The 72089-nt window shown below is 38.1% G+C and overlaps 2 protein-coding genes across 6 annotated transcripts; one reads left to right on the top strand and one right to left on the bottom strand.

Moving 5' to 3' along the window:
• Window positions 1-13376: 13376 nt before the first annotated feature.
• On the bottom strand, window positions 13377-23429 carry THNSL1 (threonine synthase like 1). Of its 4 annotated transcripts, XM_033208801.1 has the most exons (4): window positions 23172-23284; window positions 22365-22598; window positions 18135-18301; window positions 13377-16874 (listed from the first exon to the last, which is right to left on the bottom strand). In XM_033208801.1, exon 4 carries the CDS (start codon window positions 16824-16826, stop codon window positions 14595-14597), a length of 2232 nt encoding a protein of 743 aa, XP_033064692.1. In that variant the 5' UTR covers window positions 16827-16874; window positions 18135-18301; window positions 22365-22598; window positions 23172-23284; the 3' UTR covers window positions 13377-14594. The 4 variants fall into 4 exon arrangements, with proteins under 4 accessions (XP_033064692.1, XP_033064694.1, XP_033064691.1 ...); XM_033208803.1 differs by lacking the exons at window positions 22365-22598; window positions 23172-23284 and adding an exon at window positions 23337-23429; XM_033208800.1 differs by lacking the exon at window positions 22365-22598 and having other exon boundaries at window positions 23269-23369.
• Window positions 23430-23794: 365 nt separating this feature from the next.
• On the top strand, window positions 23795-55776 carry ENKUR (enkurin, TRPC channel interacting protein). Of its 2 annotated transcripts, none has more exons than XM_033208804.1 (5): window positions 23795-24089; window positions 38165-38310; window positions 42008-42231; window positions 47354-47500; window positions 52862-55776. In XM_033208804.1, exons 1-5 carry the CDS (start codon window positions 24013-24015, stop codon window positions 53033-53035), a joined length of 768 nt encoding a protein of 255 aa, XP_033064695.1. In that variant the 5' UTR covers window positions 23795-24012; the 3' UTR covers window positions 53036-55776. The 2 variants fall into 2 exon arrangements, with proteins under 2 accessions (XP_033064695.1, XP_033064696.1); XM_033208805.1 differs by having other exon boundaries at window positions 23953-24089; window positions 38184-38310.
• Window positions 55777-72089: the final 16313 nt, after the last annotated feature.

The following is a 72089-nucleotide window of genomic DNA, read 5'->3' as shown; positions in this document are numbered from 1 at the left end:
TTGGAGGTAAAAGTTCTCCAAATTTCCAGATGCTTTCATTAGCAATTGAGTCATTTTACTTTCTCTTCCTGGAAGAGGGTTTGGAAATCATTTATTTTAAGATGTAATGGGAAATAAAAGTGAAAATTAAATGTTTGTTGAGCTAGACATGCAAAACAATCAACATCTCTTCCTTACTCTGTTCCTCATTTTCCAAGCCAGAATTTCTCTGCATGCTTTTCTCATCTAATTTGTCACCAAATCCTATAAAGCTATTTTTTTAATATTTCTTGAAACTGACAACTGCTTTCTGGTTCCACCTCTTAAGTCCATACTATGTCCTCCTAATTGGTCTCAGGCCCATGAGTCTAATTTCTCCATCACTACTAAGTTGCCAAAATGATCTTTCTAAAATAAAGAGGATTATGGTGTTCTACTTAAAATCCTTCAGTGACACCTCATAGCTTTCCAAAAAAGTGTACACTCATGGAACCTGCTTGATTTTCTAGCTTCATCTTCACAACTCCTGTACTCCATACAGGTACTCTTTGTTCCAGGCAAAGTGAACAGCACATACTCCATGCCATGCTGTCTCCTCCAGCCATCAATTTGCCTGTGTAACTGTCACTTGGCTTTACATTTTGGCTTGCACGGGATTGTTTCCTCAGAATGCCTGCCTTCTTTAATCTCGCAGTCTGATTTTGCTGTTTCTCTTCTTGGCTCCCCTCCAATAGCCTCAGGTGTAAAACACCATCACAGCCTGAAGAGGATTAGGAAAGGACCAGCAGGCAATTGTCCAGGGCTCCAATCCTCAAGAAAATGTAAACATCATTAGGAATGTTGCAGATCAATATTCTAAGTGGCTGGGAGACTGCTTTGACAAGCTTCTAGGAATTAGAAGTCTAAAATGACCCAGGAATATGCTTCAATAGTAATAAATCACTTTTAAAATACCTTTCAAAGGGGTAAGTTTGGTTAGTTTCTGTTTTTGTTCTGCTAGGTAGGTATGCAAGTTTGAAGTCAGAGCTGAACTGCTTAGAACAATACTCTGCTAGCAGACATCCTTCCTCATCCTTCACTGCACTGTGCTTATGGTGCAGTAGTCTGTGCAAAACTGTGATCTTTCCCCAAAGAAAAGTGGAACAAATACTTTAAAAACATCTGTTTGAAGGGGAACTGTATTAGTCCATTTTCACGTTGCTGATATAGATATATCCAAGACTGGGTAATTTTTGAAGAAAATGAGTTTTAATGGACTCACGGTTCCACGTGGCTTGGGAGGCCTCATAATCATGGGGGAAGGTGAAAGGCATGTCTTACATGGCAGCAGATGAGAGAATAAGAACCAAGCAAAATGGGTTTCCCTTATAAAACCATCAGATCTCATGAGACTTATGGGGAAACCACTCCCATGATTCAATTATCTCCCACCAGGTCCCTCCTACAACATGTGGGAATTATGTGAGCTACAATTCAAGATGAGATTAGGGTGGGGGACACAGCCAAACCATATCAGAAACCAAATACCTAATTAGCTTTCTCAGGCTGTGCTATGTTTCTGTCTGGTCCTGATCATAATATTTATCGCACAATATTGTAATAAGTTGAATTACTTATCTAAGGTCTCCATAAGCTTCACAAGGACAAAGGCCAAAACTTTTTTGTTTTGTAACAAATATGAAAAACATGTTCACCCAAAGTGTGTGATCTTTAAGTGCAGTGAACTGACACCCAAAGATCAAGATTTAGCAGTGTATGTTCAATGCTGTCCAGAGAAGAATGACCTTGAGTCAAACAGATAAGAATATTCTGTTCATTAAAGAGGCATTCTTTATTGTGAGTCAGATACCAATCATTGTGAGTGAAATGTCCCTTAAAATTATTTTTCTCTTTTTGGTTTATCTTCATATTCACCAGATAAATAACTGACTGTTCATTCCATTTCATAGATACTGTCATAGAAGAAATGAAGAACATTGGAGGGAGAAGACCAATTTCTGGTCACTGGAAAAATACAACCATTATAGATCAATAAATTGACATTCTTTTTTTTTTTTTTTCCTTGAGACAGAATTTAACTCTTGTTGCCCAGGCTGGAGTGCAATGGTGCAATCTCGGCTCACTGCAACTTCCACCTCCCAGATTCAAGCAATTCTCCCTGCCTCAGCCTCCCGAGTAGCTGGGACTACAGGTGCACACCACCACGCCCAACTAATTTTTGTATTTTTAGTAGAGAAAGGGTTTTTCCATGTTGGCCAGGCTGGTCTTGAACTCCTGATCTCAGATGATCCGCTTGCCTCAGTCTCTCAAAGTGCTGGGATTACAGGGGTGAGCCACTGTGCCTGACTGATAAACTTACATTTTATTCTCTTACAAGTAAGATTAGCAGGCAAGGAGGTCTTAAATTTGACCAACTGAGTACATGGAGAAAAAGTTACTTCTAGACCTTTCACTTGGCACTGTCACCTTTCTGAGGTCTTGGGAAAATAAAATCCAATAATATATGTGTAACTGTTTTCAAAGTTATAAAGCTCCTATATATTTTTTTCTTTGACAAGAATGACCTTCATATTTCAAAGGATATTTTAGCTTTGATTGTTGTCTCTCTAAAATAAAATTTTATCTTGGTACTGCTTTTGGCTGGCCAAATAAATTTTATGCTCTTGACCTGATTTAAACTAATATTTTTCTTCTTTCTGCTGCCAGTAAAATATTGTTATACTCAACTTTTCTCAAGAGAAAGATGTTCTGTGTTTCTTCATAGTAAGCAACAACATTTAAGGGAAAAGGGGGTCTCTCTTGAACTGATGACTCTTTTTCTGGAAAATATACAGAACACTGTGAAAAAATAAGCTGTAATGATCTGTTAGGATTAAATTACATTACTTTAATAGAGAAGAATTCTACACATATGCGGAATTTACAAGAAATGGTGTTATTTTCTGGTAATGACCCATGTTGACTTGGTAGTTGTTTAAATATAATGTCAACCAATTATGTTTAAAATCTCAAGCAAATTGGAAAGATAGTTCCAGAAAAAAGGTAATATCAAGGGCAAGTAAAATTATTTTCTGAAAACTTCAGCGACTTGAGCTTTATAACATTTAAAACAAATATGGATAATCTTAAATTTCATCAAATTGGGAAACTGAACCATTCAGATTAGGCCACTCAACCCAGTAGAAATACTATTTTTTTCACATCTTTTTTGTTAGATTAGAAAACTGTGTTATGCTAAAATGAACAGGTTCACAATTGCTTTTCTAAAACCCATAGGGTAATTGGGCTGTGGAATTCAAATATTTTCAGATTTTAGAAAGGTAATATCATGTGTCTGCCACATAGTCAGTGCAGTGGTAGTAAGTGGCTCTCTGAAAAAGTTTGCATGAGTACATATAAGTTTATTATAAATTTTACTGATATAAACAAACTGTAACACAAAATTACAAATAAAAATAAATAATACGTTTTACTATAAATTATTTTTGATTGCACAGAATGCTTTCATTAATTTTTGCATAGCTTTCACATTCATAGTTAACCTATGGTTGTGACTGATGTAGAAATGTACTTTAGTCATGAGTGTTTGTCAGTGTTTTCCTTTATTCTTAAATCTGTATTTGGGTTTACTGGTTCTCCTTTTAGTTTCTTTAACTGAATAATTGCTCATTTATTTTAATACATATATATATAGAGAGAGAGATAGGCATACGTCTGCATCCAGATAGAGATAGATGATAGATATATAGACATACATACATACATACTAAATGAACATAGTTCAGGCCATACATTTCTAAATTCCACTATGGCTGCATCTCTACAAATTTTATGTTGTACTTTCATTGTTTTTTCTCGATTTTAAAAAAACAAACATACATAGTTTAGAAGCCCTATTTTAGGACCCATTAAACTGCTCAATTCTCCAGCTTATATTCACCTATTCCAATATTTTTGAACTATTTCCTGCGAAATATTTACAAGTTTTCCTTTCCTTGATAAATAAGTTTGGGAAGAAAGGGTTAAGCAAAGTTTAAATGAGTTTCCTTAATGTAGGATTAATATGCCAATATGCATTATAAATCTATAAAAAGGAAATATAGAAGGCATATTTACTAAAAGTATTGGACCACAAATTTTTTTTTTTGAGATGAGATCTTGCTCTGTTGCCCAGGCTGGAGACCTGTGGCACAATCATAGCTCATTGCAACCTCAAATTCCTGAGCCCGAGCAATATTCCTGCCTCAGCCTCCCAAATAGCTGGGACTACTGACATGCACCACCATGCCTTGCTAATATTTTAAATATTTGTAGAGAGGTCTATGTTAACCAGGCTGGTCTTGAACTCTTGGCCTCAAGCTGTCCTCCCAAAGTGCTTGGATTACAGGCATGAGCCACCATGCCCTGCTGACCACGGATTTTCGTTTTTGCTAAAACTATTTAAGTGTAATGAACCAACTTAAAAATGTTTACCTACGCTATAGTAGTTGGTGTCAGTATCACTACTTTTACCGGTAATCATCATTTAGTACTATATTAATCAGGGTTGTTAATTGCAAATAATAAAAATAACTCTCAACAAGTTTAAGCATAAAATAAATGTATTAAGAGATAATAAATGGGCAAAATATTCTCCAGGAAAGCCAGGGATCAAGTTTAGAGGCCAGCACCAGAAACAATTCCCAGGTCACATCACTGGATTGCTGTTTTGGCACCACTAAAATGGCAGTAGATCCATGAAAAAGGAAAGTCATAAGCTGAAAAATACAGCAGGGGAAGAGACCAGCAGTAGCAGTTTGGAGGCCAGAAAGCACATAAATGACTGCTTACTACTTTAATAGACTAGGGAAAGTTGAGTTCTATGTCTCTAGTATGAAAACTTCAAAATTACGCTGATTAGCACATCAAGACCCTAAAATAGTTCAAGAATTAGAGGTAACATTTACTTCTGAACCCGGAGGTGGGTTTGGGGGAAAGGAGTACAGGACTAAGAACAAGAGAATTCATCGAAAATCTGTATGAAAAGCAGTTATAGCCTTGGAAACTGTTCCCCACCCCATGTAGCAGGGCGACTGCTGAATAAGCGCTTATTCTATGGAGAGACTTCAAATTCTGGGATATTAGGCACAGGTGAGAGCAGAACTAGTACATGCCAATACCACAAAATAGTGAGAGGTTCCATACTGAAAAATCTACATGTTGAATGGTAACAATCATAACCCCCCCTTTTGTTTACTCTGATTCTAATTCCCTGGAGGATTTCTTTCCAGGAAGCCTAAAGAGGCTAAAAGAAAAGTCCTACAGATAGAATTGAGGGTACCCACTGAAATAGCCCAATTCATGATCATACAGGGAAGTCCAGCAATTGATAAGGCCCATCCAGGATATGGTTTCCAATCAATTTCTTACTGCTTGAAAATTAAATGTGAATAAGAGAGGAAGATCACTAAACACTTGAGGAACGTCTCAATAGGAAATACAGAGACCAAAACAAGCAAACAAAAAGTGGACTTCAGAACAAACAGAAACAAATTTCAAATGAATTTTCTAACTATAATTAAATTCCTTAGCTGGCCACAATGGCTCAGGCCTGTAATCCCAACACTTTGGGAGGCTGAGGTGGGAGGATCACTTGAAGCCATGAGTTCAAGGCCAGTCTAGGCAACACAGCAAAATCCCATCTCTACAGGAAAAGAAAAAGGCTTAAAAAATCCCTTAAAGATTTTTTTTTTTTTAAAAAGACTTTTGTATCCATGAAACAAAAACAGAAAGCAATTAAAAAATTTAAAAGGCACACACAAAAAAAACTAAACACATGATAGTCATAACTTATAATAGAAAAGTTAACAAAGAAATAAACCCAGAAAGTGGAATCCCTCCCAGAAAGGATAAATGGATGAATTCAAAGAAAGAAAAAGAAATGGGACATGGGAAAGTAAAATTCTAGAGAATTAGAGGGTGTTTCAGTTATTTAATACTTTATAACAAACCACCCCAAAACTTAGTGGATTAAAACAATTTATTATTTCTCAATATTCTGTGGGTTGACTGGGCTCAGTATAGCATGTCTTCTGCTCTTTTGCTTAAGGCAGTCACATAGCTACACTCACCTAGTAACTTGGCTAGGGCTCAATAATCCAAGATGTCTTTTCACTCTCTGAGGCCTCTTTCCACGTGATCTTTCATTATGAGATTATCCGCGCCAGGTATCTTTACATAAAAAAATGAAGGACGTAGAAGTGTCTAGCACCCTTATGGCCTGGCCTTGAAATCCCATATATCTTCTGCCACTTTCTATTGATCAAAGCAAGTCACAAGATCAGCCCAGATTCAAGGGAAGGGAATATGGACTTCATTTGTTGATGCGAGGAATAGCATGCACATAAGGTTTGGGAGGTATCATTGAGCACTATCTTTATTTATTTATTATTTTTTATTTTTGAGACGGAGTCTCACTCTGTCACCCAAGCTGGAGTGCAATGGTGCGATCTCGGCTCACTGTAATCTCTGCCTCCCGGATTCAAGCAATTCTCTTGCCTCAGCCTCTTGAGTAGCTGGGATTACAGGTGCCTGCCACCATGCCCAGCTAATTTTTGTATTATTAGTAGAGATGGGGTTTCACCATGTTGGCCAGACTGGTCTTAATATCCTGACTTAATATCCCACCTCCACCTCAAAAAGTGCTAGGATTACAGGCGTGAGCCACCTCGCCTGGCCAAGCACTATCTTTAGAATCAATCTTCCACACCACACAAAATCATTTTAAGTTGTCCAAAATCCCTAAAATAGGAGTTTGAGAAAGAAAGAACAGAAAATATAAGACAGGGAAAAAAATTCAAAAATAAGTTTTATCATAATTATCAGAACTGAAGGACATAAATTTCCATATTTAGAAAGCCCATCAAAGTGCTCCAGTAGCAAAACAAACAAGCACAAAGACTTACACCAATAAATGCTACCATGAAATGTTAGAACCCTGACCATAAAGAGAAGATCCTAAAAGCTTCTACAGGAGAGGAAATAAAAGATTACATTTTAAAAATCAAGACTCAGAATAACATTAGACTTATCAAAAACAATAAGAGAACCTAGAAGATGGTGGAGCAATACCTTCAAATTTCTGAGGAAAAAAATTACTTCCAACCTAGGATTCTATACACAGCAAAACTATTAATCTAGTCTGAAATGGAATAAAGACATTGTTAGACAAGCAATTTCTCAAATAATTAAAAGCACACGCTAAAATCACAACATTATCATAGGAAGCTACTGGAGAGTGAGTTCTACCAAAATTATGGAATAAACCAAGGAAAAGGAAGAAGCTGGATCCACTCAGCAGAAAGTGGAAGGACAATGTGAACAGAAAGGAAAGATGACTAGAGAGACCCTATAGGGTAGTCTCCCTATAAATCAACCAGTCTGCCTTAAAACAGGAAAACAGAGCACTCAAGAGGGGAAATCTTCCAGAAAAAAAATAAAATGGTTGGATTACCTAATGAACTTATAGTCATTGACATCTGTGCATCTGGCAGAAAGTTTGGAGATGAATTTGTTACATATGTAGAAAGTTAAACAAATTGAATAAACACCACAACTATTAATCCAAAAAATAAAACAAACCCAAAAATTATAGCATACTATGTAATTCAAATGTGGGTAATAGTCATAATAAGGCAAACTTAACCTAATCCAAAATTACAATATATTAGGAGGATGGGAAGTAAGGAAATGAGAGGATAGTGGGATAGAACAGTGGGAGCAGAAGTAAATATTTAATTTTTTGTGTGTGTGAGATGGAGTGTCAGTGTGTCACCCAGGCTGGAGTGCAATGGTGCAATCTTGGTTCTCTGCAAACTCCACCTCCCGGGTTCAAGTGATTCTCCTGTCTCAGCCTCCCGAGTAGCTGGGATTACAGGTGTCTACCACTGTGCCTGGCTAATTTTTGTATTTTTAAGAGAGATGGGGTTTCATGTTGGCCAGGCTGGTTTCAAACTCCAGAGACCCACCCACCTCAGCCTCCCAAACTGCTGGGATTACAGGTGTGAGCCACCACGCCCAGCCAAATATTTTACTTTTATAGAAGAATATCCGTAGATAATATCTAAAGCCAAAATTCAAAATAGTAGTATAACTTGTTGTCAAGAAATATGGAGGGAAATACCAGAGGAAACTGCTGATTTGAGAGTAATTACCTCTGGGGAGTGGGTACTACTGTTTTACATTTTAGCTTTATAAAACGATTTGACTTCTTAAACTATGCATAAATTTGTGTTCTAAATGTAACACAAGTTTTCACTGGTGGGAATATAAATTGTGTAGCTGTTATAAAATGCAATACAAGAGATATTCAAAAAATTAAAAATAGAATTACAATACGATCCAGCAACTCTGCTTCTGGGTGTATGACCAAAAGTATTCAAAGAAGGGTCTAGAAAGCACGTGTGTATTGGTGTTCATACACACATACTCACAGCAACAAGACCCACAATAGATAAATGTGGAAACAACTCAAATGTCCACAGACCGAAAAATGGATAAACGAAATATGATACAAGGATTGCAAACCTGGACCATGTGCTGCCAAGCAACCCCCAAATGGTATTTTTTACACGGCTTCCAAAGAAAGCCTATTGATAAGCCTATAGTTATAAATTAAGTTTTAATGTCATCACAAATACAGGTAAATCTAATTTAGTCTGAAATAAAATTAAGTCATTAAAAATTAACATATGTTGATATTTGCGCTTTAAGAGCACCAAGAAGACTGTTTGTGGTGGTTATTACTTTTTTAACTTATTCTTATTGTTCAAAATGGTTCCTAAGGGATTTTTTAATTTCAGTATTTCTCATGAGCTCTGAAATATCTACCTCAAAGTTTCTGTTTTGAAAATTAGTAATAAAGCATTTGCTTAAAAAATCCCTTGCAAAGATACTATTAAACTTATGATTAGATGGTATTGAATTGATGCATTTTAGAATTCATTCACCAAATAAGAATTTATTAAAAATAATTCATTGTGAATTTAAAATTATAAACTCCCCATTATTTGTAAATGAAACTTACCTGCCATTAGCAGCTCTGCATTTTATAGGCCACTACGATATCAATAAAGTCTATAATGACAACCTAAAAAGTGCTACATCTGAGGCTAAATTCATCAGAAATACATCACAAAGCCGTGACTTCTCAGAACAGTTGTTAGTCCCAATTAAATGAAAACCCTAACTCAGAACTAAGAAACAGACAAAGAGTTCTGATTTTAAAAAGAAAAGTAGCTAACCTGACTACAGCATCCTTCTACAAAGCAATCACAACTTCTGATGTAGGACTACGATCAAAATATTGCCAGCTTGTTGCAGGAAGTCAGGGACCCCAAATGGAGGGACCAGCTGGAGTCACAGCAGAGGAACATAAATTGTGAAGATTTCATGGACATTTATCAGTTCCCAAATAATACTCTTATAATTTCTTATGCCTGTCTTAATCTCTTAATCATGTTATCTTCATAAGCTGAGGATGTACATCACCTCAGGACCAGTATAATTGTGTTAACTGTACAAATTGATTGTAAAACACGTGTGTTTGAACAAAAGGAAATCAATGTACCTTGAAAAAGAACAGAATAATAGTGATTTTAGTGAACAAGGGAAGACAACCATAAGATCTGACTGCCTGTGGGGTCGGGCAAAATAAAGCCATAGTTTTCTGCTTACAGAGAGCCTATAAACAGACGTGCAAGTAGGGAATATATCGCTAAATTCTTTTCCTAGCAAGGAATATTGATAATTAATACTCTGGGAAAAGAATTGCATTCCTGGGGGGAGGTCTATAAACAGCCACTCTGGGAGTGTCTGCCTTATGCGATTGAGATAAGGACTGAAATACGCCCTGGTCTTCTGCAGTACTCTCAGGCTTACTAGGGTGGGGAAAAACCCCACCCTGGTGAATCTGAGGTGAGACAGGTTCTCTGCTCTTGAACCCTGTTTTCTGTTGTTTAAGATGTTTATCAAGACAATATATGCACAGCTGAACATAGAACCTTATCAGTAGTTCTGTTTTACCTTTTTTCCTGTTTACTCAGAAACATGTGATCTTTATTCTCCCTTTGAAGCATGTGATCTTTGCGACCTAACCCCTGTTCTTGTACCCACTCCCCTTTAGAAATCCTCAATAAAACTTGCAGGTTTTAAGGCTTGGGTGGGCATCATGGTCCTACCGATATATGATGTCAACCCCGGAGGCCCAGCTGTAAAATTCCTCTCTTTGTACTTTTCCTCTTTATTTCTCAGCCGGCCGACACTTATGGAAAATAGAAAGGACCTACGTTGAAATATTGGGGGCCGGTTCCCTGATACCAGCTGATCAAAGTATTGCCAGATATCAGTTATGCTGATTTAGTTGCTTGCACTTGACCTGTCCCTTTTCCATGACATTGGCGACTTTCTTGGCTTGGCTTTTTTCAGTCAGAAAAGCATATTTGTTTTTGAAGGAGCCTGTTTGTTTTTAAAGTAAAAGTTTCAAAGTGATAATAAGTTAATGATTTGAGCAATGGTTGGAGTGCACAGATGAGGCCTACACAAACTACTTTTTCATATGTAGATTGTATTCGTTTTCCTGGATAGGGGCAAAAACAGTATTATGTTTCCATGGGTTTGAAGTTCACATGAAAACAGGTACTTCATGATTTTTTTAAACTAACATTATGTAGTCTGAATTATAAAATGTTTATAAATGATTTCACGGATTGAGAGAAACAATATTTGTCATCCATGATTATTTTTGAAAGTGAATTGCTATTAAAATTTAACTAAAACTTCATATAATTTATTGTCTTCTAAACTCTATTTTGATGAAAATACATTTTATAATTTTCATATATAACTTAAAAATCTAATTTTTCTCAAATATCTTACAAATTCACTACATTTATGATACTGTAAATTAATTTCAAACAGTGAAAGCTAGAGATAACAATAGCCTGAAAATTTATCAATTTTCATTTCATAAACTCATAGATTTTTAATAATGTTGACATAAAAGATGGTTTTACATGCTATTAAGAAGAGTCACAAATGTTAAGAAGTTTACAGTCACTAACTTTCAATATAAATTTTATAAAACAGTATATCTATTTGATACAAGAACAGATAAAAATTAGACAAATGTCCAGTAGTGGGTAAGTGGATTGTGGTGTTCATACAATAGAATACTATTTAGTAATATAATTCAATGAATTGTGGCTTCATTCGTCTGGATGGATGAATTTGGAAGCCTCTGAGCAAAAGAAGTAGGTCATGGGATAACACAAAAAGTATGATTCCATTTATATAAAATTCAAAGAGTCAAAACTAAACAATGTACAACTATGAGAAAGGGAATGAAAAACAGAAAAAGTATGATGTAGTTATGGTTGGGGGAAGAAAGTGAATGTAATCAAAGAAGAGTCAAAGGTGAGTCATGTTCTATTGAGTGAGGTGGTGAATACTTACGTATTTAATGCTTATCCTTAAACTGTACATATATTTTACACTCTGGAGAAAAAGAGAAGCAGGAAAGTGGAGACCATATATGTAGATAACTGTGAATAACTTTATCTTGATTGGAAAATAAAGAAGCACAGATGGGAAAAAGGTTGATGTTCACAGAGATTTTCTTCTTCTGCTAAAGTACAAAAAGACTCTAAATGCCATAGAAAGTAAGGTTACACAGGAGGGGAGAAGTTGAAGAAACAAGAGGAAGGTACCTGATGACACACGTCATTTAAGTAGGTTGAAGGGAATAGGATCCGAGGCACATCTAAAGAGACTCATCTTTAAAAAGAAAAGGAATGCCACCCAATTCAATCAAAGGGGAGGGGAAAAGGACAGAAATGGGTGCAGCAAACATATACACTTGATGATAGGAAGCCTGAGGTATGTTATGTATGGTCACTTGTTCCTCTAGAATGAAGCAAAGTTATTAGCTGAGAGTGAAGGGCCAGAGTTGGTTTTCAGAAAAAGTGAAGACATGAAATAACTGTTTAGGCCAGTAAGAGAATGTGCTGTCCACAAATAAATACATGTGAACTCTTGGGCATTTCATCTTTCCTGTTTCTCCTACCTCTGCTAGAATGTTTTCCCCATTCCTTTTCATTTAGAAAATCTTCCCATCCTTCTAGACTCATCTTAGATTCTATGTCCTTTGTGAAACTTTTGATTATCCCATAGTAATCCTTTCCTCTTAAATCTTACAGCACTTAGCTGTATCACTCATTTTTCATTTGACACACTATCTTGCAATAACTCTTTTGCTTGTACATGATTTAATTTTTGCGTTGTCTTGTTAACTACAGTTATTGAAGGCAGAAATCATGTCTTCTTTAATTTTTTGAGGCTGAGTCCTGCTCTGTTGCCTAGGTTGGAGTGCATGGTATGATCTAAGTTCACTGCAACCTCTGCCTCGTGGGTTCAAGTGATTTTTGTGTCCCAGCCTCCTGAGTAGCTGGGACTACAGGTGTGCACCACCATGTCCAGCTAATATCTTGTATTTTTCATAGAGATGGGGTTACACCATGCTGATCTTGAATTCCTGGCCTCAGGTGATCTGCCCTCCTTGGCCTCCCAAAGTGCTGGGATTACAGGTGTGAGCCACTGCGCCCAGCCAGAAATCATGTCTTTTTAAAACACTGTTCCTCTTACTTTCAGAAAAATAATGCTTTTTTTGTTTTGAGATGGAGTTTTGCTCTTGTTGCCCAGGCTGGAGTGCAATGGCATGATCTCTGCTCAACCGCAACCTGCATCTCCCAGGTTCAAGTGATTCTCCAGCCTCAGCCCCCTGAGTAGCTGGGACTACAGGCATGCACCGCCATGCCTGGCTAATTTTTTATTTTTAGTAGAGACAGAGTTTCTCCATGTTGGTCAGGCTGGTCTTGAACTTCTGACTTCAGGTGATCTGCCTGCCTCGGCCTCCCAAAGTGCTGGGATTACACACGTGAGCCACCACACCCAGCAAAATAATGCATTCTTACGTATGGTGAATATTTAGATGCAGTTTCTAAACATATCATCTACTGAAATATCCTTAAATGATAAAATAATAAAGACATACAAGAATAAACGGAACTTTGAATCTTCCATTTTTTTCCCTGTAACTGCTCCTGATTTTCAATTTTTGGTTTTAGAACCTCCTTTTTAGAAGCTAAGCCAGAGATCTGGTGCTAATATACAATTGGTTTAATTTTTTAAAAAAACTTAAAACAAATTTCTCGTTTATTAAACTATTAAAATGTTTTCTTCATTACAACTTTCAATATATTTCTTCTTGGAGGTTGTTCTCCAAGAATATGAAACTGAATGTTATCAAAGACAAATTATGTTAGGAATGCCATCTTGTGGTTGACAGTAGTCCATTACACTAATTGGTCTTGACAATCTTTAATTCAGAAAGAAAACATCCAGTAAATTCACAAACATAAATCATGGTTAAAATGTACTACTACAAAGGAATACAAATTAAATACATGTATCAGTTGTGTGCAGTTTCAGCTGCCAGAAAAATACAATGTTCACTGAAGAAACAACAAATTACGCTAAGAATTGACTCCAAATAATATAGTGAAACTGCTGTCTACAAATACCCTCCTATTGAGACTACTCAAGTACTCTTAATTTTGGAAAACTTTCCTCTTGAAATAGATCATTTTATTTCTGTATTCACTTCTAAATAGTTCTGCTTAGTGTTTCATCCTGGACTTCAGTTATGTCTTGATTTTCAAACATCATCACCCTAACCATAAACATCCAAAAGAGAGTGAAGCACAGAGTACATATTTAATTTGGACAGTGTGAGATACACATTAGTTGTAGTCCAAAATGGAATTTGAGGAGGGTTAAAAACACTGGCCATAGTCAGGTGCAGAGGCTCACGCCAGTAATCCTAGCACTTTGGGAGGCCGAGGTGGGTGGATCACCTATGGGCAGGCGTTCAAGACCAGCCTGGAAAACTTGGCGAAACCCCATCTCTAATAAAAACAAAAAATTCAGCCATGCGTGGTGGTGCATGCCTGTAATCCCAGCTACTTGGGAGGCTGAGGCAGGAGAATCACTTGAACCCAGGAGGCGGAGGGTGCAGTGACCTGAAACTGTGCCAAACAAAAACAAAACAAAACAAAACACTGGCCCTAATCCTAATAGAAGAGTTTACTACTTCCTCCATTCAAATTAGCCATTTTGAGTGGTAAATTAACTTTCTCATCAACAGAGAACTATTCACTAGTTACAGATGTAGTATCTGAAAACTGGGCTTAAATATTTTAATTGCCAAATAGTATAGCAGACATTTTGGTCCACGTAACAGTGAGGGTGTGGGAGTGGAAACTGATATACCCCACATGAGCACAAGGCAAAGCATGACAGCTCAAAGGTCCGTGCACTGTTAACTTTTGTCACTTCTAGATTAAAGATCTGAGGAGGTGCCATGGAGGTCTAATGTCAGCCCTAGAGATCAGACTACTGAAATTCCAAACAGATATAGAGATATTTACATAAAAGACAAAATGCTACTGTACTCCAAATCAGTGTTTGAGATTTATTATTGCATGCCTATAGCCAGAAAAAAAAATTTACTCTGAAAGCTTTCATATGAATTGATTTTGGATAAATTTTTCCACATGACTCTTCAAGACATTCACATCAGCTGCACAGACCTGGTACTCCGTCTTCTCTTGCTGTTTTGTTCTCTCTAATAAAGCCTCATGCAGTGGAGGTAATGCATTGTATGAACCCAGTAAATACAGCTGACTTGATGAAGTCTCATTGATTTCTTTAATCTTTAAAGCTTGCATGATAGCAGGTGCAAACTTTGAGTAATGGGCTGTAGATGAGACAATCACAGGGCAAGTTTTGTCTTGCACCCTATCTGCAACCACTTTTGCAACAGCAGTGTGTGGATCCAAAATATACCCTGAAGTATTATAGGTGGAGTTAATAGCTGCTAGGCACTCTCCCTCAGAGCACCAGTCAGCTACAAAATCCTGCTGAAGTTTCTCAACTAGAACCTTTTCTATCTGGAAGTGATGCTGACTTTCTAATTGATTAAATAATTCTGTCATTAGTTGTCCATCTTTATTAGCCATCAAGTGTAAATGTCGTTCTAGGTTTGAAGATTTGAGAATATCTATCGACGGTGAAAAAGTCCGTGCTAATTTTCTTTCCCTTAGATCATAATGTCCTGTTTTTATAAAATCAGTCAAAACACGGTTCTGATTAGAGGCACAGATAAATTTTCGAATCGGGATTCCCATCATTTTGGCATACACTGCTGCTAATATGTTACCAAAATTTCCTGTGGGAATACAGACATCGACTGGGCTTCCAAAAGAAATAAATCCTTGACTAACAAGATCGAGATATGCGGAAGCATGATAAACTACCTGCGGAAGTAGTCGGCCCCAGTTTATGGAATTAGCCGAACTTAAAATTGTTCCATATTCCACAGTAAGAAAGCCAGTAAAATCAGAATCGTTAAAAATTCTTTTTATAGCTGTCTGGCAAAAATCAAAATCTGACTCAACACCCACTGCCCATCCATTTTCTCTCTGACTGCCTATTATTTGTGCTTTTTGAAAATCACTTACTCCATTCTCAGGAAAAAATGTGACCACAGCTATCCTTTGCTTATCATTCTTATTAAGACGACTAAAACCATTTAAGACTGCACTCCCTGTGTCTCCTGAAGTAGCTACCAGTATCATATAATTGCAACTTGGTGGGATACAGTGTGCAAAAATATGAGGCATAAGCTGTAAAGACAAATCTTTAAATGATCCTGTTGGTCCATGAAACAACTCCAGGATGAACTGGTTGCCTGAAAGGTGCCTGACAGGAGCAATTTTTGAGCAGGCAAAGTTTTCCCCATAAGCAGTTTCAATCATTTCTCCCAACCTGGCAGCAGGTATGTCTGCAGGATGGATACATCTTTCCAACAGTATCTGTGCTCTTTCTATGTAGGTTGCTCCTACTAGGCTTTTCCACTCCCCACAGCTTAATTCTGGAAACTCCTTCACAGGAACAAAGAGTCCACCATCAGAAGCCAACCCCTCAATTACAGCTTCACTAAAAAATTTTGCTGAAACCTTCTGTTCACAGTGTTTAGGCCAAACGTGTCTTGTTGAAATGAATGTTTCCGAGTCCACATCTTGGTATCTTTTAATTGCATTCAGCACTTTGTCAGCTACCTCCTCTGGGGAAGCCCCACTTTCACAGAAAACACGAGCATCATACCACTTCTTATAATACTGTCTTCTAAATTTAAGTAAGTCTTTCATAGATGTTCCAGAATTCCGACCTACAATCCTATCTATCTTCATTAATTTCAGACGATGAATTAGATCTAGTAGAGGTACATCCAGATATACAATTACTCCATTTTTCTTCAGATGCCACATGCTAGCATCATGCATTGGATTGGACCCAGTAAGGGAAATCACACTTCCAGATGCAGAGAAGTTTAACACAGCTTTTCCTTCCTCTTCTAAAAATTGCTCATTACCAACATCCTGTAATTTTTCAGACACACTCATATTCCAGGTTTTTTCAAGGATATCATCATCTACATCTATGACACAACAACCTAGTTTCTGACCTATTATTCTGCCTACTGTTGTTTTCCCAGCACCAGGAGGTCCCATCAGGATAATATTTTTGTCTCCAACAAGAGAGTGGGTTGAATACCATGACTTCCTTAATTCTGCAATTGCAAAGGTTCTTGAAAGAAATCGCTGTGCATGTTTATCCGTTTTAACATGTATACTAGAAAAACATTTCTGTGTTATCTTTTTCAGTTGCTGACATCGGTTAAAGTGGAGCATTCTCTTTTCACTTTTCTGCCCACACCAACCTAAAAATGGGCTTTAGCCCTTTTCAAAACACAAAACAAACAAACAAAAAAACAACAAAAGATAATTTGGTTACTAATTTCAGTAGCTTGTTAAAATCCCAACAGGATTGAATATAACCATGACCATGGTACATAAACTGTTTAAAAATCTGCCAAACTTATGGAGTTTAAAAAAAGTATTCCAATCCAAATTCTTATATATTGCATATAATCCTTTTTAATGATACCTTTTAAAATCTCAAGACACTGAAAAATCAAAACTTGGACAAAATTTGTAACTATAAACAACAGAAACTTGTATTCATGAAGTGCCAGATTGTAGATGCTTTTAAAAGTATATATATGCTAAATCAAATTACTATTTCTTTTCGTATTGAGATCTTTTAATGGAAATTATTTCATGGTTTATCGGTTTATATCACATATAAAGATGATTTGGAGTTGGAGTGCTATCTACTTGCAATTCACAAAAGTTGAATAATATTCTTTATATTTAATTTCTCTTCAGTTATATGAACATCGTGATAGACTATATTACTCATAAATTTCTTACAGAATTCGTAACAGGAAACCAGAATAAAAGAACATATTTGCTTACAAAATGCTTAGTTTTCCAAACTACATGCTATTCTCTTTCCTATGTGCCTTTTACGTGCATATTAAGACTCATTGTGACATATTATTCATACTGAAGGCTTTAAAAAGAGCCAAAGTGAAAGGTATAATATTATACAAATAGTTAAGAAAAATTAATAATCAGCAATGAGGTCAAAGGCTACATATAACCTTATCTGCACGGAACCATCGTTTTTGTTTCTAATCCTATAATCTTCAGTGGAGAGATTTAACTCAATTTCCAGGCCCAGGGCAATAACCAAGAACCTCAGGAATGTTTCCAGTGATGAGAGAAAACAATTATTCTGGCATCCAAAGAAGCTCTATAATTTCCCATATTGACCAAGTCCTTGTCTTTGGAAATATACTCACCATTAAAACAAAATTGTATGCCAGACAAGTCTTTGGTTATGTAAAATGCAATATAATACCTCTGCAGTGTTCACGTAAACTGCCTGAAGTAATGTCACAGACACATAGTGGGGCTTATCACGTGTTCTTTGGTAGAACCAATATGCAACTAAAACATATTAAATACTAGATCAAATGTTTAAGTATGTGCTGAAAACTTTTAATCATGTAATACTGACTTTCTATGCTACTTAAACTCTGTTTTGTAATTAAACATTTACATGATTTTAAGCTAACTCTGAATTTAACTTACAAGTAAAATTAGAGCCGTCAAGGGAAGTAATTCATTTCCTTATTTGACTTCTCAATTTGTATGTGCTGTGCTTAATTTCCACTGACTTGTAAACACAGGACACACCAGAACCAATCTGAAGAGTTTGTTGACTCTGAGGCAAAACTGATCTTTGCAAAACGTGGAGTCTATAATGGAAAAAATTTTAAGTTAATTATAACTGTATACAGTGTCATAAAATTCTACATATAGACTAGTCTATTATTTGAAAAGCTCATCTGCAATTTTAAAACTACAGAAAAGTTGACCCTTTTCATGTTCCCCCAACTCTATTATTAGATTAATATACCGTTTTTAAACATGTGTGTCTCATTATAAAAATAATTTCACTAAACAGTACTGAAGGAATTTCTACCATCAAGCAATAAAAAACCAAATAATAATAAATACAAAACCTTTCAGAAGGATATCTGGAATGTTAATGATTTGGCTGTATAATCATCAGAGGGGAAAAAAATCAGTGGACTACAGCTATGAAATTAGTGTCTGAATTGTTTTTTAGGCTGTATTATTTATCAAAATCACTATATAATCATACGTAATAATATCCACTATAAAAAGCCCAAATAAAACTCTTGCCACAAAAAGATCTCTCTTAGCTATATAAGTGTCTCTATAATAAGATCAAAGCACCTATCATAGTGGTTAGCACAAAATATTTACAGTAAGATTAATCATTGTCACTCACTGACAATGAGCTAGGAATATATAAATGGAATCCAAATATGTAGGTACAAGGCAACGTGCATTTTTTTTTTTTTTTTATGGCTTGCTTTATAAACCTTCAGAGAATACAGTGGTGTTCAACGATGAATCAAGAACTGTTTTGTCACACACAGTCTAATCCTTTCCCTGAAGTAAACCAGGGACCAGAAAGAATTATATACTTGAATCATAACATCAATTTATTTTATTAAACGGTATTCTGGTACTGGACTTTAAAAGCACAAGCTGCTTTTAGGGCACTTATATAAAACAGTTTGATTAACCTCCTATTCAGGAAGCTTTTGCTTGTAACATTACAGTCTCTTCTTTTTGAGTTTGCAATACATAACTTTCTGGTATCTGTATCAGTAATAATTGTATATAATCTGAGTAGTTCGTTTTCAAGTGCAGTAATTTTTTTTTTTTTTTTTTGAGAAAGGGTCTTCCACCGTCGCCCAGGCTGGAGTGCAGTGGCATGATCTCAGTTCATTGCAGCCTCAACCTCTTGGGCTCAGGTCATTCTCCCACCAGGTGTGCACCACCACATCCAGCTAATTTTTGTACGTTTTGTAGAGACAGGGTTTCACCATGTTGCCCAGACTGCTCTTGAACTCCTGAACTCAAGCAATCCTCCCACCTTGGCCTCCCAAAGTGCTGGGATTACAGGCATGAGCCACCACACCAACCCAGTAAATCTTTCATCTTTTCTTCTGCTTTATGTTGCTTGCTACCATGCCTAACATCAACTTCATTAACAGTAGATTGTAAGGCAAACATTATGTTACCTTCACCTTATGTTTTGCAATCTTACTTTTTCTATATATTAGTTCCCCTCTACCCTCGTTTTTAAATTTTACTTCACTTCCCTTTTTCAAGACTTTGGGGTAGACATATATATATATATAAATTATGACAGTTCAATTTGTAAATTCTGTATCAATATTTCCCAAAAACATGTTCCTTAGACTAGGAGAAAGCAGTTAAGTACTATATTATTTTTAAAGAACAATAAAGATATATTCTATTTTAAGATACATACTAAATTTAACCACAAATTGATTTTAGGGGCTTAACATTTTTTAACAAAACAAATGAGGAAAAGACATCCTCATTTTCTTTTTGAGAATGTCTGCTGCAATGGCCAGTCAGGAATGTACACAGAAGGCATATATATGGACTTCACCAAAGCATTATCCACGGTTCGCTAAATATTTGTTCAATTCACGGAGAAATGGAAAAAAGGATTTGAGGATATTGTTGAATGATCATAAAAAATGGTTCTGTTGAATAGAGGGAAATTTCTGGTACTACACTCCAAGGCTTTCAGTCTTGATACTCTTCTCTTTAACGTGTTTAACAATTATTTGGATTAAGCATTAAGAGAGATATTGGATAATTAGTGGTTAACAGGACGGACTTCAGAGAAAAATCTGCATATGTGCAAGTCCTTTATATAAAATGGTGTAGTATTTGCATACAACCTGTGCACATCCTCCTGTATACCTTAAATCATCTCTGAATAACTTATAATATGTAACACAATGCAAATGCTACGTACAGAGCTGGTATACTAATTTGCTTTTTTATTTGTGGTATTTTTACTGTTCCATTAGTTTCATGTTTTTTGTTTGTCAGACAGGCTCCCACTCTGTTGCCCAGGCTGGAGTGCAGTGGCACAATCTTGGCTCACTACAGCCTTGACTTCCTAGGCTCAAGCAATCGTCCCATCTCAGCCTCACAAGTAGCTGGGACTACAGGCATGCACCAATACACCCAGCTAATTTTAGTATATTTTGTAGAGAGGGAGTTTCGCCATGTTGCCCAGGCTGGTCTCCAATCCCTGGGCTCAAGCAATCTTCTTGCCTTGGCCTTTGAAAAGTGCTAGGATTGCAGATATAAGCCACTGCACCCAACCAAAATACCAAAATATTTTCAATCTGTAGTTAGTTGAATCTGAGAATGGGAAATTCACCGATATGGAGATCCAACTGTATATCAGGACACAAACTAGGCAAAAGGAGGTTAAGCTCTACTGCTTCTGACTTCTAATCAAAAATTCTCTCAAACCCTTCTTTCAGAGGGCCTCCCACTTGCCATGAAACAGAGGTGAAGGTGGAAGGACCACACAATCCAGTATTGTTCTGTAATCACAAGGATCTTACAACCAAAACAATTAATTTTGCAAGTTCATCACTTAAGTCTTTATATTACTATCAAAGCTAAGTCTTTTCTGCTGTTAGACTTCTGCTGTTAGACATGTTCTTAATGACATCAAATATTTAACTGAAAAAACTTAAGTATCCACAATTCTGTAACTTTGAAAATTATAAAGAACCTGTCTTTATAAAGGATTTACCTTCCAATTGTCTTATATCCTCATCTACACCCATTTTATTCATTTAAATAGATAAAAATAAGGCTTCGCAAAAAAACCCCTCATGTGTTTATGTACATGACAGGCATACCATTATATGGGGATCTAGAATCTGTGCAAACTACAATCCACAGGCTAAATCTGGCCCACCACCGTTTTTATAAATCAAGTTTCACTGAAGCACAACTTCAACCATTCATGTGCTCATACATTTGTTCATTTGTTCAGTATTGTCTTTGGCTGCTTTTGAGCTACAGTGGCAAAAGTGAGTAGTTGCAACATAACCACTTGGCCCGCAAAGGCCTGAAATATTCACTGTCTACCCCGTTACAGATAGTTTGTTCATCCCTATAGGTATATACCAGTTAATTCCCTGTGGACATGAGGTAGACACAGGCATTTTTTTTGAACTGTCATTTCAAGAGAATTATAAAAACTAGAAATAATTTTGCTTAAACACACTTTCCAAAGGCAAGGAAAATTGCAGATCAAATGTCTAAGAAAAAAGAAAAGTTCTTTTCCACATGATTTAACAACCTGCTCATGACTGTACACTAACCATACTACAGTGAGGTCTAGCACAATTGTTTAGCATTTTTTAAAGCATAATAAATATACAGACATCAGTGAAATTATTTTATTTCAATAACCCCAGAACATCAAGGGTACCTAAGGCCAGTTGGTGCTAACTGCAGAAATCATGTTTTGCCCTTACTTGCTATTTCAGGAACTGATTAACACAAATAGTCTCAAGGCATTCCTTCTAATTAGAAAATTTATAAGCTTTAGTCGATGATTATCCACTTGGCTAATGGTATTATTATTCCATGAATCCTTGGTTTGAATCTTCGTAAATACAGGAAGTTTCCCGCCAAAATTTTTCTCTATATTTGCTAAACAGACACCCCAAACATAAAATACTCAAAGGCGAAAAGGACAAAGTGATATAGATTTAGATCCAGATCTAAATATAGATCTATAGATCTATCTATCTAAAATGTTTTGGAAGACAATCTGATGTGAAGAAATCTGGAGAATTTTCCCTAAGCGTCTGGGACAAAAATTAAAACCAACTGTATATATATAAAAAAAAAAACTTACTGTATTCTTACCTAGTGAAATTCAGTAAGAGCCCAAAGTAAGGATCTCCACATTCAGTAAAGCCTTTTTATATAAACTAAAAGGTTCACTAGGCCATTGTGTTGTTTTAATGTCTCCACCAGGCAACCAGACAGTGAGAAACCCAAACTCCTGTGTTTTCTCTCCTCTCCGGAAAGCTTTATTTCCTTCGGGCAGAGTGGCCTCTGTACGGGTGGCTCAGAGCCATCCATCTTCCTCCCCAAATCCTATTACCAAAATGCCTTTTAAACACTCAGGTAAAAGCGTCTAAATGACTTTCCTAGGGCACTCCTATGTGCATAAATTTACGGGTGACTAGGTGGAGCAAAAAGGAATAAAACCGCTTCCCAGAAGACGATTTTCAACATGGGACGCCAAAAACTGGACAAAAACGTAAAGGCCCACTTAAAAGGCTTCTCCTCTCAGTTTAGGATGCTCATTTACAAAGAGCAGGTCCACTGGTTCCTGGAGAAGGACCTAGAGGAAGGGTCCCGACCAGGGTGGAAGAGCAGGCGCAGAGCAGACCCCGAGGGCCGCCCAAGAGGCGGTAGCGGGCGCAGGGATGGCAGGGCAAGCGCAGCAGGCGGAGGAGGCCGCGGGCCCCGGGCGCGCACTCACACAGGTGGCGGGCAAAGCTGCGCGGGATTCCGAGGGGCCTCGACCAGAATCGGCAGGAAAAATGCGGGCAGAGTTAAGATGACCAGCGAGTAGCGGAAAGGGGAAGGGACGGTGCGGGGAAAGGCATGCGACGGGAGCAGGGTGGCTTCTAATTTTCCTTTCTCTCTCCTCCAGTAACTCACCAAGGAAATCTCACTGAGAAGACGGGGAAAATGAAAGGAAATGGGGAAGCAGTTTCCACGAACCGCTAAAGCCGCCACAGGAGACGGAGCACCGTACCTCCGGCTAGTTCCCCGGTCCCGCCCCCGCGCAGTGGACTCTGCCTGTGCCTGCGGCGGCCAGCGTACCTCCGCTCCACGCCCACGCCCGAAGCAGCCTCGCGCAGGGCACGTGACCTCTTCTCTCACTGTAGCCTATCCAAGCACTCCGAGCTCCTCGGGCTCCTCCCCTTCCTCGTCCCGCTGGCTGCCTTGGCCGTGCGTCCGCTTGGTCTCAGCCGATCGCTCCGCCCACACCGGGATTGGGGCCTGCTCGCAAAAACGTTATTGTGAGACGCCTGCGCACTAGCTGCGCTTTGCTGTGTCTGCAGTAGGGTTTTTCTTTTTCCCCAGATACACAGAGATGAAAAGAGCACAGTTTTTAAGGGGACACCATTTTCACCCCGTTAACTTTCAAAGGCACGTAAAAACAATGGCTTCCAAATGAGTTTCTCTAGTAGAAGGCGATACAGAAAGAGGGGGAGACCTAGTTTGCAGTGCCGCCGTCTACTTCCTCGTTGCCTAGTAACGGTTTCCACGGCAACCGCACAGTCAACGACGCTTAGCAATCCCGGGAGAAATAGGGTGTTTTCTTCCCGAGAGAGGACTGCTAAGAGGGGGTCAAAGGGGGGACGATGTGAAGGAGCGAAACTGTGGTCCTTGAGAAGGCGAAGAAGAAAGAAAGGGGAAGCAGTGAAGAAGGACAGAGATACTGGGACAGGGAGAAAAAAGCTGAGAATAGCTTTTAAGGAGTCGTTTGGTGACCATGGATCCAACGTGCCCTTCTGAGTGCATTTATAACCTCATACCCAGTGACTTGAAGGAGCCTCCCCAGCCTCCTAGGTATGTGGATAAGCAAAGAAACAATTCCCCAATTCTTGTTTCACTTGAAACAAGAATTGGGGAATAGTCAGTATTAAACATACATATACTGGGATTTTTAATAATAAAATGTATTTATGCCTCGATGAAGTAGCCTTGGAGGATAACTTGTTAGAGAAAAGGTCGAAATATCTAGATATTTAGCATCTCACAGTTTTACAGAGAGGGCAGTCCGGCGCTGTGAGGTGACCATTTGATTATATTACACTTAACCTCTTATTAATACTGCATATGATTATTATGTAATTTAATTATACGTGATATGTATACAACATAGCACGAAGTTTCATGTTGTTGAAAAGAGAAAAATAACAATTCTGTTATCTTGTTTAAGTATACTTGATGTTTGGGTTCAGGAGTTCGGTGTTGTATTTCTAACTGCACTACTTCTCCCTCTCTAATGGGATAGTACTTATCTTTTCCCCCAAGATTTTTATGAAATATAAATTTACATTTGCTCTTGAACCTCAGGTTTTTGATCAGTGAAACGAAATATCTACTACTATTAGGCAGTTTCTAAGGACTTTTTCAGATCTAATGGTTTAATGGAAGGAAGACTTGGTGGATAGATAATGAACCAAAAATATGTAATTGAATTGAAATTTTACGTAGGTCTTAGAACCGCTTATATTCTCCAAATCTCAAAAACGTGCAAAGGAAGCACTTCAGTTACTCCCATCTGTAGGGACTTCTTAGAACTTAACTTAAATCTGTGGGGAGCAAAGAAAGTAGTGGAGAAAATCTCAGCTCTCCTAGTACTTGAAATGTTTCCTGTCTTTTACCATCACCCTTGTCGATATGCAAGTGAAAACCACATTTAAAAAGGACTGGACTGAAAATCAGGCCTAGCGATTAATTGTCTTTGTGATCTTGCATAAAGTTTCATTTGTTTACTGATCTGTGAGATAAATGTACTAGATAATATCCAAGGCCCCTTTTAGATCTAATGGTCAATTATTTTTACTAGTATTAGGGTAATAGCTCAACAAGTAGGCAGCTTCTTCAACTTTAAATATTTGATTTAAACTAGAGCAGTAACTATTATTACTTTTCCATCAGCATATCAAAATCTGGAGATTGGAAAGAGGAATGTAAAGTAAGTTATGGCACGGTTGCAGAATTTATGAGTAGAGTTCAAATTGTCTACACCAACTTTTGGCTTCAAATTCCTGCATATTACACGAGATAAAACTCCTCCTCTCTGTAACACACTGGTAGATTGCATTTCTATAGAATATTGAATTTGAGTGTTATTAAGTAGGTACTCTGTTCTTTGGCAAATTGAAAAGTTTTACTGCATCTAGATGATTTTTTTTTCCCGAAAACATTTATAGGAACAGTCTTTATTCATTTGGCAAGCATTAATGGAGCCCCAATTATGTGTATAATATTGCACTAGTATATCTGTTCTTGGTGCTGTTGGAGTGATAGCACAGACTTCTTGGTTTTACTATGAAGAAATGAGTAGAAGAAAGATTTATGATGGGAGGAAATAGAGGCACCCAAATGTGATGCCACAAGAATCATTTCTGTTAAGTTAAAGTCAATTTACACTGTCAAGATTCTGACAACTGCCTGCCTTTTGATCTCCCACGCCTCACAGTTTACAGTCTTTTTGGGGAACTGAAATATGAACACTAAAATTTATCATTGAAAACCCTAATGAGAGATGAAGATACTGAGAACTTAGAAGATGAATGTATGTGACCAAAATCGGATGAAGGGCACTTTTCTGCAGTTGAACTATTGGCTGAGACTTAAGTTATGAAAGTCTCAAAGTCAATGGGAAGTCATGATTCAGCTTTCAAAATCTGAGTTACTCATGATGCATAAGATGGTTTCCAAGATTTTCACCAAATCTGTCACCCTTTTTTTTTTTTTTTTAATTAATTTTCTTTGAGACAGAGTTTCATTCTTTTTGCCCAGGCTGGAGTGCAATAGCGCCATCTCGGCTCACTGCAACCTCTGCCTCCTGGATTCAAGCGATTCTGCTGCCTCACCCTCCCGAGTAGCTGGGATTACAGGCCCCTGCTACCACGCCCGGCTAATTTTGTACATTTAGTAGAGACGGGGTTTCACCATGTTGGCCAGGCTGGTCTTGAACTCCTGACCTCCAGTAATCAACCCACCTCTACCTCCCAAAGTGCTATGATTATAGGCATGAGCCACTGTGCCTGGCCTATCACCCTTTATTGATGTCTGCAGTTATTGAATATCTCCAGTCATTCCCTCTTTCCATTTCGTTTAAAGCAATATTCCAGTTATGGTCTGAACATTCCATGAAACCATTGTCTCCTTTGCGTAATTCTTGGCACAATATTTTCATCCATTCAGCCTAAGCTTCCATAAGCATTTTGACAGTCGTGTCCAACTGTTGGCTCACATTGAAATACCCTGTATGGATTTTGACTAAGGTTGGTCTCTCCCATCCTCTAATTATGTAGCTGATTCCTTTTTATCTCAACTCATTAATCTATGGAGATCATTTTGAATTTGAATCTTTTATACATTCTGTTAACCATTCTTCCCAGCTTTGTGTCATTTGCAAATTTAATAAGTATGTCTTTTATATCTCTTATCTATCATTGAACATGGTATATTAGTCTGTTCTCACACTGCTAATAAAGACATACTCAAGACTGGATAATTTATATTTAAAAAGAGGTTTAATTGACTCACAGTTCCACATGACTGAGGAGGCCTTACAATCATGGCAGAAGGCAAAGGAGGAGCAAAGTCACATCTTACATGGTGGCAGGCAAGAGAGTGTGTGCAGGGGAACTCCTCTTTATAAAACCATCAGATCTCATGAGACTTATTCACTATCATGAGAGCAGCACAGGAAAAACCCACCCCCATGATTCAATTACCTCCTACCAGGTCCCTCCCATGACATGTGGGAATTACAGGATCTCATCAATTCAAGATGAGATTTGGGTGGGGACACAGCCAAACCGTATCATTCTACCCCAGCCCCTCCCAAATCTCATGTCCTCACATTTCAAAACCAATCATGCCTTCCCAACAGTCCCCCAAAGTCTTAACTCATTTCAGCATTAACTCAGAAGTCCATAGTTCAAAGTCTCATTTGAGACCAGGCAAGTTCCTTCTGCCTATGAGCCTGTAAAATTAAAAGCAAGTTAGATACTTCCCAGATGCAATGGGGGTCCAGATATTGGGTAAATATAACCTTTCAAAATGGCAGAAATTGGCCAAAACAAAGGGGCTATAGGCTCCTTGCAAGTCCAGATTCTAATAGGGCAGTCATTAAACCTTTAAGTTCCAAAATGATCTCCTTTGACTCCATGTCTCACATGCAGGTCACACTGATGCAAGAGATGGGTTCCTATGGTCTTGGGCAGCTCTGCCCCTATGACCTTGCAGGGTACAGACCCCCTTCTGGCTGCTTTAATGGGCTGGCATTGAGTGTCTGCAGCTCTTCTGGGTACACAGTGCAAGCTCTTGGTGGATTTATCATTCTGAGGTCTGGAGAACAGTGGCCCTCTTCTCACAGCTCCACTAGGTGGTGCCCCAGTGGGGACTCTATGTGGGGGGCTTCCACTCCACATTTCCCTTCTACACTGCCCTAGCAGAGGTTCTCCTTGAGGGCTCTGCCTCTGAAGCACATCTTTGCCTAGACATCCAGACATTTTGATACATCCTCTGAAATCTAGGTGGAGGTTCCCAAACCTCAATTCTTGACTTCTGTGCACCTGCAGTCCCAACACCATGTGGAAGCCTCCAAGGCTTGGGGCTCGCACCCTCTGAAGCAATGGTGTGAGCTCTATGTTGGCCCCTTTTAACCATGGTTGGGACTCAGAGCATTAAGTCCCAAGGTTGCACAAAGCAGCAAGGCCCTGGGCTCAGCCCGTGAAACCATTTTTCCCTCCTAGGTCTCTGGGTCTGTAATGGGAGGGGCTGCTGTGGAGACCTCTGACATGCTCTGGAGACATTTTCCCCATTGTTTTGGCTATTAACATTTGGCTTCCCCTTATGCAAATTTCTGCAGTTGCCTTGAATTTCTCCTCAGGAAATGGGTTTTTCTTTTCTTTTGCATCATCAGGCTGCAAATTTTCTGAACTTTTATGCTCTGCTTCCCTTTAAACAAAAGTTCCAATTCCAAACCATATCCTTGTGAATACATAAAACTGAATGCTTTTAACAGCACCCAAGTCACCTCTTGAATGTTTTGCCACTTAGAAATTTCTTCCACCAGATGCCCTAAATCATCTCTCTCAAATTCAAAGTTCCACAAATCTTTAGGGCAGGGGCAAAATGCCACCAGTCACTTTGCTAAAACATAGCAGGAGTCACCTTTATTCCAGTTCTCAACAAGTTCCTCATCTCCATCTGAGACCACCTCAACCTGGACTTTATTGTCCTTATCGCTATCAGCATTCTGGTCAAACCCATTCAACAAGTCTCTAGGAGTTCCAAACTTTCCCACATCTTTCTGTCCCCTTCTGAGTCCTCCAAACTGTTCCAACTGCTGTCTGTTACCCAGTTCCAAAGTCACTTTCACATTTTTGGATATCTTTATAGCAGCATCCCACTCTACTGGTACCAATTTATTGTATTAGTCTGTTCTCACACTGCTAATAAGTACATACCCAAAACTAGGTAATTTATAAAGGAAAGAGGTTTGACTCACAGTTCCTTCCACATGGCTGGGGAGGCCTCACAATCATGGCAGAAGGTAAAGGAGGAACAAAGTCACGTCTTACATAGTGGCCAACAAGAGAGTGTGTTCAGGGGAACACCTCTTTATGAAACCATCAGATCTTATGTGGCTTATTCACTATCCCAAGAACATGGGAAAGTGTTCAGCATAGGAAAGACCCACCCGCATGATTCACTTACCTCCCACTGGGTCCCTCCCACAACATATGGGAATTATGGGAGCTACAATTCAAGATGAGATTTGGATGAGGACACAGCCAAACCATATCACACAGCAAGTGCTTTATACTTCACTAGGCTACCAGACACCTCTCTCTAGGCTGGTAGCAATACTTTTGAGTATTCAGTCACCAAAGTGAACCTATTAACTCATATTTCTCTACCTTATCAACAAGGATTTAACAAGATTCTCCGCTAACATCAACATGCAAATTATTATGTCTAAAATATTTCCCTAATCTATTTATCAAATAATCTTATTTTTTAATTGATTTTCGTTTGTGGTGACCTGAAACTCCAAATGGCCTTATGTAATCATTGCTTCTCTATGAATGTAATAAAAATTCTCTCTACAACTCTTACAGAAATTGTCATCAGGCTCAACAGTGTAGAATTTCTGCATGCATACTTTTTGAAAATGAGAATATTTAATGCAGTGAACACCACTAGTTTTTGTTTAACGTGGTTCTGTTTTTCATTGTGATTAATTGTAACACATAATCAGAGTTTCATTTTTGGAGCTTCCCATTCTTCTTGGACTACCTTCTGCTTTATGCAGTGTCAATATTGTTAACACTTATATGTTCTGAAGTCTTTATAACATCTCTTTGTTTAAAGTATGGTTATGTATCTGACTTTGCTGAGAAATCTGTTCCTTGACTATTAGGAACTCTTAGGTGACATGGTCATTTTCTTCTGATCCAGAGTTTCTTGTCTTACCCACTTTGCTAACTAATTACAGCCAAGAATTTAATCAAGGAAAGCAGTAACCCTTTTAATTAACTTATATGCAAAGAAAGTCTAGACTATTCCAAAGTCTCTTTTTGTTTGGCATGATGACATTTTATGCTAAAATTCCCATTGCTGCAATATATGGTCTCTGAGTATTATGATTAGTGTTAGTAACTATTTTAGTGTTTTAAGTGTTTAGTGTTAGGATTTAAGTGTTAGAATGTGTTTTTCATCTGGCTAGGCACTCTCTGCAGACCCACAATAATACTTCTCTTCATCTCTTACATTTTGTCCAACTGCCCTTCTCATGCTTATGTATCTCATATATTTATATTTATTCATATTATGTTTTATATATATATCATAGGCACACAAATGAAGATGTGTTATAATTAATAGAATTACCTGAAGAATGTAGAAGAATTGAAAGCCTGGAAAACTATGTGGTTAACAGGGTAATTCAAAAGGCAACTTTCCCTTCAGGCATATGGACGAGGGGACAGACAACCAGATACAGAATTTTTTTCAGCAAGGAACATTGCGGCTTCCATCTGCATTTACTGGCTTAATGTGTATTTTGAGTTACTGCCTCTAATTTAGAAACCTATATATAATGTAACATGTGGTAAAAGGTATTAGCACACTTCTCTGGCATTTCATATATATGCAAAAATGTTGAGACAAGAAAATATGACAACAACATTTCTTAAAATCAGTTGCCAAGGAAATGTGTAAGTGAGCTTTTGTGAATGTTAGACTCATTTTTTCGATTATTCCGTTACAGAACAAGGTTTAATATCTTAAGCAATGCTAACAATATATTGTATATGAGAATTCACTTTTGCAGACAGGGAAATATGTCAGTCTGTTATAACTACCTAGACATGATGACTCAAATTTTTACAGACTGTGTCTTCCAGGACACAGGTAAAATCAAGTAAAGTGTTAAACAGTTTCAGTTTTAAAACATTTTATCAGGATGGATATCCAATAATAATCATAACCACAAGAATACTATTACTATCAATAGCAATATGTTCAATGTATTAGAATTTAAAATATGCCAGTTATTGCTCTTTTCACAAGAATCTTATAGGATACGTAGTAGTATCCCCTTGTTAGAGAAGAAAAATCTCAGGCCCAGAAGTTGAGACAATGATGAAGAACAAGGGCTGAGATGGAGACACAAATCTAATACCAAAGCTCATAACTTTAATTGGTTTGCACAGTCTTTTAGCTTGAGTCAATTAAACAAACTGAGCCTTTTTTGTTTCAGTAACATCTATAATTGTTTAGTTTTTGATAATTTATTGTATATCAGATACTATTTGGTGTTTATACACAACCTTGTTCTAATGCAATGAGATTTTTTGATGAGGCTATCAAAGCAAATGGGAAATTTATGATAGAATAGTAGAGTAAAGCTACAAATGAGGACCTACATGAAATGTACACTTTAAAATCATGTACATTTGCTTAAAGTCTGAAACAAATTTGACCCTATTAGTTAAGCAGCCAGCCCACAAAGGAAGAAAGATGCTTCCCATGCTTCTTTAAAATTCAATTACACTCTAAGTCACATTGTCCAAAGACAAAAGCAAAGCAGTAGCCAAAGAGGAGCACAAATGTTCTTGGTGTGCTGCCACAAATACACTTCCTCCAGGATTCATGGAGAGAGGAGACCATGTGTGTAATATAATAAAGATTTCAGCCGCACTTTTACACTAAATCTACTGAGTTACGTAAGTCTAATATTGCCCTCATTATAGATCAGTGTCCCAGTACGATAACATAACTTAACCAAAGCAGTTTTGGAGACAGCAATGTGTTGTACTCTGGGTGTGCAGCTATCTGGCTGTATAGTTTAATTCAAGGATAGATTTTCCTGCTATCTAGATCAGCACAGTGTAACAGAAATGTAATGAGAATCATATATGTAATTTAAATGTTTCTAATAGTCACTTTTAAAAGTAGAAATAACAGGAAAAATTTATGTTATGTAGTTTATTTAATGCAATATATCTAAAATACTATGATTTCAGCATGTGGCACCAGCCACATTTCAAGTGCCCAGTATCCACATGTGGCTGTATTACACAGCACAGATGTAGATGAATACATTAACTACATAGTCTTTTGATATTCCATGTATTATTTCACTCAACAGCTTGTGAGAGGTATTGAGCAGCACTAAGATCATCATTATACTCAATGACATATGTCTGTGTTGTCAAGTAAGTGCAGAGCAGAGCTATGACAGACAACCAGGCTGGGGGAGGAATTGGCATCCATTTTTGAAAATTTAGTTACTTGATATAGACATGAGCCTGAATTGAACACTCTCATTTCAAGTGTAGGAGGACTTAAAGGGTATCTGTGTACATCTAAAAATTCTCCTCAAGAAATAATTTGGATAACTTTCTAGCATAGCCTAGGTTCCAGAGTTCAGACTTCCACACAATAGTGTAATGCTGCAGTAATACTGGCCAAAAATTGAAAAAGAAAAGTTGTTAATCAGATGCCCATTTTGCCCATTAGAGGAAAAAAAAATCTCAATTAAGCACTTTCAAACTATCCCAACTTTTTGGGCAATATCATTTATTTGTGTGCCCTTTAAAATAAATGGTTTTAAAAATGTCAATCTACTATCTTAATGATGGGACTTACTACATGGTGATTATTGGCAGTAAAATACAGTTTTGATATATTTTTTGAAGATGACAATTTTAGTTTGAGAATAACTTATCTTTAGCCTGTATCTAATAATTCTGATAATAAACAGAAAATAGAGCCAATTATCCATCACACTGCCTGACTTCAAACTATACTACAGGGCTATAGTAACCAAAGCATCATGGTACTGGTACCAGAACAGACACAGAGATCAATGGAACAAAATAGAAACCCAGAAATAAGACTGTCCACTTACAACTATCTGACCTTTACAAACCTGACAAAAACAAGCAATGAGAAAAGGACTCCCTCTTCAATAAATGGTGCTGGGAGAACTGGCTAGCCATGTGCAGAAGAATGAAACTGGACCCCTTCCTTTAACCATATACAAAAATTAACTCAAGATGGATTAAAGACTTAAATGTAAAACCCAAAACTATAAAAACCCTGGAATAGAAGCTAGGCAATACCATTCAGGACATAGGCAAAGATTTCATGATAAAGATGCTAAAAGCAGTGACAACAAAAGCAAAAATTGACATATGGGATCTAATTAAACTAAAGAGCTTCTGCACAGGAAAAGAAACCATCAACAGAGTAAACAGACGACCTACAGAATGGGAGAAAATTTTTGCAAACTATGCATCTGACAAAGGTCTAATATCTAGCATCTATAAGAAACTTTAACAAATTTACAAGAACGAAACAAATAATGCTATTAAAAAGTGGGCAAAGGACATGAACAGACACTTCTCAAAAGAAGACATACATGCAACCAACAATCATATGAAAAAAAGCTCAACATCACTGATCATTAAATAAATGCAAATCAAAACTACAATGAGATACCATCTCACACCAATCAGAATGGCCATTATTCAAAAGATACTGGTGAGGTTGTGGAGAAAAAGGAACACTTACTGCTGATGGGAGTGCAAATTAGCTCAACCATTGTGGAAGACAATGTGGCGATTCCTCAAAGACCTAAAGATGGGAATACCATTCAACCCAGCAATCCCATAACTGGATATATACCCAAAGGAACAGAAATCGTTCTATTATAAAGACACATGCATGCCTAGGTTCATTGCAGCACTATTCACAGTAGCAAAGACATGGAATCAACTAAATACCCATCAGTGATAGACTGGATAAAGAAAAGGTGATACATATACACCACAGGATACTATTCAGCCATAAAAAAAGAATGAGATCATGTCCTTTGCAAGGACATAGATGTGTGCATGTAAAAATTCTCCTCAATAAATAATTTGGATAACTTTCTAACACAGCCTAGGCTCCAGAGTTCAGAGTCCCACGCAATAGTGTAATGCTGTGGTAATACTGTCCTTAGCAAACTAACACTGGAACATGAAACCAAATACTGCTAAATTCTTACTTAAAGTGGGAGCTAAATGATGATAACACATGGACACATTGAGGGAAACAACACACACTGGGGCCTATCGGAGGGTGGGGGTGGGAGGAGGGAGAGGATCAGGAAAAACAAGTAATGAGTACTAGGCTTAATACCTGCGTGATGAAATAATCTGTCCAACAAATCCCCGTAACACATGTTTACCTATATAACAAATCTGCACATGTATCCCTGAACTTAAAAGAAAATAGAGCCAATTATCTAATAAAGTCACCATTAGATCTTTATAGTAAAACCACACCATTCAGAAAATGGAATAAAATGCAGCTATTTAACAGAAAGAATAAGCTTTATGTATATTAAGATATCATACTATATTAAGTTTTTAAAATCTGGTTGCAATTCATACAAAAATAGAAACACAGGCTTGGCACGGTGGTTCACATCTGTTATCCCAGCACTTTGGGAGGCCAAGGTAGGTGGATTACTTGAAGCCAGGAGTTCCAGACTATCCTGGCCAATGTGGTGAAACTCTGTCCCTACTAAAAATACAAAAATTAGCCAGGCATGGTGATGCGTGCCTGTAGTCCCAGGTACTCAGAAGGCTGAGGCACGAGAATCATTTGAACCCAGAAGGCAGAGCTTACAGTGAGTTAAGATCACACCACTGCACTTCAGCCTGGGCAACAGAGCAGACCAAAAAAAAGAAAGAAAGAAACACTGAAATTGAATTTATTCTGGAAAATTTGTTGGAGAGCTGGAGGAGACCTAGATTTTAATTTACTTATTAATGTTATTTTTGTAATTTGGAAAATATCGTTTATGTAAAATAAAGTATCTTATTTTCTATAATGGACAGGCTTTCAGTTCATATACCTACACAAAAATATATTGAATCATGGGTTTACAAATTTAAAAGAGGTGGGAGTAGAGACACCTTTTTTTACCCCAAATGAAATTATTTTCTTAATCACGAGACCGTATCTGCCAACCCCAACTTCTATGGGCATTTTAAGGCATAGATTTGGCTTGAACATTATTTCTTGAAAGTATCTAATGAGCTCATTCAGTTTGGACTATAATTGATTCCCAGCCTTTAAGTTCAGGATTGAGGTAAGGCTCCTAAAAGGAAAAAAACAATAATGTGTCTCCAAATAAGTTTATCTACATAAGGAAGAAGAGAATACAAGTTGTTACACACAGTATCGCTGAACTTTTGCTTTCAACCAAAGATGGAATTTATCTTCTCGACTTAAATAACCAGAACACCAGACAAAAACAATATGAAACAATAGTTATCAGACACTGAACAATAGTTATCTGATAACAATAGTTATCAGACACTGAACAATAGACAACACAGAGCAGTCATCCATAAGAGAAGAGAAACAAGTGAGGCAAACCCTACGATTGCCCCAGCATACTCTCTGGAGAGAATTTCCAGGCCAAGATCCTGAAGGAAAAATTAAAACAAAGCCTAAGAGTCTCCCTGAGTTAAGGAGACAGAACTCAGAGTTTGTGAAGGCCAAAGCTGCTAGAATTCACAGCACGGAGTACCAGAGAGGAGAGCTGCATAGAGACAGGACTGTGGAAATACGAACAAGGATTTCCCTAAAGTCTTTGGTTGATAGCTCATGTATGTAATGAAACAACCAAGGCCAAGGAAATAATCAACAGAGAGCAGTAGTGCCAGGTAAAGTTCGTGTTTCTACCAGCCCAGGTGGAGACACCTCCTAATACACAGGGCATTGAGTAGTGAACTCAGAAGTATATTGCCTCTGTAGTGGGGCCAAATTCAAAATAGACTGAAAGCACTTGTGGAATTACCCTAACACTTAAAGCAAGCTTTAAAATGATCACCCTGCTTCCAACTATCATAACTGAATCCCAGAAAAAGGCTAAGGAAAAAATTTAAAGAACACCAGAAAAGAGAGAAAGAAGAGAAAAATTCAGCAGCAAACAATGTAAAATTCACAATGTTTGGCATCCAATCAAAAATTACCAGGCATACAAAGAAGCAGGAAAATATAATGCATAACCAAGAGAAAACATAGTAAAGACAGATACAGAAATGACCCAGATGAGAGAATCAGCAGAGAAGACCTTAAAACAGTTATTTTAAATATTCATCATGTATTGAAAAGGTAGAAGAAAGCATGAACCAAGATGGGGAAAGAAATGGAAGGAAAGATCCAAATCTAACTTCTGACCATAAAGAATACCATGTACAAACTGTAGCTATAAGTAATAGATTGAATTAACAGCAGCTAAGACACTGAAAAAGAAAATTTAGGTGAATTTGAAGACACAGTAATATAACAATGCAAAATGAAATACAGAGAAAAAATAGACTCAAAAGGAAAGCAGAGAATCAATGAGGCTTGAACAATATCAAGCAGTCAAAGAATCATGGAAGAGGAGAAAACAGATGAGGAAACAGAAGAAATATTTGAATAAAGGTTAAAAATTTGTCAAATTTGATGAAATCTCAAAACCCAAAAATCCAAGAATCACAGTTAACCCCAAGTAGAAAAAAAAAAATCATACCAAGAGACATTATCATCAAACTTATTAAAACTATTAATAAAGAGAAAAAAAGTTTAAAACAGCCAGAGGAAAAAAAGAAAAATTATATAGAAGAAGAAGAAAAAAGGACAGCAAATGTATCATTAGAAACAATGGAAGCCAGAAGTTTAAAAAGGTCCTTTATGGAGAAGGAATGGTATCAGTTGGAAATATGGGTTTATACAGCAGAATAAAAAACACTGGAAATGGCAAATATATGTGTAAATATTCAAGATTTTTTCAAATATATTTAAAATATAATTATATAAAGGGAACATAATCACAATCATTTATGGATTTTTATACCACACAGAAAAGTAAAATATATTACAACACTAGGACAAGAGTGGGGTTGGATGCAATATTCTTTTGAAGCTTCTCATACCATATGTAAAATGCTATATAATATTACTTGAAAGTAGGCTCTGCTAAGTTAAACCTGTATACTGGAAAGCTACAGTTTCCACAAAACCAAACAAAACAAAACAAAAAGCAAGATGGAAAGAATGAGCAAGGGGATATGTAAAAAACAGCAAGCTGGAAAATTTAAGCAGAAACAAATTTTTAAAATCACATTAAAAGTGAATTGTATAAACATACTAAACAAAAGTAATTGTTGGCTGAATAAAATTTCTATGCAGTCTATAGGAAAACTCAGACAAGTAGAAAGTCCAAGAATGGAAAAACATATACTATTGCAAATCAAAGGGATGCCTGAGTAGCTACCATAATATCAGACAGAGTAGAATCTAAAGCAAAGAATTTTAAAAGGAATAAAGAATATCATTTTATAGTGATGAAGTGATCTGTTTTACAAGAAGATATAACAATCCTAAATGCTATGCACCTACAAACAAAGCTTCAAAATACGTAAAGCAAAAACTCTTTTAATTGAAAGAAGAAAGAGCCAAATCCACAATTACAGTAGGAGATCTTAACATCTCTTTTCCTATAATTAATAGAATAGACAAAATCAGGAAGGATACAGTACATTTGAAGATACTTTCAGTTTGATGTAATTGTCATTTATAGAACACTCCGGCCAACAGTGGCACAATATACTTTCTTTTCAAGTGTATACATAACATTTACTAAAATAGAACATACTTTGTGCCGTAAAACAAATGTCAGAAAATTTAAAAGAATTGAAATCATACAAAGTATATTCTCTAACCGCAATGGAAATATATCTGAAATCAATTAGGTATCTGGAAAATCCCAAATCTATGAAAACTAAACATGTATAAACAAACTTCTAAATCAAAGAAGACCTCAAAAGTATTAAAGTTCAAAATAAAAAACCTAAACTTGTACCTTAAGAAAGGAAAAAAAGAAAAACAAATTAAAACCAAAGTAAGAAGAAATAGTAAAAATAAGCGCAGATATCATTGAAATGGAAAACATGAACACTGAAAAAATCAATGAAATTCTGGTTCTATAAGAAGATTGATAAAATTAATAGACCCCTAGCCAGACTGTTCAGCAGAGAGAGAAAGAGAACACAAATTACTAACATCAAGAAGAGAGGGGTGACATCCCTATCAATGCTACAGATGTTCAAAGGATAATAAGGAAATACTATGAACACTTTTGCCCTAGCACCTCTTTCTTAAAGAAGAGCTTCCATCTAGTTTTTCTAAGCCTGATGGACAGGGCTCAGGTAAGTATGTTTTATGATTATGCTTCTCCATATGAATATAGACTTAAATAAATTAAAAATGTAAAATTTAGACTTTAAGTAATTTTTACTAGAAATATAAATGCTACAACTTTTTAAATTTAATTTTAGGTACATATCCATTTTTAAGGCAACTGTAAAAGATGACATGCAAAAAGCTAAAACTGCAATGAAAACTATGGGACCAGCAAAAGTTGAAGTACCTTCTCCAAAGGATTTCCTAAAGAAACATTCAAAGGAAAAAACTCTACCACCCAGTAGGTTTTATCATGCTTTCTTTTTAATATTAAAAGCTTTAGCAAGTGATTTAACTATTATTGTATTGTTGATGAATATTACACGTGTACAGGTGATAGCAGCTTTACCTCATATTAAACAGAATTTGACTAGGAGAAAGTGGAAGTAGAGAATGGAGTAGAAAAAGAGAATGGAGAATGATAAATTGCTCCCAAAATAGACTTTTGATTGGGTTTGGACTATCCAATGAAGCCCACATGCCCCACCATCTTAGTCCCTAGCTGTGGAGCTTCAATTATAAACAACAATTATAGGAAGATTCAAGACCCCAGAGACAGTATCTGACTAATGGGCAAGATTGCCCAGCATCTAAACTGTGTCTGGCCTTTTCTCCAACAGATGAAAATTACAACCATTACTACCAGTTGTTGAAGCAACTACTAGACTCACTTTTGAGTATAGGCTTTTACTCTCCCAGACCTCTAAGACCAACTGGACTGTAATGAGTTAGATGTAATGGAGGAGGTTTCATGAATAAGTGGTAGAACCAGCTTAGGGCCCCATGCCTATTTTAATGCTATACTCTTGCTGTACTAAAATTTTTTAAATTTTTATCAGATAGCCTTGTGTTTTTATTTTTTACTGGGCCTCAAAAATTATAGAGTTGATCCCAGTTATGGAGTCTATTGAATGATTTCAGGAAAGAAAGCTATCAGGGAAAGGGAGAGTAGACGAAAATTGATCTGTGACAGGTTTTCATGGAAGCAATTTCTTCACAACCCAGGTATGTCTTCCCAGATGTCTTAGGGCAATAAAGAAAAGAGAGCACCTGGGCAATAAAGCAAGACCTCGTCTGTGCAAAAAAATTTTTAAAAATCATTAACTAGGTGTGGTGGCATGCACCTGTAGTCTTTGCTACTCTGGAGGCTGATGTGGAAGGATCGCTTGAGCCTAAGAGTTCGAAGCTGCAGTGAGCTATGATCAAGCCACTGTCTTCCAGCCTGGACAACAAAGTGAGACCCCATCTGAAAAAAAAAAAAGAGAGAGAGAGAAAGAAGGAAAGAAAGAAAGAAAGAGAGAGAGAGAGAAAGGAAAGAAGGAAGGAAAGAAAGAAAGAAAGAAAAAGAAAGAGAGAAAGGAAAGAAGGAAAGAGAAAAGAAAGAAAGAAAGAAAGAAAGAAAGAAAGAAAGAAAGAAAGAAAGAGAAGAAGGAAAGAAGGAAAGAAGGAAGGAAGGAAAAAGGGAAGGGAAGAGAAAGAAAAAGAAAAGGAAAGGACAGGAAGAAATGAGTCTGTCTCTTCAAAATGTTGGCTTTTTATGTCTGCTGGCATCAAGGAAATAATGCAACATCTCAAGCCCAGCTAGGGATGTACGTTTTAACAAAAGTGAAACTACTTCTTTTTATGGCAGTATTTAATGTCCCCAAATCCTCTCTCAACCCATATCTCATAACAAAGGGTAAGGGCACTATCAGGCAAGATGGCAAGATGGAAGAAGCAAGTGTGAAAATACAACATTCATCCTTCATTCGTGACTTCAGAAGTCTCTTTTGTATCTTCCTCTAGTCTTGGCCTGTTGTGGTCCAGCATTCTATGACCAACAATACCATTTGAGAATATAGGAAAATCTTAAAAAGGAATTTGATGCTTTCAATGCCTTAGGACCACTGGTATCCCTTGGGTCCTCATATAGCCTCTCTAGGGTTAAACATATGATATAACACAACTCTCTCTCTCTCTCCCTATATATATATATATATATATATATATATATATATCCTTTGTGTCAGATAAGAAATAAAGGAAGAAGCCTATCATTTTATAAACATTGTAAGGCAAAAGCAAACCCAAAATTTCATTGACCTTTAGAGTAATTCATCAATTCAGGGTGTTAGGGCTGGGCACAGTGGCTCATGAGTGCAATCCCAGCATTTTGGGAGGCCAAGACAGGAGGATTGCTTTAGCCCAGGAGTATGAGACCAGCCTGAGCAACAAAGTGAGACCCTATCTCTATAAAAATATTTTTTTAATTAGCTAGGTGTGCTGATGCACATCTGTGGTCCCAGCTATATGGGAGGCTGAGGTGGGAGGATCACCTGAGCCCAGGAAGTTGAGGCTGCAGTGAGCTATGATTGTACCACTGCACTCCAGCCTGGGTAACAGAGTGAGACCTTGTCTCAAAAAAAGAGAGAGAAAAAAAGGAAGACATGCAGAGTTTTGCAAGAGCTTTAAAAACTCAGTCCAATGGCAGTTCTGGAGGACAGTTCTGGAGAACTGGAAGTCCAATATCAAGGTGTCAGAGGATTCGTTGATTTTTGCTTTCCTTTTTTGGGGGTATTTTTGTTTGTTTTTATTTTTAGAGATGTCTATGTTGCACAGGCCAGAGTGTGTGGTGGCTCTTCATAGGCATGATGAAAGCACACTGCAGCCTCACACTCCTGGTTTCAAGCAATCCTCCTACCTCAGCCTCCCAAGTAGCTGGGACTGCAAGCATGCAACACCACACCCAGCAGGGTTGGTTTCTTTAAAGCATCTCTCATTGGCTTGTAGATGGTTATCTTTTCTCTGTATCTTTACATGTTCTTCCTCATATGTATGTCTGTGTTCAAATTTCCTCTTCTAAGGACACCAGTCATATTGGATCAGAGCCTCCCCTAATGACCTCATCTTGACTTAATTACCTCTTTAAAGACCCTTTCTACAAATACTGTTACATTCTGAGATACTGGGGGTTAGGGCTTCAACATGTGAATTCCAGGAGGACATAACTCAGCCCCTAACAAGAGGCTAATCCAGTTCATAGACTTAACAATAAGTATTGGCTTTGCTGATAATAAAAGTTATATAAACTCATAAAAAAGGTCAAATTATGCGTAAATGAATAAAGTCAGTCCTTAGTAATTGTGATGGGGTTAAAATTGTAATAAGGCATTGTCAAGATAGCTGTTGCTTTCAGTTCTTAAAAATAAATTATTTCATGTTTTTGCATTGTGGCAAACCATTTGGCTATATCAAAATAGATCAAAGGGAATGATCAAGCTGAAGAGGCTGTGTAAAAACGGCCAATAAGCAAGAAATACTTCTTCCGTGTATTTATATACTGTTCATATGTGTGTGTGTGTGTTTGTGTACGTGATCTTTTTTGAGACAATGTCACTCTGTCACCCAGGCTGGAGTACAATGGCACGATCTCGGTTCACTGCAACCTCTGCCTCCCAGGCTGAAGCAATCCTCCCACCTCAGCCTCCTGAGTACCTGGGACTACAGGTGCACACCATCATGCCTGGCTAACTTTGCATTTTTTGCAGAGATGGGGTTTCACCATGTTGCCAAGACTGGTCTCGAACTCCTGAGTTCAAGTGATCTGCCCGCCTCAACCTCCCAAAGTGCTGGGATTACAGGCATGAGCCACCGTGCCTGGCCTTCTCAACATACTAATTGATTATGTTGCCCTTAATTTATTTCCATTTTAATTACTGACTTTTCTTCTTTTTAAAAAATTATTTTATTGAGGCATGATTGACAGGTAAAAAGCTGTGCATATTTAATATCCACAAGTCAAGGAGTTTGAGGATAAGTATGAACTTCTATCTTAAATATTTAAATGTATTATGACTAAAACTTAAATATACAAGTGGTAAAATATCTGGATATTATAAATAGTACTGAGTAGCAGTGTTTGTAGTTTAATATTAACAAAAAAATGTTATATTTAACAGAAAAAAAGTTTGATCGGAACGTGCCCAAAAAGCCTGCTGTGCCACTGAGGACTGATCATCCTGTCATGGGAATACAGAGTGAAAAAAATTTTATAAATACAAATGCAGCCGATGTCATCATGGGAGTGGCTAAAAAGCCTAAACCAATTTATGTTGATAAAAGAACAGGAGACAAGCATGATGTTGAGCCTTCAGGACTAGTTCCAAAGTACATCAATAAAAAGGTAGCCTTGTGGTATATTAATGAGAGGGCTGAGATTCAAATAATTTAAATATGGTGTTTATGGTGATCATCTATATTATCATGATTAGTGCTCTCATTGGACACATGGTCTACGTTGCTGATTCTCATTCTTCTGCAATCTGTGTTTGGTCCAAATCTAATGTGATAAAGTTACAAAGAACTCGTAGTAAACAATTCCGTATAGTTCATAAAATTTATTATTGATAAAAATTATTGTTGTTTTTCTTAATTTTGATTATCAATATATTTAACAATTTTAATAAACATTCTCTGAAAGATATTTTTGGTTAGGTGGAAATGTCACTAAAAGCAGTCATTACTGTAAATCTAGAAGGAATAAGCTGTCAGATGGTCTTAAGATTTAGTCATTAATTGCAGTAACTTGGCAGCTGAATAAGAAAAATGAAGCAGAATGCAGCTTTAGAGCCATCCATCTCATCAGTGTAGTATAAATAATTCACAGTCCTATTTTAACGTGAATATATTTATTTGGTTTTGGGTTTGGGTGAAGACTTGAAAGTACTGTACAATAATCTAGTCGTTTTGGGTCCTTCATTTGTATCTGAAAAGGTGTATAATTTCATTGGTGAACATTATAGTTTAAATATAGTTTTTTTTTTTTTTGAGACATATTCTCACGCTGTTTCCCAGGCTGGAGTACAATGATGCAATCTCAGCTCACTGCAACTTCCAGCTTCCGGTTCGAGTGATTCTCCTCTCTCAGCCTCCCAAGTAGCTGGGATTACAGGCATGCACCACCAGGCCTGGTTAATTTTTGTATTTTTAGTAGAGAGGGGGTTTCACCATGTCGGCCAGGCTGGGCTTGACTCCTGACCTCAAGTGATCCACCCACCTCAGCCTCCGGAAGTGCTGGGATTGCAGACATAAGCCACCGCGCCCAGCCAAATACAGATCTTTAAAATAAAAAAGCTTACAAAAATCTTATTTAATCCTACTTTTTTTGCACACTTATAAAGCTTAAAAGTGCTTGAAATACACAAAATATGAATGCAGGCTGGGCATAGTGACTCACACTTGTAATCCCAGCACTTTAGAAGGCCGAGCGGATTGCTCGAGGTCAGGAGTTCAAGTCCATCCTGGGCAACATGGTGACACCCCGTCTCTACTAAAAGTACAAAAATTAGCCAGACATGGTGGTATGTGCCTGGACTCCCAGCTACTCGGGTGGCTAAGGCACGAGAATCGCTTGATCCCGGGAGGCAGGGTTTACAGTGAGCCAAGGTCGTGTCACTGCACTCCAGCCTGGGTGACAGGGCGAGACTCCGTGTCAAAAAACAAACAAACAAAAAGAGTGCAAAATTCTGAATAATAAGTTGCGTCAAGAAGAAATGAAGGAAGGGAAGGAGAAAGGAAAGGACGGAAGGAAAAAGGAAGAGAGAGATAAGGAAAAAGGAAGAGAGATAAAAGAACAAAAGAAAAGAAATTGCAATAGTGATGTACAGGGGCCCTGAATTAAAGAGTCCAGCGATCTACCATGTTGAATCCAATGCCAGATGAAAATCAAAACAGGACCCTCAAGGCTGTTTTCAGAGGACACTGTCTTCTCAGGAATCTAGGAGTTTGCAGGATAAGCCAATAAAGTTACTTCAGGCTTCCCCAGGTACTTCCTCCTTCTGTGGCCCCTGGAAACTGTTTTATACTCCTTGCCCCACAGGATAGGGAAAAGTGGAAAACTCACTCTCCTGGCTCTTAAAGCCACTTCCAATCCATTTTTTCTCCATGATTATATGAAAAGTCTTTGATGGTCATGCCACCACCTGCCACACACTCTGCCCCTCCTTCTGGCTGCTCTCTAAGCTGTCCACTTTATTGCATTTTCTAACTCCAACAGGAAATTTGAAGTATCCATCCTGGAAACAGAAAAATACCAGATCTGTCTATGCTCATTTACCAAGCCATGAAAGCACCATGCACATAATGTCCTTTTTGGTGTTGCTGACTAGCAATCAGTGCTCACGAAAGACATTCAATTTACTTTTCCCTTATCAGAGTTAAGTTTTAAAGATCTATTATTGGTAGGTGAGATAGTAAATAAACTCTTTTAAAGTCAATGTCATATTTTTATAAAATGAGTGAAATCCTGTTTCAGTTCCAAGTGAATTATATGCCATTCGTACCATGAGAAACGATTTCTGAAAACAAGCAAGGATAGATGATCACATGAGGTATTTAGCTATAGTAGTAAAGACATTATTTCAAATTGTAACTCTGCCACTTAGTAACCGTGATTTCCAACAATCCATTGGATTTATCACAGGGTCGTAGTGAGGATGAAATAATATAAAGTATATTGAGCACTTGGCACAAAATATGACACCTAATAAAAGAACAAAGAGTGAATATTATAATATATGCAATTTTATTAACAGTATGCATTAGCCTCCAGTGATTCAGCCCATAGAAATATTTCAGACCATTGACACTTTTGCTTATTTGTGAGTTTTTTTTCTGAACTATATCATGCCATTCCCTTTCTTTTTAAAAGAAAATGTAATTTAATTATTTTTAGAGATGGGAGTCTCACTATGTTGCCCAGGCTGGTCTTGAACTTTTGGGCTCAAGCAATTCTCCTGCCTAGCTGTCCCAAAGTGTTGGAGTTACAAGCATGAGCCACTGTGCCCAGTCATTCTCTTTCTTAAACAGAGTATGCCAAACATAACTTAATCTTTTTGTGATCCTGCAGAATCATCATGTTGAAGCTCCATTATTGCATTAAGCTGTAATGAGGTGTTTCCCTCAGTGTTTTCCGAAGTGGATTGGCCTGTCTCACTGCACCAACTGACCAGAATACTGGGCTCCCAGAGTCTATTTATGTTGTCCTCTGCAGCTTCCAGAACACATTTATATCTAGGATTTCTATTCCTTGTTCAGTCAGGATGGGTTAAGTTACACTGTGATGACAAATAACCCCCAAATTTCAGTAACTTAAAGCCACAAAGTGTTATTGTTTGCTTTCGCCACATGCCCTTTTGAGGGTTATTACAGGCTCTGCTTCTTTTCCTTCTTCCAGGACCCAGAAAAATCTAAACATTGTTTGTCACTAGACCAGACAGGAAAAGACACAGCAAGTCATCCACTAATTCTTAAGGCTTCTATCCAGAAGTGGCAGAGGTCACCTCCACTGACACTGAGCAATTTGGGGCATATGGCTGCATCTTACTTTATGAAGACAACACAGGAAAGTGTTGTCCTACCAAGTGTCCAGAAGGAAAACAGAATATTTGTCAGAATTTTAATGACTACCATACCTCCCAACTGCTGCTTCTTCAGAGAGTTCCTTCCCGACCTCCTTGTTTATCTAAAATAGCCCCTAGTATTTTCTTTTCCCTCACTATCCTTATTTATTTTACTTCAGAACACATACATATTATTTCATTCTCTATTTTTTGGTGAGTCTCTGTCACCATAGAATGCAAAATCCCTGAAGACAGAAACTTTGCCTTTTTTATTCACTAGTATACCTAGCACCAAGTACATTCTCAAATATTTTTTAAAGAAGGAATACATAGTAGTCCTGTTTCTACACATGGTGAAATCAAACGCATTTACTAAGCTCAAAGAATCATAGCTGATGGTTTCACTGCCAGTCGCTGTGAAACGGCAAAAGTTGTCTTATCCCCCTTGCAGGGTGTACCATAGGGCTGTGGCTCACTTCTTCGGTGCCCCACTGCTTAGACCTCTAGGGGGAGCATGCAGATGGGCAGGTTGTGCGGCTCTGACTCCACAGCAGTGTCTATGGGTCAATGTTTGCAGCTCCTGAAGCCCCAGCGGGCATGTGTTACAGGGTGTGCTCTTTTAATTTAGCTGTCCATAGGCGGCTTGTGTTTTCTCAATTAGACTCCCTGCCTTATCACAAGGGCAGAGGGCTTCCAAAGGACTTTCTGTATCCCAGGATTCTTGCCTTGGTATACTGGAAGAATTGGATCACGTGGGCTTGGAGAATGAGTGCAAGGTTTTATTGAGTGGAAGTAGCTCTCAGCAGATGGGGGAGCCAGAAGAGAGATGGATTTTCCCTAGAGCCGGGCAGCTCTGTGACTCAGGCTCTCCTCCCACCACCCTGGCCAAACTCCGTGTTGTTCCACTGGTCGATGGCCTGCCAGCCTGCCAGCCTGCCAGTGCCCAACGGTGTGCTCTTATGTTGGCATGCTCCTCTCGACCGCCTCCATTTATATGTTCTTCCATTGATGTGTTCCTCTCGACGTGCAGCCATTTGTGTGCCTGCCTGCTAGGGTCTTGGGGGTTTTTACAGGCACAGGATTGGGGCATGTTTTTATAATGTTTTGGAAGATTTTGTCTTTTCTTTAACAAGACCACGAAAAAGAGACTTCAAAATATTCAAGATATTTCAGGTAAAAACTGAAGCATGTAGAAGGTGGAAGGTAGAAAAGCCAACTCTTGAATATCATATTCAAGATGTTTCAGGTAAAAACTGAAGAACATAGAAGGTAGAAAAGTCAACTCTTAGGAGTAAAGTATCAGCCAAGAACAGGGGTGGGAAACATTCAGAAAAGGAAAAACAAGCAACTGCAATAACAACTCCATTTATTTATTTATTTATTTATTTATTTATTTATTTATTTATTCATTTATTTATTTAGAGATGGAGTCACACTCTGACACCCAGGCTGGAGCACAGTGGCACCATCTTTGCTCACTGTAACCTCTGCCTCCCAGATTCAAGAGATTTTCGTGCCTCGGCCACCTGAATAGCTGGGACTACCAGTACATGCCACAATGCCCAGCTAATTTTTGTATTTTTAGTAGAGACGGAGTTTCACCATGCTAGCCAGGCTGGTCTCAAACTCCTGACCTCAAGTGATCCACTCCCCTCAGCCTCCCAAAGTGCTGGGATTGCAGGTGTGAGCCACCATGCACGGCCAATAACAACTCCATTTTAAAAGGCAAGAATCTACTAGCTCTCAACGGGGGGGAAAAATCACTGAATTTTGTCAATTTACAGGGTTTTGAGCAAAGGCTTTAAGTCTGTACCATTTCTTTTTCTCCCATCATCGGTTGATATGTACACATATATAAGATTGCATAAAAAATATTGATTGCTTTTATCTGCAATATCTTCTTAGGATTATGGTGTCACACCTGAATACATATGTAAGCGAAATGAGGAAATAAAGAAAGCCCAAGAAGAATATGATCGTTATATCCAGGAAAACCTTAAGAAAGCAGCTATGAAAAGGCTCTCCAATGAAGAAAGAGAGGCGGTTCTGCAGGTGTGTGTTCTGCCATTTACATCATCTGTAACTCTTTGGATCACCTCTGAAAGAAAGGTGTACCATCACCTTGATGATTAAAGTCAGCACTTTGATTTTGAAATCAGAACAATGTCTTTGGATTACATTTAAAAACTACATACAGCAAAGCTTACTCTTTGGAGAGAGCAAAAAGTTATAATATAGGGATTCATTGAATAATATTTTATTTCCAATTTGGTGAACTGTTTTTTTCCTGAACTACTGTTGTAAGGAAGCCTACCTTCCTCTACAATGAACACGCATGAAATGAGGCAAATAAAGCATTTTTATTTTCATTTTTATGCCCCTGAGTTTGTGAAAAATAATTAGATATTTTTCACTAGATGGAGCTCTAGAATAATTGAAAGTGTCCTTAAAACAACTTTTTTTTTTCTTTCCTATAAGCCAAATGTCCAAAATTTTAAATAAACAGGTGTTAGGTTTCACATATGTTTCTCTTGTTTTTAATTAAATAGACTTAAAGATATATTTATATTGGGTTGTTTTAATGCGGGACTTTTATCTAAAGCATTTAAAATATTAGGGGGCATAAGCAGGGTTTCGTCTTCATCATTTGTATGAGTGTTTAATCAAGAACCTCTTTGTAGTTTTTATAGTCATACTTTCTCTTATAGAGGTAGAAATAATACTTAATTGTTTGTTTCTTTTTTCGTTTTGAAAACATCCCATGAAGCCATTTCTAGTGTCTTATTAATCTGTTGAAAAATGGATTCATATGCTGTTATAAATTCTTAACATTTTATCAATGTCATCATAATCCTCAATAAACATTTCTTAAATGCTAAACCCTGAGGATATTTTAAAAGGCATAAGATTTTTTTAAATGTTTACTATGGAGAATGGTGCAATTTAATTTGTGAGAGGTACTATGGATCTTTGTACATGTATAGATGTGAATGTGCCTATGTATGCAGCTCCTAAGGTTCACAAGGTTCCAACGCACTATTCCCCCTCCAAGGATTATAGATCATTAGCTGGGCCTGAAAATGTAGAGTGATGGTGTGTCCCAGACATTAGGAGTGACTCAAAGGCAAGGACGGTGTCTCTTTGCTGACAGCAGCATCCCCAGTGCCTAGCACAGTGCTCAGTGGAAACGCAGATGTTCAGAAATGGTCTGCTGCAAAGGAGGAAGGCAGACAGGCAGGAAGGAAGGCTGGCAGACATGGAAGTGAGAATTGGCATGTCATTTTCAGGGAGAGTTCTGGTCTGTGGCCCATTCTGTCTCTCTCATTTGGATTTTCCCATTTTCAGAAAGTATGTGCCTTTGTGAAAGCCAGGATTTTACACCTAAATGATGCTGAAAAATAGGAATATGACGAAGAACTCAGAAGTGACAGGTCCTTCCCTTCTGTGTCTTTTTGGCTACAGGAGATAAGCAGCCCTCAGCTTCCTATTACGGTCACTACAGAGTTACCCTTTGATGTGACAATAGCAAATCCTCCACTGGATGCCTTATGAGCCAGGGAGCAGAGCTGCCATAGTAACGAAGTCACTGGCCAGCCTCCTGATGAGCCCTGATCCTTCCCTGGGCAAGAGTTGCGTGTAGTTCGATGGCAATCTGATTGTATGCCCCTGAGTAAGCCACATTCTGCTCATTCTTCATAAAATAACAGACTCATTATACCTGGACAGGATCGTCTGGTCTAGTGATTCCAAATTTCTCATTTTTAAAATTTCTCATTTTAAAATGAGGGCCATATATGTATATATATATATGCTGTCTCACTCTACATTTTCAGGCCAGCTAAAGATCTATAATCCTCCAGTGGTGACTAGTGCCTTGAAACCTTATGAAACTGAGGAGCTGCATACATACACACATTCATATCTCCACATGTACATAGATCCATAGTTCCTCTCACCAATTAAATTGCAAAATTCTCTATTTATACATATTTTATATATACATTATATATGACATATATACAATATATACAAATAAATTTTATGTATATAAATACATATATACATATATATATATATAAATTTTTTTGAGATGGAGTCTTCCTCTGGCACCCAGGCTGAAGTGCAGTGGCATGATCTTGGCTCACTGCAACCTCCACCTCTCAGGTTCAAGTGATTCTCATGCCTCAGCCTCCCAAGTAGCTGGAACTACAGGCATGCACCACCACGCCCACCTAATATTTTTTGTATTTTTTAGTAAAGATGGGGTTTTGCCATGTTGCCCAGGTTGGTCTAGAACTCCTGGCCTCAGGTAATCCACCCACCCTGGCCTCCCAAAGTGCTGGGATTACAGACATGAGCCACTATGCCCAGCCCTTAATACTAATACATTAAGCGGGCCCCTTTGTTCATTTGTTTATTTATTGAATATCTACTGTGTTCCAGCCAAAAGGATACTGTAGAGAGCAAAATAAACACAGTCCTTGGTGTCAGTGAACTTAGAGTTTGATTTTCATTTGTCCTCGGTCACAAAACTATCAAGTGCATCAATAGGGACTAAAATTCATTTACCAATTGCCAGGCTGGTGTTTCTCCCACTACAGAACACCTACTTGCAGAGGAGGTAGCAAAGGGAGGCTGCATTGGTCAGGGCTTTAGCAGGAAATTGAAGGCACACTCATCTAGGACTTGGAAGATAACTTATGTTTGTTTACTTTATTTATTTATTTATTTGAGACAGTCTTGCTCTGTTGCTTAGGCTGGAGTGCAGTGGCACAATCACGGCTCACTGCTAGCTGGGATACCACCATGCCTGGCTGATTTTTTTTTGTAATCTGTTTATTTCATTTTTTTTTTTATTTTTAGAGAGAGAGTCTCACTATGTTGCCCAGGCTGGTCTCAAATTCCTGGCCTCAAGCAATCCTCCTCCCTCAGCCTCCCAAAGTGTTGGGATTACAGGCATGAGTAGTGGCCACTGAAGAGAATTTATGAAGGAGTTATTGACAGAAGCGAAGTAGGGTTAAAGGAACCAACAAGAAGCACTGAGGCACCCCAGGAGTAGGGACAATAAGAATTAACCACCACCTAGGCTTGAAGGGCAGCAGGCACAAGCAGCAGTGCTCTCAGAATCCAGTGAGAGCTGGAGCTGGGCTGAGGGTCACAGTCATAGATGAATGCAGCTAGAACCCGTGTCCAGACTGTCCTAGGAGAGGAGGAGAAATGCCCTAACCTCACTCTCCGCCCTCCAGGGTTTTCTGTGGCTGAACTCGGGCCAAAGGGCGAAAGAGCTGGGAGCACCCTGTAAGGTGGAGAATGTTTGGGGGTGGGGGAGGGTGCAAAAGGAGCATGAAACTGAAGGCCCTTCTTATTATAAGATCACTTCTCCCTATCTGAATTTTTTCCAAAATGAACGATATTATTTCAGCATTAAAATAGAAGAGAGGAAAATTAAGAAATAAAAATAAGGGAAAATCGCTATTGCTGCAACACATGAAATATCTTTTTAGATGAAATAATGAAAAAACCTCTTAAAGTCAGCAAGTAGCCTATTTCAGTATAATATGAAATATTCGTTACATTTAGTTTCCATCCCTGACTGTTGACTTTGATCCAAACGTTATTGTACACACTGGAAGATAAAAGCAAACTATCCTTTAAAAGAAAATATGGAGGAAAACTGTAGCTGCTGTGACTGCAAGTAATATGGAAATATCACCCAACTAGCTATGAAAAACCTTTGATATCCACAAGTGTACAAATACATAGACTTCCTCTCTGCAATAGACACCCCTGTGGAGCACTGTGGGAACCTATTTCACATTCCATAATGAAAGGCTGTGGAGAAATAGAATTCTTTTGAGGGCTTCTTTTTGGAATACATCGCATACACCATCAAGAACTGTGTAGCCTCCTCTTCTTAAAATTTAACCTGGATACTTTTTCTTCTATCCTTTCCCTTTCCCAGATCCTTAGCTCACTCAAGAAGGTCTCATAATTTGTTGCCCCTTTCCCCCACCAACCTCTTCTGTACAGTGTGCCATGACCTGTCATCAGCCCTTTTATCTAAACATGGAAATAAATCATTGAAATTTTATTGTCCCTGGAAGTTTCTACAAGATTAAATTTGTACCATGAGAGCTTAAGATGAAGGCATTATTATATGAGTCACTTCTAATCCTCTTTTACACCTAAATATATGGCCATGATTTTCAAGGACCATGTTTTCTAGACAGTATTTTCAGTTTGGGGGTTTTGGTTTTGGGTTTGCTGTCAGGCAGGGTCTCACTCTGTTGTTCAGGCTGGAGTGCAGTGGCACAATCATGGCTCACTGCAGCCTCAACCTTCTGAGCTCAGGTGATCCTCCCACCTCAGCCTCTCAGGTAGCTGGGACTACAGGCCCATGCTACCATACCTGGCTATTTTTTGTATTTTTTGTAGAGACAGGTTTTTGCCATGTTGCCCATACTGGTCTCGAACTCCTGGGCTCAAGCAATTCACCGTCAAGGCAGTATCTTAAATTGCACTTTCTGTTTTGCTTTTGTGTAAGTAAAATAATCTATGTGCCCATAATGAATAATTAAAAAGTGTTGACTTATAAAATTTCATTGAATTAATTTAATTAGTAGTTTAAGACCATTTTGTCTATGGAGCCCATAGGGCACTGTGATAAAAAATGGTAATTATGCAGAAACAGAAATAACCTTTATTGCTCCTAGGAGATCCCTAATTTTGCATTTGTTGATTTCTGAGAATAGAAAATGTTAGCTACATTATTGAATTAGCATGTATGTTACATTTAATGACCTTTCAATCATTTATAGAATACATTAATAGGAACTATAGATCTCTTAACTATATAGAGGGCAATTGGTTCTTTCTAATATATTGAAAAGACACTTAGAAGATCGTCTTTTGTGCGAGTGAATCTCAGCAATTTTACAAATCCCATTTGTTAGAAATAAGAAAATATGTCCATGAACATCAGAATTAGATCTTTTGATGTGATTTCTCTGTTGAAGAATGAGGATAAAAAAGAAAATTTTACAAAACAATTTCCTGTTCAAAAATGTTGTTCGAAGTTGTTTTTTACCCACACATTTGCTATAAGCTTTAGCTTCACACTACTCATAACTCTGCATGTACATTTTTGATGGTAAAAACAAGTATAGTAACAACAAAAACAGAGCAAACAAATACTCCCAGTGGGAACTGAGCACACAGTCAAGGATGGGATTTGGCCTCTGTACAATATTTTTGGTTACTGTGGCCAAGTACTTGATAAATACATTTCATTTTAGAAGTTATTTTTGTCAGTTTCTTTTACCTATTGACATTTTTCATTACCGATTAACTTTTCCAATTTCCTTTACTTTTGCAGTTTGCTTTGGTATTTATAAGTTTCTTGACCATTTGCAGGGGCTGAAAAAGAACTGGGAAGAGGTGCATAAAGAATTCCAGTCCCTCTCGATCTTTATAGATTCCATACCAAAGAAGATCCACAAACAGAGGCTGGAAGAAGAAATGAAACAACTGGAACACGACATTGGTGTAATTGAAAAGCACAAAATTATTTATATTGCCAATAAGTAAGAATGGATCTTTGAAGTATAGCAATTTCAATGCAGGGGAAAAAAAATCATGGAAAATATAAAAATAAAACTCCACGTTTTTCAAAAAGGAAAATCCTATGAAGAGAATGAAAATAGACTTAATCAGAATGCTTAGGCAATGTGCAAAGAATAATTTAGTTATTCACTTACACAAGAAGAAATTTTGTTTTTACTAGTGTCACGTTTTCCACATATAAACTATTACATTTGAGTATGTGTTCCAGTTCCACAATGTAATTCATTATTATTACATACTTGTTTCACATAAACATTAATTTCTAGGTACTGAAAAATAAAGTCAGCACTCAGAACTTCACTTTTTTTTTTTTTTCCTGCAGTGCATGATACCAACAGCACAACTTTGAAAACTGTTAAGTATTTTGAACTGGAAATAGCAACATGTGCCTTCTTACTACTCTTAAGTGTCTCCAACACATTGTTTCTGAGCTCCACAAATGCAAAAGATGTATTTTCCTGTGGCCCATGACGTTTGCAGTTATTCCAAGTGATAAATATTTTCAGTATTCATAACACTGTGTATGATGAAAGGCTTCTATTTGGAGGAAGAAAAATTAAGAAGACAACTTACAAAATCAAGACTACAATTTGTAAAAGGCATCACTGAGGATGATTAAGGAGAATAGCCTCCTTTCTAGCATACCAACTGCGATATTCTTGTTTTATTCCACAACTCACTATGCATATCTTATTTAAATGTTTTTTTCCCTTTTTATCCTTTCTACTTATCCATTTTATGAATTCTAAAGTTATATTTGTAAGATTACATAATCTATTAAGCAATAAGTTTATGTTAGTAGAGCTGTTTTCAACCCAAAATAAGAAAAATAGCTCTAAATATCTAAGAGGAAAAGGTTATTTTATGAAATTTTAAATTAGAAAAATTTGGTAAAATATATGCAACTATAAAATATCAGAGAAGTAACCATTTCTACTGCTTACACTGGTTTTTATCCTCTGGACAACATAAAAAACAAAATATGGGAGTCTTTCAAGCTTTTTTCGCAAACACAGAATTTGGAAGCCTTATAGAAAAGCTTATTTTGGTTACTTAAAGAAAAATAGTTCACATACAATTTTTTTTGAAGATTCACTTGAAACTTGTCTGTATGAGTATCTTTATTCCTTTATTAACTTAGGGCGGATATAAAATAAAGGATAATATATGATACCTTCTCACTTACCAAGAATGGTTGGTTGCTATTTAGGGTAGGCTAACAGCTGTGACAGTACACTCCAAAATGTATAATTACATAAACATATATTCAATTCTTGCTAACATAGCAGTACTTTGCTGTGAGCAGGTCAGCAGGAACCCTTTTCTGCAGTCACTCAGGGACCCAGACTTACAGAGTGGGTAGGATGCACCTGATCCAGAGTTAGGGAGAGGCATGTACAGGCCAGGCCTAGAAATGATGCATATCATTCCCGTTTGCATCGCTCAGTAAGCAACTTAAGTTACTTTAACAAACTAACTCCAAATCTCAGTTGCCTGATACAGATACATTTTTCATTTACATCACTGTGCAATGCGACTAAGGTTGGGGGTATAACTCTGTTACCTCAGTCACTCGGGGGCCCACTCTCCTTTTGTCTGGTGGCTCTATTGATCCAGGCCGCCTTTCTCTGCCAGTTCAGGATGAGATGCTTAGGTAAGTATTTTATTTGTGAAATGATTGCTATACATACTCATTTTTAAATAATTCAAAATCAGTAGCAATGCAAAAATATTCTAATTACTTTAGCCTTATGGATATTATGCTTTGAAGTCATGAGTGGGAGTTGCTTTAAATGTTAAAATGAAAACTTTGTGGTTTTAACAGCTAATTATTTTGCCTTCTGTAAATGTCTACTAAAGAATCTAGACTTTTCTCTATGGTCTACACTATTGTCCTAGGTGGACATTGTTGCTTTTCTTTCACACAGCCTTCAGAGGGAAACATTCCCATCCATTGTTCCTGGGAGGGTGATCCCTACCATGGGATCCCAACTTTGGATAAAGCCAGTTCAACCTCCCCCAATCCATACACATACATACCTGGGTCATCCTATCACCCAGAATAGGGACAAACACCTGACTTGGACAGCTGGCCAGTGACTGATCAGATTCTCTCTCTCTTGAGAGCATGAATTAAGAGACATGGAGACTGCAGTCACTTGGGAGTAGACACCTGAAACTAAAAAGTCAAACTTCATTATGCAGCTAATTTGACTTGGTTTCTCTTCCTGTGCAAAGGAAGAATGGGTATAATAAAGATTTGATGTGGTCTGGCCCCTTGTCTATGATCTTTTTAGCTTAATTTCTTGAAATGCTGCTTCTTCCCTACCCACTGTAACTGGCATTCCGATAGTACTGAGGTACTAGAGACCTCCCAGATCTGCACACATGGTTCCCTCTGCCCAGAAAACTGCCTTTTTCTTTCTCTCATCCTACATAGCTGCCTGGCAAATCCCTAGTCTTCATCAGCTCACATCACATTTCCATGACAATCCTCTTTGATTCCTCAGAATCTGGCCTTCCTTTATGGCACTGGTCATATTGTATTGTGCATATCTGTTTTCCATGAAATTGCAAGCTTGTAGGGGAGAAGACACTGTGTATCTTTTCATCTACATTCCTTAGAATCTGCATGACAGCTGGTATAGAGAAGATACTCAAAAAATCCTTAATGAATAAAGTAATGGACCGTACCCAAACATGTATTTTAATGATCTCTTGACATTATTATCATGACATAAGTCAGAGTTGGAGGATAGAGAATTTGACTACTAAACAAACCAGTTGATTCCATACCAATCAGTTAATACATAATCAAAGTAGGAGGAGGTAATTTCACGTAGTGCTTAAGAGTTCAGGTACTGAAGTCAGGCAGCCTCTGGTTTGCATTCCAGCTCAGCTGCTTACTAAGTATGCTACATAACCTTTCTAAACCATGTTTTCCTTTTCTGTAAATGGGGTTGCTAACCCATTCCATGATCTGTAGAGTTATGATAAGAATGAATGGAACAATATGTGCATAACAGCATAGTCCCTGGCATGTAGAAAGACAACTTAATACTATGACTTACTATTAAGAACTCTCAATTCCGTAGTCCTTTTGTCCAGTTGGTGCTAGGCCCATTAACATACTATCAATAGAATTTCCCACACCCATAAAATCTGGCTGCAGAAAAGGACTTGTTTGAACTGCTTAGAAGTTCTAGCCTGAGATTAGCCTAGCCTGGTTAATCTCTTCAGTGGCACACACAGATGATAACTATATTTGGTAACTTTTATCTCTAGTAACTGGCAAAAATTTGGCAATACATCTTAAGTTACTCAGCACAGGCATTCCAAAAAGATAGATAAGCTTAAATCAGTAATGATGCCAGGGAGTCACTGAGAAAGGTCTGCAAGGTTGTGTCCAACAAAGCCTCATGGGTGATATTTATTAGTGAATTAATGTGGCCCAGGACCTGACCTGAGGACCCATGCTTCACTGTTCTCAGGAACTCAGAGTCAGACACACATGAATTAAAGTCTATGTGAGCATGAGTTATTGCCCGAACATTGATTTTTAAATTAAGAAATACCTCTCAGCTAAATAAATCCCCATAATAAGTGCATTCTGTCCCAGTTGTCAAGCTATGTGGGAAGATAAATCATAATCAAAAGATACTTTGGGCCAGGCACAGTGGCTCATGCCTGTAATCCCAGACTTTGGGAGGCTGAGGTGGGTGGATCTCTTGAGGTCAGGAGTTCAAGACCAGCCTGGCCAACATGGTGAAACCCTGTCTCTACTAAAAATACAAAACTTAGCTGGGCATGGTGGCATGCACCTGTAGTCCCAGCTACTCAGGAGGCTGAGGCAGGAGAATCACCTGAACCCAAGAGGTGAAGGTTGCAGTGAACCAAGATGGCACTGCTGCACTCCAGCCTGGGTGACAGAGCAAGACTCCATCTTGAACAAACAAACAAACAAAAAATATCCAGCAGGTACTTTGGCTAAAACGGAGTCAAGAGAAAAAAATTATTTTGTAAAAAGTCTGTCAGCTAACATAGCTCACTCATTATCATTCAACCCATATTGACTGCCATGTGCCAAGAACTGTTCTAGTTGCTAGGCATATAATGGTGAACAAAATAGCTATGTTGGGAAGACAGAAATAATCACAAATATAATGCATTTATAATTAGAAATTGAAATTAGTGTTTTGGAAGGAAAAAAAAAAAAAAAACAGGATGCTATGCAAGAGAGTATCAAGGGAATCCTAAATCAGATTTTGTAGGCTCTGACATTTTAAATGAGACTGAAGAATTAGTGGAAGTTGGGAAAAGCTGAGAAGAGAAGGGTTGCAGAGGGGAAAGAATTCCAAGCAGAGAGAAGAATGTGTGAAGGATTTGGGGCAGGAAACCCTTGACGGATAGACAAGACAGCCATGGGGCTGGGGTAAACTTAGAAAAGGGGAGAAAGGTGCAAGCTGAAGAGGAGGAAAGCAGGCACCACTGATGCGTTTTAAGCAGAGAGGTGGCATGAGGCAGTCAGTATTTGTAAATGATCATTCGCTATGTGGACTGAAGTGGAAGATCAGATGCGCATGGGGAGACTAGTTAGTAGACTACTTGGTAAAGAAGATAGTGGCACAGAACAAGGTTGTAGTAGTGCAGATAAAGTGTAGCTGTTGGCGTCAATAAATATTTAGGAGGTAAAAATATAACTTGGTGATGGATTGAACGGGGGAAGAGGGAGGTTTCAAAATTGACAACCAAATTCTGATTTGAGCAGCCAGGCGGTGGGGCGGCAAGGGGTGGGGCTGCTATTTTCTGAACTAGGGAACCCTAGGGGAGGAGCAGTTTAAGAAAAGAATGTGGTGAAGATATCAAGAATGATTTTAAACATGTTAGGCTTATGAAAATTGTGGCATCTAGTTGGAAGTTTAGATCAAGAGACAGAAAGATACATTGAAAGAGCGAGAGATTTGTATCAAAAGAGATGTGGGGTAGACCTGTATGTTTGGAGATTCATCAGCGTGAATGAGATCACCTTGGGACAAACTGAGAAGGCAATGAATGAGCTCTCAGCAACTACCATTTCGAGGTAAGGTGGGAGAGAAGGAGTCAGTAGATGAAAGGCCAAAACAAAGTTTAGTGTCCAGAGAGGTCAAAAGAAAACCAGGAAGCCAAGAAAATTCAAGAAAGGAGCACCTTTTCCCTAAAGTAGATCCTTGACAATGGGAATGACATTCTCAACACCCTGGCCAAGACTTTCTCCTGGCTCTGAGTAGGACACAGGTCAACATCTACACTGGTACCCTGGCCTCTGTTTCATTATTTGTAGTCCAAACTCCTCCATTGAATCCTTTGCTCTCTCTAGATATGTTAATGTCATTAACACCAGCCACAACATTAGCATGGGATCCACCATGCCTATTAACACAGTCCACAGTAATACAGTTTGAATACCAAATTGAAGGAAACTTTTCAAAAGGTCAAAGACATTTTTCAGCAGTTAAGGAGGCCAGTGCTGGTGAACATCATAAGTAACTCTCAAGAGAACCATCTAATTTCACTCCTTTCCAAGTTCTTAGTAAACCTCAGGTGATTTATTTGTAAACACTTGTTACTCCATGTAAGAGACAAAGATAGATCAGGGGGAAAAAAAGAGCCAGATAATTTTTCTGGAGGGTTAGTTTCTTTCTGTTGAAATGTGCTATGGTTTAAAAAATATCAGCAGGTCTGACTGACAGCAAGTTATGTAACTTTTGGAAAATCACTTAGTGAGTCTCAGCCTTATTTTCCTTATCTGTAATACAAAGAAACAGAACCAGATTTTGTCCAACCCTCCTTCTAGTCCTAATGGTCCATAACTATAAAACTCTAAGACTATTTCAAGTTATTGCAAACAAGAGTTTGGTCTCCAAACTGATCAGAATGCAGGAAAGCTCTGGTGGATACAGAACTAATGATTTGCACCAACACGTGTCAACCCAAGAACATGATTTGACAAACTAGAAAGAATGTTAAGTAAAGCAAGAACTGTCACTAATTTTTCAGTGTTTTCAGATGAAAACTTCCTTAACAACAATCATTTGAGGTTTTCAACCACAGAGTGTTCTATGCTCTTAGGACAATGTCTGAGGCCACGAATAAAAAAAAACTATGTGTTCATAATTTAAAAAATTGTTGAGTGAAGCCAAAGGGAATAGCATTTTTTTCTTTCTACATAACGTGCTTGATGAGAAAGAACTGAGATTAGCAACAGAGTAAGTGAATACCAATTATACCTGCAAACTGAAAGATAGTGTTTCACAGGACTGGTGTAAAAAGGCCACGCACATACTAATTTTTAAAACTGCACATGCAGATATGGCCTTTAGATGTAGACTTTTTATTCTAAAGGAGGTGCCGATATAGGAAACAAGAGTAGTATATTTTTTCTTCAAACTGCCTTACCTTAGGCACTCAAGTCAGTGATGCCTGTGAAGCAAGAACATAAACTTATCTAAATGATATTGCTGATGTGAAAAACATCTGTGGAATTCTTTTGGAATAAAAAATATCCATCCCATTCCTGAACTTCTGCTACCAAGTTCTCTTTTCCTGAGACAACTAATGTTACCAATTTTTAATGTAACTTTTCTATAAATATTGTATAAAAACAAATATATATATACACACACACCCACATAATAATTACACACACATATGTATATTCCTCTCACTTTTTAAAATTTGAATGAGAGCATGCAATAACATTTGCCTTTTTCAGTTAGTAATGCTGTAAAGCTCATTTTTTTATTAATACATATTCTTCATTCCTTTTTGTAGATGCATGGTGTTGAATTGTGTAGGTGTATATATTTCACCAGTACTCTATTGAAGGACATCTAAGTTATTTTCATATTTCCTATTAAAAGCAATGTTGCAGTGAATGAGGTTGAACATTGTACTTGTTGATTTTATTAGGAACTATTTTTTACTTTGCTGTTTTTGCCTGTGTGTGATTAGGTAATGTATATACATGACCTAAAATGTATAATTTACCCAAAGGTAAGTAGGAAGAAGACATCTTTCTCATGTCCCTTTCACATAAGCAACCACTATGGCCAACTTCTTATTGTTCTAAATGTATACATTCTATGCATATAAGTATCCATAGTATGAAAATAATTATACATGTATCTATAGAAGAATTACACCTATTTGACAGATACTTGGTTTTCTTCTACAGAGATCAGAAGACTCTTGCTATAAAAAGCATCATGTATGAGTGTAAGCCTTTATTAGGAATAGCTTTTTTATTATTTCATGCTTTATCAACCACACACCATCAATATTGTGGATCTCATTAAGAAAGCAATGCTTTCCTTGATTTTCAATGCCTATGTTTTTATTCTGGATGGAAGAGGGGCTATGGATATAGGACACTCCCTGCCCTGTCCTTGGCCACACTGTGTTGAATTTTCCAATTTGGATTCATTGGTAAATTCATTGGTTTAATCTGGACAAATGCTTTAAAACAAATTCCCTGGCTTTTTGCAGAATTATTGGGATGACAGGCAGCTGCCACCCACTTAGTAAGATGATGTTCAGTACCAACTAGTAAGAATGCTTTATAGCCGGGCATGGTGGCTCACTCCTGTAATCCCAGCACTTTGGGACGCCAAGGCAGGTGGATCACCTGAGGTCAGGAGTTCAAGACCAGCCTGGCCAACATGGTGAAAACCCTGTCCCTACTAAAAACACAAAAAAAATTAGCTAGGCGTGGTGGTGGGTGCCTGTAATCCCAGCTACTTGGGAGACTGAGGCAGGAGAATCACTTGAACCCAGGAGGTGGAGGTTGCAGTGAGCCAAGACCACGTCATTGCACTCCAACCTGGACAACAAGAACAAAACTCAGTCTCAAAAAAAAAAAAAGAATGCTTTATAGATATAGATGATATGAACAGTGAGATGGATGAGTTAGGCTGCAAATTTTAACATTGCAACCATCTGAGTTCTGCTTTCATTATCCCAGTGGTGGGGTCTGCATTGGGTCAGCTGCTTCCTGTGTTTTGTGTTTTTCTCTTTCTTGATTGTATTTTTCCAGTGCTGAGAGTCTACTTGTTTATTAACTCTAGATTGCAGGCTGCATGCAGAGAGACCCTCCCTGCACACACAATAAAATCTCCACTATACACTTACATCTCTCCATGCAAACTGTACACTTCTTGCCTGAGTCCTTCTCTTCTATATGATCTTGCTAACAGGACTTAGGAGCAGTCGTTCTAACCCACCACAATATTCTGAGTTTTTCCAATCAGGCTCCCAGGAAGGGGTAGAAAGGCATGTGGCTTCCCTTCTCTGACAATGCATGTGACAATTTTACCAAATGTTTTGTCATGGAATAACAAGGTCAACAGCTTTACAGCCTGCCTAACAATCTTTCCCATCACTTAGATGTCACTTTATTCAATGACTATCATGAAGAATCAAATTATGATCCTTTCTAAGATGCTGAAATTCTATCAAGTCTTATCTTTCATAGGATTCTGTGCCAAAGATTCAATGTAGCTACTGTATTACGTAAGTAGACATCTCTATTAGTCTGTTTTCGCACTGCTATAAAGATACTAACCAAGATTGGCTAATTCATAAAGCAAAGAGATTTAATTGACTTACAGTTCTGCATGGCTGGGGAGGCCTCAGGCAACTTACAATCATGGTGGAAGGGAAAGCAGGAACATGTTGTATGGTGGCAGATGGAAGAGCTGTGTAGGAGACAACAGGGGGAAGAGCCCCTTATAAAACCATGAGATCTCATGAGAAACCACTATCATGAAACAGCATAGGGGAAACCACCCCCATGATTTAATGACCTCCCATCAGTCTCTCCCTCAACATCTGGAGATTACAATTCAAGACGAGATTTGAGTGAGGACACAAAGCCTAACCATATCAACATCATAACCATGGTTTGCTATTGTGTTCTCAAGGCCACTATTCACCGCTAGAGTTAATCAAGACAAAGTTAACTGTCCAATTCAAGTTTCTTTCAAGCAAGCAAAACAAAAAACAGAAGGACCCAGCAGCTGTCTACTTTCCTTTCTATCCCCTGGCTTTTCTGAGGCCAATACTGAGGACAAATCTTAATCTTGTGCAATTCCCACCCATGAGCTGTGCTGTTTTGGACTAATGTAGGTTTCTTTTATCTTTATTGGCTTTGAGAATGCAGTTCTTTTTTTTTTTTTTTTCTCTGAGAAAGCTCGATGGCTCAACACAGCCAGAGGCTTAGGCTTTAGGCCCAGAGCACTCTGGAGGCCACATGTGGTTTAATCTGGACAAATGCTTTAAAACAAATTCCCTGGCATTTTTTCAGAATTATAGATTGAGATGACGGGCAGCTGCCACCCACTTAGTAAGATGATGTCCAGCACTAACTAGCAAGAATGCTTTATACGTATAGATGGTAAAAACAGTGAGATGGATGAGTTAGGCTGCAAATTTTAACATTATCTTAGAATTTGGATCACCTTCTCACTGTATCACTAAATTGCTGTAATTCTTTTGTAATGCACCCAAAACATTATTAAAGATAGCTTTGGCACACCCTTTATGGAATTAAAATACAGTTGTAAATCCTGTATTTTTTCTAAGTATATTTTATAACATAAAAAATAAAATAAAGAATGTGCTAAGATTCTAAACCTTCAAAATTTCTAGTTATTTCAGTATTAACCAAGCAAGCTGATGACAACTGATCATTATACTTTTTATAAAGTAAAAAAAAAGTTTTCAAAAAGCAAAAATATAAGCCAAATGCCTTAATCAGAATAATCCACTTTGTAAAATCTACATTATTATATTGTCATTTAGTCTTATGTTCCCAGCATTATCTCATAAGATATAAGTACATTTAAATAGTATCTGGCATTGATTCTTCATAAGACGTCTGCTTTTCTTTAAGAACTATTGAATTTTCCATGTAAATACAATTAAAGTACAGCAAGTGAGTTTTCAGACTGATATTTTATTATTTCCAACTGATATTTTATTATTACAATCCCCTTAATACACATATTTGGGCTAATTTTCTTACAATAGATTTTTAAACTATATTGCACATGTTAGTTTTTTTTAAAAATCACATCAGAATTCAAGCATTCTAGACAATTTATTCAAATGTTTAAAAGAAAACAAATTATAATATTATTAAATTTACTAATATTTTTCTGAGGATCTTACGGAGTGTGATTTCTGCCCCATTCTCATCTCATTGAACTTCTGCTCTCCTATAATATGTTCTAATATCATACTGTGCTTATTGAAGTTTTTTACATGTCTGTATGTCATTAAACCTAAAATGTCATGGTACAATTACAGCCTGTAATCGTAGCACATTGGGAGGCCGAGGTGGGTGGATCGCCTGAGGTCAGGAGTTTGAGTCCAGCCTGGCCAAAACAGTGAAACTCTGTCTCTACTAAAAATACAAAAATTAGCCGGACGTGGTGGCAGGTGTCTGTAATCACAGCTACTCGGGAGGCTGAGGCAGGAGAACTGCATGAACCTGGGGAGTGGAGGTTGCAGTGAGCTGAGATCACACCGCTTCACTCCAGCCTGGGCGAAAGAGTGAGACTCTGTCTCATAAGAAAAAAGAAAAAAGAGTTCTCATTATCTTATATCAAAGGGAAAAAAAACCTCTAACAATTAACTGTCATAATGTTTCCTTCTCTCTTCAAATTTTATACTCGCGGAAAGAGCCATTTTAGACTTAAGATACAATTTTTTTCATGTATTCTTATAATTTTTTTCATGTATTCTCATAAAAAGATTAAGGATAAGGTACAGTGGTACAATAGTCCTCCTGTATCTGTGGTTTCAGTTTCTGCAATTTTAGTTACCTGTGGCCAACATGGTTAGAAAATATTAAATGGAAAATTCCAGAAATAGCAATCCATATGTTTTAAACTGCATGCTGTTTTGAGTAGTGTGATGAAATCTTGCACCGTCCTGCTCCCTCCCATCTGGACCTGAATTGTCGCTTTGTTCAGCAGATCCACGCTGTCGACACTCCCTGCCCATCTAGTAGCACTTAGTGGTCTCACTTAGTCGACCAGGCTGTCAGATCGACTGTTACGGTATCATAGTGCTTGGGTTCAACTCTCAATTCACCTTCATTTTACTTCATAATGTCTCCAAAGTGCAAGAGTAGTGCTGCTAGCAACTCCGATATGCCAAAGCAAAGCCATAAAATGCTTCCTTTAAGTGAAATGGTGAAAGTTATGGACTTAATAAGGAAAGTAAAATAAATTGTACGCAGAGGTTGCTAAGATCTATGCTAAGAATGAATGCTCTGTCTGTGAAATTGTGAACAGCTTGTTGTTTTAATTGTTCTGTTTTATTATTAGTGGCTGTTGATCTCTTATGTGCCTAATTTATAAATTAAAGCTTAATTTAGATAGGTACAAAAAATATATAGTATATACAGGATTGAGTACTATCTGCAGTTTCAGGCATTCATTGGGGGCCTTCGAATGTATTCCCCGCTGATAAGGGGGACTGCTGTAATCCTAAAATATCCTTACATTCATAGCTGGATTTATCTTGATCACTATCCCACGCACAGTTGCCAGTGTCCATATTTTACCATATTTTCGGCACTGTCAGGAATGTTCCAACTTTTCACACAAGAGGACTCCAGCATCATCTCTGGGATTTTATTCCAAGCTACCAACTCCTTATCTGCATTTGATATTGGTCTGTCCTCCTAAGACAACCACTTCCTTCAACTAATATCAAATTCTGCCACTCTGCTCAGTTCTGGCATCCTTCTGTATACATAAAAACGTTTCCTTTCCCAGGACAAATAGTAGTGCAATTTTTTTTTTTCTTTTTGAGACACTCTCACTCTGTCACCCAGACTGGAGTGCAGTGGCACAGTCTTGGCTCACCGCAACCTCTGCCTTCTGGGTTCAAACGATTCTCTGGCCTCAGCCTCCCGAGTAGCTGGGATTACAGGCACTCGCCACCACACTCGGCTATTTTTGTATTTTTAGTAGAGACGGGGTTTCACCATGTTGGCCAGGCTGGTCTCAAACTCCTGACCTCAGGTGATCCACCCGCCTCAGCCTCCCAAAGTGCTGGGATTATAGGCGCAAGCCACTACGCCCGGCCTAGTGTAACCTTTTGTAAAGCTTTTTTTTTTTTTTTTTTTTTTGAGACAGAGTCTTGCTCTGTTACCCAAAATGTGGAGTGCAATGGCGCCATCTTGGCTCACTGCAACCTCTGCCTTCCAGGTTTAAGCGATTCTCATGCCTCAGCCTCCTGAGTAGCTGGGATTACAGGTGCCTGCTACCACGCCTGGCTAATTTTTTTGCATTTTTAGTAGAGACAAGGTTTCACTATGTTGGCCAGACTGGTCTTGATCTCGTGACCTCAGGCAATCCACCCGCCTAGGCCTCCCAAAGTACTGAGATTACAGGTGTGAGCCCCTGCACCTGGTCAAGACATTTTAAATGTCAGTTAAACCTAACATGCACAGAACCAACAGTAGACAAAACTCAGTTGAAATGACAATAACCAAGTTTGCTCCTGCGTACATAGCATCGCATACATCACAACTGCCCCCTGGTTGATGGCGATGTGAAACACCATTGATTTTAGAGATGTTCAAACATGAAAACAGCACATTGTAAGATAAGTGGAATATACTCTTCTACCAAAACATCCCACTGCTTCCTAGATGTTATCTTTTTAAAAATCTGGCTCAAATCCAGCTCACTGTGCAAGCCTTCCATAATTAAAACCTCACTTGACACTTGGTATTGCTTACAGAACTCTATGTGTCCACTACACAGTGGTATGTTACATTTGCTCCCCTCTTTGCAATAAATCCTTATAAGCCAGGCTATAAGAATCCTCTTTGATATTGCTTGGGAGGGCTTTCCAGATAGGAGCTGGGATGATGCCCTCCTAGGAAGTTACAGCTGAATTAAAAAGCAATGGGTGACCAGATGCTGTGGTTCACATCTGTAATCCCAACACTTTGGGAAGCCTAGCTGGAAGGATTGCTTAAATCCAGGAGTTCAAGACCAGCCTATGCAACATAGGCTCTACAAAAAAATAATTTTTAAAAAATTAGCCAAGTGTAATGGCTTGCGCCTGTAGTCCCATCTATTCAGGTGGCTGAGGTGAGAGAATTGCTTGAGCCCAGGGTTTGAGGCTACAGTGAGCTATGATTGTGCCACTGCACTTTAGCCTTGGTGACAGAGCAAGACCCTGTCTCAAAAAAAAAGTAGTGAGTGTCAAAGTGCCCTCTTTGATGATTTGTTTAATAAATATATAGTTTGGCCATTGGATGTGCAAACGTTTTTTGGAGACAGAGTCTCACTCTGTCGCCCAGGCTGGAGTGCAGTGGCACAATCTCGGCTCACTGCAGCTTCTGCCTTCTGGGTTCAAGTGATTCTTCTGCCTCAGCCTCCTGAGTAGCTGGGATTACAGGTGCCACCATGCCTGGCTAATTTTTGTATTTCCAGTAGAGATGGGGTTTTACCATGTTGACCGGGCTGGTCTCGAACTCCTGACCTCAGGGGATCTGCCTGCCTAGGCCACCCAAAGTGCTGGGATTACAGGCGTGAGCCACTATGCCCAGCCCAAAACTTTTTTTTTTTTTTTTAAATAGAAACAGGATCTCATGCTGTCACCCGGGCTGGAGTGCAGTGGCACAAATATAGTTCACTGCAGCCTTGAACTCCTGGGCTCAAGTGATCCTCCTGCCTCAGCCTCCCAAGTAGCTGGAACTACAGGTGTACACTACCACACCTAGCTAATTTTGATTTTTTTTTTCTTTGTAGAGACAGTGTCTTGCTATGTTGCCCAGGCTAGTCTCCAACTCCTGGCCCCAAGTGATCCTCCTGCCTCTGCCTCCCAAAGTGCTAAGATTACAGGTACGAGCCACCACACCCTTCCCTGGATATGCAAATATCTTAAAGGAAGAATTCTGTCTATAATTCCTCTCTATCATCTGCCTATTTGAAAGCGTGTGTAAATATGCAGTCAGTTGGATTTGACTACCAACCAACGCTTAATTTTTGTAGCTTAGACAGTTGTGTGGAAATTTACGACAGTGATTACCCTTCCATTTAATGGGAAAAAATTTTGTTCCTATGGTAACTGTTTCAGAACCCTGCATACTTACTATACTTCTAAAATATGCAGCCCACCCTATGGGAGTACAGATCATCTTGAAAGGATTTTCCCTCCTTCAATAAACATTGATTCTTTCCCCCCTTCATGTGATTTAAGAATAAAATAAAACTTTGTAAGAATTGCTAAAGAAGAGCTTCAGGAAATGAGAACCATGAATGGGGCTAGCCCCTTGCAGCTCTCATGGGAGAGTAATAACACTGTCCTCAAGTGGTTTCTGGAAACACACGCTGGTCCCTTCATAGCTGTATTTCTCCCAGACTCTTTTTCTTTTCCATGCATCATCATGTTTGCTCTGTTTGGGATGTTGCTATGCAAAATGATATAAAAGAGTGGGTTTTTTCTAAGGCAATCAAGCTTAACAGATGCAAGTTCAAGATGATGCAAAAGTTTCTTAGAAACGTTTTAGACTTCCTTAGGGAATGTTGTAAGAAATATTCATGATAAGAGAGGATAAATATTGATGAAGGCCTAAAACGTCATTCCGCATGATAAAATTCATCAGCTACAGGGATTTTGTAACTACGGACAGCACTTAAGTAGTCACTTTGAAACTGCTCTTATTTGTATTTCTGCAAACAAAGCGTCCCCTCCAACTTTTTTCTTCAAATTCGCTGCTCTCTATGAATATTTTTCCTTTAAAAACTATATACTATAATCTTATCAAAGCAGAGAAATAAATACACCAAACTACAGCTTGTAGTATTTGTTAGAAAACTCAGCATCATGGTCTCCTTTTTCTTTTTTTCCATGTTATATGATGTTTTTTCTTCAGAGCTCACTTGTAAAAAGAGACCTATTGATTCTGTAGTTCTGTGATGGACATACAGAAAAAGAGTTATGACAACGTTCATAATATCTTAAGTACATAACACTCATCCTGAGCAAACATGACTTACAGACTCTAAAACTGTGAGTCTTCACAGCCAAAGTAGTAGCATGGGCTTACTTAAGGACTGAAAACATTCATCTTGCTACTTATAAAGAAGTCAAATGTGGCCAGGCACGGTGGCTCATTCCTGTAATCCCAGCACTTCCACAGGCCGAGGTGGGTGGATCACTTGAGGTCAGGAGTTCCAGACCAGCCTGGCCAACATGGTGAAACCTTGTCTTTACTAAAAATACAAGACTTAGTCGGGCATGGTGACACACACTTGTAATCCCAGCTACTCTGGAGGCTGAGACAGAAGAACCACTTGAACCCGGGAGGCAGAAGTTGCAGGGAGCAGAGGTCTCGCCAGTGCACTTCAGCCTGGGTGACAGAGCGAGACTCCATCTCAAGAAAACAACAACAACAACAAAGAAGTCAAATGCAATAGTTGGGAAAATAGAGACAGAGTGAGTGATCATATGTGATTCAACTTCTGTCTCTCCAAAGGTAGCAAGCTCTGTGTACCACAGAGCCTTGAGTAAGATACAGAATACCTAGGTGAAATTACGGGCTTTCAAACAATTGGTCTGCTTTTGTTGACTTGCTGCAGTGTCTGAAATCCCACCATCAAATCTTTTCAGGCAGTACTGAATTCACTTATCCAAATATGCTAAGGATAGAAAGGCCGCAGCTGAAGGAGTCAGAGGCATACAAAGAAGCAGAAGAGGCAGTGTAGGGGCTGAGAAAAGGCGTGGGTGTGCAGCAATACTGTGCAAGGCAGGTCTAGGTACAGCACCACTGGAAGGATCTTAGACAACAAAGGATGCTGTCTAACGCCCAAGGAGGATGTTAGCTTCTGGATGAGCAAGGGAATGCTGGCACCTGTGAGGTAGAGATTGACTGTAGATTGGTAGATTCCTATTGTTTAAATCTGCCTCGTTGGCTCAGCAAGACATCGAATTTGTGCCTTCTCAGACTTCATAGGCAGGAGCACCTCAGAATGGCTAGGCTTATGCTTTGTTTTCCTTGTGCATCAGCCCTGGAAAAGGACTGATGTCAGAGACCAAGGAAAAAAGGCAACAGAGAGAGAGTTCTTTCCTCTGGGCCTGGGAAAACCTTGCTCCCTATGTCAGAATCAAAAGTAAGAAGGCATGATAAAGCCTGAGCTCTTACTCGCAGATAGGTTTTTAAAAATCTATCAGGTAATGACATTTCCCACTAATATTTTGCACTCTTTGCAGCTTCCCAGTGATGATGTAACTGATGGCCAGGACTATCAGCAGCCTGTACACACAGACACTCATCATACACACATATACACACATATATACCCACACATCATACACACACATATATACACACACATATACACATATCATACACACATATACACACATCATACACACATATACACAAGTATACACACATCACACACATATACACACACATACACATGTATACACACATCATACACACATGTATACACATATGTATACACACATCATACACATGTATACACACATGTATACACATATGCACACATACACATGTATACACACATCATACACACGCATGCACTCACGTATACACACGTCATACGCACACATACACACATGTAGGCACACATGAATACACACATCATACACACATATGCACACATATACACACATGCACACACATACACATACATACATCACACACATACACACGTATACACACACATACACACATCATACACACACATCATACACATATGCATATATACACACATCATACACATATATACACATACATCATACACACATATACACACATCATACACACGTATACACACATCATACATACACACATACACATAAATCATACACACATGTCATACACACGTCATACAAACATGTATACACACATCATACATACACACATACACATACATCATACACACATATACTCACTTATACACACACATCACACACACACACACATCATACACACACCATACACACATAAACACACATATATGCACACATTATACACACACATCATACACATACATCATACACACATATTGTACACACATATACACACATATACACATATGTCATACACACATATACATACATATATACACACACCATACACATACACACATACACACATTTACACACACAATACACACACATCATATACATCGTACATACACATCATACACACATACACACATCATATACATGCATATATACACGCACATCATACACACATACACATACATCATACATACATCATATACACATATACACACATATATACACACATCATACACACACACACATCATACACATGCATATATACACGCACATCATACACACACACACGTCATACATACATCATATACACATATACACACATATATACACACATCATACACATACACACATCATATACATGCATATATACATGCACATCATACACACATATACACATACATCATACACACATCATATACACATATACACACATATATACACACATCATACACACATACACACATTTCATACACATACGTCATACACACATCATACTCACATATACACACGTACATACACACATCATACCCACATATACACACACATACACACATATACACACACAATACACACACATCATTTACATCATACACACATACACATACATACGCACATCATGCACATACATACATCATACATACACACATACCACACATATAGACACATACACACACATCATACACACACGTACACACACATGCACATAGGAGTCATTACTATCCAATCAAGGTCATCGAAGGCATAAAGGAGGGTCAGGATTACGGTGAGACTGATGAAAAGTCTCTTGTAAAATTTGTTCGAGGACCTAAACATTGAACTAAGCAAAGAGTAACACAATGAGAACTATAAAGCTTCACTGAAAGAAAGAGAAGAACTAAAATTCCTCATCCTTCCCGCCCTACCTCCACGGTGAGTATTCAGCTCATTTGGGGGTTTATTCTCATTTGTTAGAGCCAAAGTCTTTCATCATTTCTGGGCAGAACATCCATCAAAGGCAGACCAGGTGGTACCAGCTGCACCTGATGAAAGAAATCACACGGTTTCATTATGTAGAGTAATGACAGAAGAACGGGCAGTTTGGACCAGCTGGATCTGTCTCTGCCACTCTTTAGTGCATGCACGCACACACACACACACACATGCACATGCACATACACACACACACGCTCACACACACACATACACACACACCAGAAGAAGAAGACTCAGGAGCTCTGAATTCGTGGAAGCCAGAAATTGAACCTGGTACCCATGGAATCTGGAATCTTTCTGGCCTGTTATGATGTGCAAAGCAGCAGGTCTTGTTCATAACTGGCGGTAAATCTGCTTATTTAGTCAAGTAAAAAAAAATAAATAAATTGTTATGACTTTTCAAAGCCATGAATAGCCAATAAAGTGAAAAACAGAGACACTGCCACATTTCCTTCTCTGTTGTAGTAACAATAGTAAACATATGTAGCTCTTACTAGGGTCTGTGTTATTCTAAGTGCTTAATCTAAATTAACTCAGTCCTCATAATAACCTTATGATGTGGATATGATTATCATCCTCTTTTACTGATAGGGAAATTGAAGCATGGAGAGGTTAGGTAATTGTCCAAGATCTCACCATCAATAATTCATATTAGAGGTGTTGATGGGTGAGAGTGTGGATGCCCATAAATAAAGGAATATACTCAGACGCCTAAAAGGTACAGGAAGTACTCTTCACTAAGATTTCACTTAATTTCCAGCATCTTTCTTGTGCCATATTCCATCCATTTTAATCCTTACACATGTGGAGTGACACCTTCTAACAGAGAGCGATTCCATTAAGAGAATAATGAAAAGGGTGTTGGGGGACCAGGCTTGCAGCCCAGGCTGCTCAGTTAATGCTGGAAATTATCTCAGAGAAACTG

This window comes from Trachypithecus francoisi, unplaced genomic scaffold (genome assembly GCF_009764315.1).
Source record: "Trachypithecus francoisi isolate TF-2019V2 unplaced genomic scaffold, Tfra_2.0 Lachesis_group9, whole genome shotgun sequence".
NCBI classification, from domain to species: Eukaryota; Metazoa; Chordata; class Mammalia; order Primates; family Cercopithecidae; genus Trachypithecus; species Trachypithecus francoisi.
This window is presented reverse-complemented; position numbering and strand designations above follow the sequence as displayed.

What these genes read in the sequence shown, in the direction of transcription:
- THNSL1 (XM_033208803.1), bottom strand. Translation starts at nt 16,826, where the DNA reads ATGCTCCACTTTAACCGATGTCAGCAACTGAAAAAGATAACACAGAAA.
- ENKUR (XM_033208804.1), top strand. Translation starts at nt 24,013, where the DNA reads ATGGATCCAACGTGCCCTTCTGAGTGCATTTATAACCTCATACCCAGT. An exon ending in GAGCCTCCCCAGCCTCCTAG is followed by an intron (nt 24,090 to 38,164) that starts GTATGTGGATAA and finishes ATTTAATTTTAG; the next exon opens with GTACATATCCATTTTTAAGG. An exon ending in AAAGAGAGGCGGTTCTGCAG is followed by an intron (nt 47,501 to 52,861) that starts GTGTGTGTTCTG and finishes GACCATTTGCAG; the next exon opens with GGGCTGAAAAAGAACTGGGA.